Genomic DNA, 56,546 nt, shown 5'->3' on the forward strand with positions numbered 1-56,546 from the left:
GCTCAGGCGCAGTCTGCCGGGTCTGGTCTGGCTCAGAGGACAGCCTGGCTGTAAATCAGCGGGGAGGGAGGGCTGGGAGCCCCAGGGAGAGTCCCTCCAGTTTGGCTGCGTGGGTACCCAGCCCGCGGGGCGAGCCAGGGTCCTGTGCCGGCAGCGCGGCGCTCGAGGGATGCCGGCTGGGGAGCGGGGATGGATCCGTGCCGCTGCCGGGATCCCGCTCCTGGGCACCTTTGGCTGTGGTGCCAGTGGGTGCCCAGGGGCGAGGTGCGGGGTGCGGGGCTCCCGGGCAACCCGATCCCGCAGCGTGGGCTCCCCGTGCCTCCCGCCGGTCGCCTCGTCCCACCGGACTGCAGGCTCTGCCTGTTTCCTCATCCTGCAGGAATTCGGCTCCGTGGGCCGAGCGGGTTTTCGTGTGTCGTCCCCCCCCCTTCACTCTCTCTCTTTGGAGACTTTCTGCATTCTGCCTTTGATCTCCCCCCGTGTTTGCCCAGGGATCGCCGGGCTCGCCGGGGTTAGAGGCTGAGGTCAGCGCCTTTCCCATTCCAAACACCCAGAAACATCAGTGGGAAGGGAGGGGATTCAGATTACAACCTTCCCGTCCTCCCCTTCCACCCCACTCGCCCCGCTCGCCGCGCCGGGGATGGACTGAGCCCCGGGGACTCCCGCCGCTGCCACCGTGTCCCCGAGAGCCGCGCGGCGATGGATGGAGGGCGGCGTTGCCGGGGGTCCGGTGGGCGCCGGCCGCGCTGAAGGGCAGAGGTTTGGTCCTCGCCTCCTCCTCCTCCTCCTCCTCCTCTTTGTCCCCCCGCCTGCCCGCCTTCCCTCTCGTTCCCTCCGTCCTGAATGTGATTTATCCCGAGCCCTCGCCAGCGAACCAGGCCGGCGGCGCGGGGTGGCCCGATGGCTCCTCGTGGGGGTCGCGGGGCCCGGGACCAGCGCACGGGTGGGCGGCAGCGGGGCCCCGTGGGCATCGCGCTGCTCCTGCCCGTGCTGGCGGCGGCGGCCGGGCTGAGCCTGCAGCCGGGCAGGACGCGGCACCCGGGCGTGTGCCCCAACCAGCTGAACCCCAACCTGTGGGTGGACGCGCAGAGCACCTGCGAGCGGGAGTGCCAGGCAGACCAGGTGAGCGGGGGGGCTGCGGCGGCGGAGGGAGGTAACAGCTTTTGGGGAGCATCCCCAGGTCCCCGAGGAGATGTTTGGGGTGCGGGTCCTGTGCCCGGTGGCACAGCTGGTTCAGTTGTTTCGGTGCAATCGGCCCGGCTGCAGCTCTGCCCCCCCTAAGCCCCTGCTGGCATGAGAGGTGCCCCGGAGATGCTCCCCAGTGCCCCACAGGCAGAGAAACTGCTTATTGCCCCCACATGCCTCCCCCTCAGGCCATGCCCCTTGGACGGGATCCCCTGCCCCACCCAGCCATGGTGTGCTGGGAGGGGGATCCCATCAGGCAGAGGACAGAATCAATCCCCTCCCAACTTTTCCCTGAGGACAAGAGCACACCCACAAACTGGGCTGCCCATCCCAGAGAGCCCTGGCTCTGGGCTCTGCAGTGGTGAGCGGGACCCCCACCACGGTTAGGGCTGCCCAGACCCAGGATGGGGAGACTCCTTCACAATTCATCTGTGTAACGAGTTCTGCCTCCCCTCAGCCAGCAAAAGCTGAGAGGGGCAAGATGCTGTTTGCTTTGGGGGAGAAGGGCCCGTCATCACTGCAGTGCACCCCTAAACATCCTGGGGGTGCTGAGAGTGGGCTGGGGACGGTGCAGCGGTGCTGGGGAGGTTTTAGGCTCTTACCCAGGGCCCAGCAATGCCAAAGGTGCACAGAGCTGCACGGGGGACACCCACCCACCCAAAAGTCCCGCAGCGGTGGGAACAGCCCCCACAGTCACAGCATGGCAGTGACCTCCATGTCCTCCCCGCAACCTCCTTTCCCTCCCTGGCCAGGACTGTGAAGACTTTGAGAAGTGCTGCACCAACGTGTGTGGGCTGCGGAGCTGCGTGGCCGCGCGCTTTGCCGACGGCAGCGCCCCGGCGCTGGCCCTGGCACCCGCCGCGTCCTGCGAGAGCTTTGTGTGCGCCCAGCAGGGCTCCGACTGCGACATCTGGGACGGGCAGCCCGTCTGCAAGTGCAAGGACCGCTGCGAGAAGGAGCCCAACTTCACCTGCGCCTCCGACGGGCTCACCTACTACAACAAGTGCTACATGGATGCCGAAGCGTGTCTGCGCGGCACCCGCCTCACCACCGTGCCCTGCAAGCACATCTTCACCTGGCCCGACACCAGCCCGGTGCCGCAGGAGACCACGGCGCGCCCCACGCCCGGCGCCGGCCCCGAGGTGCCGGTGCCCCCCGCCCTCTACACCAACCCCTTTCACCAGTCCGTGCGCGCCGGGGGCACCGTCAGCTTCCGCTGCGACGTCAGTGGGCGCCCGCGGCCGGACATCACCTGGGAGAAGCAGAGCGAGCGCGAGGAGAACTTCATCATGCGGCCGGACCAGATGTACGGCAACGTGGTGGTCACCAACATCGGCCAGCTGGTCATCTACAACGCCCGCCACGAGGACGCCGGCATCTACACCTGCACGGCCCGCAACGCCGCCGGGCTGCTCCGCGCTGACTTCCCGCTGTCTGTGGTGAGGCGGGAGCCAGGGGTGACCCCGCGGGCCAGCAGCCCCCAGCCCTTCCCCAGCACCGAGTGCCTGAAGGAGCCGGACCGGCGGCGCTGTGAGGCTATGGAGGTGCGCTGGCACTTTGATGCCAAGCAGGGCTCCTGCCTCACCTTCCGCTACGGCGGCTGTGGGGCCAACAGGAACCACTTTGAGACGTACGAGGAGTGCCGAGCCGCCTGCCTGGGCAGCGCCCGCCCCACCTGCCTGCTGCCCATGGTGCAGGGGCCCTGCCAGAACTGGGAGCCGCGCTGGGCGTACAACCACCTGCTGAAGCAGTGCCACTCCTTCGTCTACGGCGGCTGCGAGGGCAACACCAACAACTTCGAGAGCAAGGAGACGTGTGAGGACGTGTGCCCCTTCCCCAAGAGCCTGCAGTGCAAGGCCTGCCGCCTCAAGAGCAAGATGGTGCTGAGCCTCTGTCGCAGCGACTTTGCCATCGTGGGCCGGCTGATGGAGATCGTGGAGGACCAGGACTCTGGCATTGCCCGCTTTGCCCTCGAGGACGTCCTCAAGGATGAAAAGATGGGCCTCAAGTTCTTCAACATCAAGTACCTGGAGGTGACCTTGACCGACATGGACTGGAGCTGCCCCTGCCCCAACATGACAGCGGAGGACGGGCCACTGATCATCATGGGCGAGGTGCACGACGGCATGGCCACGCTGGACCCCAGCAGCTACGTCCGGGCAGCCAACGACAAGCGTGTGAAGAAGATCTATGAGCTGATGGAGAAGAAAACTTGCGACCTCCTGAACCGCTTCCAGGACTAGGGGAGAGCCAGGATGTGCCAACAGGGGGAGCTGCAGACACACCATGGAGGGGGCAGCCCGGGGAAGCCCCTGCATCTGAGGTTACCACCATCATGTAGTTCCCCCCAGCCTCATGCTGAGCCCCAGACCAGCTCCCATCTCCCCTGTAATTTATCTGCTGCATGCCCCCCTCTTGTGTGCCCCCCCGCCTGGCCAGCAGCAATAAGGAACTGGGTTGGGTTGCAGAGGGGTGGGAGGTCTGCCAGGACATCCCTCCTCCCCATAAAAACTTTCCCACCTCATGGAAGCCTCTGGACCCAGTGTAGCATCCCCAGTGCAGAATCTGACCCCCCATTGGTGCCGGGAGTGGGCTGGAGATCCTCCCCCCTCATGTTGGTACTGAAAGCATCAGGGAGCTGCTGGGTCAGGGGGGAGCCAATGCCACAAAGTTTATTGGGGGGAACAGCACAGTCCTGGGAAAGGGGGAAGGATGATGGGCCCCCTGCCATTAGCACAGCATCCTAGGAGCAAACTGAGCAAGAAGTCTCCCCCATACCCAGGGGTGCTGTGCCCCCGCTCCCACACCTGTGCCCCCCATGCCTGTCCTCCTCTGGTCCAGGCTGTGGCACTCTGCTGCAAAGGGAGAAGGCACTGGGGGAGATGGACCCCCCAGCCAGGCCAGCCCCAGCTGGGGCGTGGCACTGAGCCATCACTGCTGTCCCCAGATGGCACCTGTGGGGGGACGTTGGGACCCCTCGAGGAGGCAGCAGTGGGGGCAGTGCCAGGAGGTGCTGGAGGTCGGGGCAGTTACAGCTTGCGGAAGATGAGGCTCTTGTTGTTGGCCGGCATGTCCACCTGGGGGCAGAGCCGGGGGTCAGGGGGCGCCCACTGGTCTGGGGACCCCCCCGGACCCCGTCACTGACCATCCTCTCCAGGCGCAGCCCGTTGGCCTCGGCCAGTTCCCGCAGCAGCGCCGTGTCCCGCAGGCCCCAGGCGGGATTCCTGCGGGGAGGGAGGCTGGCTCAGGTCAGACAGATGGACATCGGGGAGGGAGGAGCGGGTCAGACAGACAGACATCGTGTCCCGAGGCATCCCCATCTCCCGGGGGTGCCCTGGGGGGCGGGGGCTTCCCCCAGATGTTGCTTATCTTGAAGGACCACACTGGGAGGGAGCTTCCTGCAGCTGCAGGAGCACGGATGGGCAGGACAGACAGCACGAGCAGGACAGACAGGACAGGCCCCCAGCAGCCTGGGACCCCAGCCCCTCCTACCTCTGCCTCAGGCTGCGGTCAAAGTCCACGTTGCTCTGGGGGCTGATCCGTCCGTCCACGGCGTAGGGCTGGTGGGACAGGGAGCTGGAGCTGCAGGCTGGAGCCATCCTGTGTCCCCCACAAGCGCCCCCTCCATGGGCTGCTGTCCCCACCATGCACAGAAGCCAAGCAGGAAGAGCCGTGGCCCCCAGGAGGCACCATGGGTCCCATCGCCCTCTGCGAGTCCTGTCATCCACCTCAGGTCCTGTCACCCACCTTGGGTCCTGTCACCCACTACAGGTCCCATCACCCTCCACAGCCCCCCCCTAGACTCTGCCTTGGATAAGGCAAGGGAGATGAGCATCTTTCCCATCAAAAACTGCCCCATCCAGGGCTCACCATGTGCCCCAAAAGGCAGAGACTCCCTAAACCCAAGCTCTCTCCTTTCCCGCCCCCTCCCCAAGCCATGCCTGGAGCTGCCCTCCCATCTGCCACCCCCCAGCATTCCCAGTGATGCCCTGTGCCCTGCAGATGCTCCCACACCAGGACAGTGACCCACCCCATAGGTGAAGAGCACTCCTCCAGGCTTCAGCAGCACCCCAGCACCCTTGAACAGGCCCTGGGGAATCAGAGAGGTGGGGACCAGGTCAGAGGTCTGGGGAAACCCCCTGGGACCCCCTCCTCGGCCCTGGCACTGTCAGAGCAGGGGACAGGGCCTGGGGGAGGGCTGCTCACCTGGGTGCAGCGCAGCTCCGCGATGTGCATCATGTTGATGCTGACAAGGAGGTCGAGGGAGGCGGGCTGGGTGCCCCCCCACGTCTCCCAGCCCTGCGAGACGTCCACCACGATGGGGGGCAGCAGGTTGGGCAGCCCCGTGGCCTCCACGTAGGCAGAGATGCTGTGGGCACCAAACTCCACCTGAGCCCCAGACGGGCATTGCTTGGTCCTCCCCCCCCGGGCATCCCTCCAGCACCCACTGCAGGCACAGGCAGAACTCCTGGATGGTGTCTGAGGAGGTTGTGGGTGCAGCACAGCTGGGGGGTCTTTGCTCCCCCATGGAGAACTGGCAGCACCTGGACAACCAGCAGCACATGGATGGAGAGGCCCCAGGGCCCAACCCCCCATTCCGGAGCAGCCTGTGCTCCTGCCTGCCTGCACCCCCTCGGTACCACTGCCCCAGCACGCCAGATTCTGGTGTGATTTACACCCTTTTTGGCACATTCACCACCCAGGTCTTGGCTCTGCAGCCTCACAGGGCAGTGGGTGCTGCTGGGTGGGCAGGACACAAACCCCCCTGGACAGGCGCCGATTCCGGCACCTCCCCACAACGTTTATTTTTTTCCATGGGGGAAAGATGGATTTGGGGACTTTTCTGGGAAAAATAAAGTCCTGAGCTGGGGAGCCTGGTTGGATATTGGGATTTACTGAAAAAAAATATAGTGAGTATTGACTTGGGAAGCCTGGGATGGGCAGGAGTTGAATATCGTGGTTTGCCTGGAAAAAATAAAGTGTCAAGCAGGGAAGCCTGGGCTGTCCAAAGGGTCTTTGCTGGAAAAAAATTCCCATCAAGCTCATCTGAGAGCAGGATATTGGAGTTTTCCTGGAAAAAATACAGCACTGAGCAGGAGAGCCTGAGCTGCCAAAGGGTTGGATATTAGATTTTTCCGGGGGGGGGAAAAAAAATAAAGTGGGGAGCCTGGGCCCACTGTTGAGTGGGTCTGTTCTGGAAAGAATATCCATTTGACAGCTGGATATTGGGGTTTTCCTGGAAAAAAACACAGCACAGAGCAGGAGAGCCTTGGCTACCCCAGAGTTGGAGCTGAGGTTTTTCCTAGAAAAAAATGAAGGGGGGAGCAGGGAACCCGGGCGCGGGTCTGGGGGAGGGGGCTGCAGGCAGGCAGTGCCCCGGGCCCCCCAACCCTCCGGCCCCCTCACCTGCGCAGGGCCCGGGGGTCGATGTCCGAGGGCTGCCAGCGCGTGTGCGGGAGGGCGCGGGCGAAGTGCGCGGCGTGGAGCCCCGCACCCGCGCCCACCTCCAGCACCCGCAGCGCCGCCCCCGCGGGGGCTCCGCGCCCCGCGCACTCCCGCAGCACCGCCAGGATCGGGCCCTTGTTGCGCTCCGCGGCCGCCGGCACCTCCATGGCCGGGCTGGGAGGGGATGGGGGGAACTACAGCTCCCGGCACCCCCGCGGGACCGGCCCACGGGACCGCCCCCACGGCCGCGGGTGGAGCTTCCACGGCGGGGTGGGTGGGGAGAAGAAAAAAAAAATAGAAAAAGGAAGGAAAAGGTTCCTGCGCCGCCCGGGAATCGAACCCGGGTCGCAAGAATGGGAATCTTGCATGATACCACTACACCAGCGGCGCTGCCGGCAGCGCTCCCGCCCCGCCGCGCCTCGGCCTCGGCCGCACGCGGGACCCCGGGGCCGCTGGGCCCTGCAGCCCACCCACCATGCACGGACATTCCCACCCTGTCCCCCCAGCGAGAGCGAATTGAGGCTCTGACACCTCAGGAAATTGGGGTGAGTGGGGAACCACCCCTGCTGTGACTGCTCCCAATGGTGATGGAGGTCTGGAGGGATCCATCTGGAGCACAGGGATTTGGGGTTCAGCCCTTCTGAGCATAGAAAAGCTCAGAGATGTGCCCACAGGCACTGACAAACCCCGGGCAGGTCTCAAGTGGGGAGACTGAGGCACAACCCCTGCCGGCTGACAGGGCAGGTGACAACCAGCGGTGGTGTCCCCACGGGTCGGGTTGTATTTAGGCACGGTAATAGGGTTGGGGGAGTCATGTGGATGTGACCGTGCTGGGTGCACCCCTGAGGGTGAGCCAGGGGCGTCTGGCACCCACCAGGGTCAGGCACTGCTGTGCTTTTTGGGGGGGGCACCTCCCTGCACCCCTCCCTCCCTGGCCACCACCGTGGACACATGGCGGAAAGGCAAAGGTCACTCTCGTGGGGTGGCTTTGCAGCACCTGGAGCTGGGATGGAGCATTCAGGAGACCCCAGTGGGTTTGTCACATGGCCTCTCCCCAAACCCTGGCTGCTGTCACCAGCCAGCCCCGGGAGGGGAGCCGGGGACCAGCTCCGGGTCATGTGCCGGGTCTGCACCTCCCACCACGTGGGGACACCTCGGCGGGACCTCCCAGCTCCAAAGGTCACCGTGGCGGCCGGGACGCGGCCCCCGCTCCGGCTTCCCGCGCTGCTCATGGGATGTGCGGCTCTGGGCTCGTCACAGCGCTGTCCCCACGGGGGTGGCACCTCAGCCCCTGCCTCTGAGCCCCCTCGATGTCCCCTGCCTGGGCCCTCTGTGTCTCAGGAGTGACCCCTACGTGTCCCCTGTGTGTGCCATGGCTCCCGTGTTCCATCTCCTGAATGTCCCCGTTCAGGTCCTCTCTGTGTCCCCTGTGACTCCCGTGTCCCCTGCGTGCCTGTGCCATCTTGTGTCCCACGTGCCTCCTGTGCCTTTTCCCCTACTTTGACCCCTGTGCGTCCCAGTGTCCCTGGTGTGCATTCTGTATGTCCTGTCTGTGTCCTGTGTCTCCCACATGTCCCACATGTACTCTGTGTCCCACGCATGTCCCCTGTATGTCCTCATGTCCCACGCATGTCCCCATGTGTCCCCCATGTGTTTCCTGTGTGCCCTCCACATCCCACGCGTGCCCCTGATATGTCCTATGCATGTCCCAAGTGTGTCCCCACAGCCCGTGTCCTTTCCTTAAGGTCCCTGTATGTGTCCCATGTATGTCCCCACATGTGCCCCAAAGGTGTCCTGCACGTCTCCCTTGTGTGTCCTTGCACCCTGTGAGCCCCCGTATGTCCCCCCACGTGTACACCCGACATGTCTCGCGTGTTTCCCCTGTGCGTCCCCACGTCCCACACACGGCCCCAGTGTATCCCCTGAGTGTCCGCTGTGTGTCCCCACATCCCCTGTCTGCCACCAGCGTCCCCCATGTGTGTCCCCGGTGTGCCCTGCACGTGTCCCTTGTGTCCCCTGCACCTCCCACGCGTGCCCGTGATGCGTCCCGCATGTCCCCTGTGCGTCCCCACATCCCACGCGTTCCACCTTGTGTGTCCCGTGCGTGTCCCCTGCGTGTCCCCCCATGCCATGCACGTCCCTTACGCACCCCGCATGTGTCACATGTGTCCCCGCACACCTCCCACGTGTTCCCGCGACGTGCCCCGCGCGTGTCCCACGCCCCCCCCCCGCACACCCCCAGCCCCTCTGCGCGGTCCCCCGCCCCACGCGCGCCCCCCGCGCGGTCCCTTTAAGCGCGGGGGCGTGTCGCGGGGCCGCCCGGCCCGGCCCGGCCCGTTAAAGGCCCCGGAGAGGGGCGCGCTCGGCAGTGGTGCGGGGGCGCGGGGCCGGTGCGGGGCCGGTGCGGGCCCGCAGGATGTACACGCTGACGCGCGGGCCCAGCAAGCTCGCCACGCAGCGCCGCACAGGTACCGGGGGGCGCGGGGCCCGGGGGGCGCGGGGGGCTCCGTCCCGCCCCGCGTTGCCCCCTGACGCCCCGCGCCCCCCGCAGGTCCCACGCAGCAGGCGGTGGAGAGCAGCAAGCTGGGCGAGCTGCGGGGGCGGCCGCAGCCCGGAGCGTGGCCCCCCGCCAGGTGAGCACCGTGACCTTGGGAAGGGGACCGGCCCCGGGGCGGCCGGGCCGTGACCTTGGGGAGGGGAGCGGGGCTGCCGGGCCGCCCGGGGGGCCGCGGGAGGGGGGTCCCGGTGCCGCTGCCCGGCGCGGGGGTCGCAGCCGTCCCGGTGCCCGCCCGGTCCCGCGCAGCGAGAACACGCGTGGCGTGGGCCGCCCCCCGGGGGGGACGCCGGGGCTGGCGCTGCTCCTCCTTCCCGGGGGCTGTCCCCAAAAACCGCGGGGAGTGGGAGCGATGGGGTCACGCCAAGGAGGCGGCGCGGGGGGGTCCCGGCGCGGGGCAGAGCCGGGCCGGGCTGGGCTTGTCCGACCCCCCCGCGCCGGCCCCGGGCACGGCCCCGATTGCACAAACCGGCGGCGGGGCCAGTGCCGGCCCCGCTGTGGGACCGCCCGCCCTGGGCCGCGGCTCCGGCCACGCCACGCACCCACGCGGGACTGGCCGTGCCCCTTGCCCCTAAGGTGTGTGTGAGGGGACGCTTTGGGGTGACTCCCAGCGTCCACCAGCGGTACCTGGAGCTGTCGGGTGGGTGGGTGCCGGAGGGGATTCCAGCGCCTGCTGGGTGATGATGGATCTGTCCCTAAGGAGACCCTTTCCTGGCTCGATGTCTGGGGGCAAAGCCCACCCAGGCAGGGCTGTGGGACCCCTCCAGATCTGCCCATCCCTTCCAGCTTCAAGAAATATATAAGAGCCCCCCTGTCCAGCTCCCCTCCTTCTCAGGATCCCTGTAATTCACTGGAGGGGCTGCTGCCACACTCACTCTCCTGCTGCCTGCCAGCACCCCTGGTTGTGGGGGTCTGGGGATCACTGCCCTCCCCAGCCCCTGCCCACAGGTCCGCGGGGGCTGCCTGCTCCCAGTCTCTCCTGCCCTATAAACGCACTCCCGAGGCCCCTTAGACTTTGTCCCATGAGGAATGTGGCGGTTGCAGACATGTCCTGTCCCAGAGTTGGGCCGAAAAGCCAAAATACTGGAGTTTTGCATTGAACGTGCCCTCAAAATCTCATCCCAAGTTTTTCCTTTGGCTCTGTCTCGTGTTGCTGCTTCCAGGCTGGGGCTGGTTTAAGTGCCACCCTCCCAAAGGGGATCCCAGCTCTGAGGAAGGCTGACCTGCTCCTCGTTGGCAGAGAGTTATGTCTCAGTTCTGGGGCACCTTGGGCTCGTGCTGGGGTCAGGGCTGCTCCGGTGATCCCAGGTACTGGGTCTGCAGAGGATGGCACATCCCCTGCCTTGTGCCCAAGTGGGTTTCATTTCCATTTTCCTGATGTTCCTGCAGTTTTGGTGGCAGATTCCTTGTTTTAGGGACTGCACTTGGTGCTGGGCTGGAGGACAGGTGAGAGACATGCTTTTCCCTAGGGAGCTCCCCTTTCACCCCTCCCTGTGTCAGAACCCCCTCTCCCTTTCCCTTTCTGTCCCCTCCCTTGGGGACAGGGCTGGGTGGCTGCAGCTGTGCCCCTGGCCTTGCTGGGGCTGTGGGTGAGTGTGCACAAAGTGGGGCGACCCAGGGCACCCAGTCCTTGCTTCAAACTGGGGTGGGAAGAGCTGCTGGCCCCCCTCACCCCTCCTTGCTTGTCTCCACAGCCCAGCCCAGAAACTTGTGTTCAACAGAGTGAATGGCAAGAGGCCACAGGTGCTGCTGCATCAGGTCTCAGCTCCTGAGGAGTGCTACACCCTGGCCCATGAGGAGAACGTCCGCTTCATCTATGAAGGTGAGGGCAGAGGGTCCCTGGGCAGCACCTGGGGGGGCTGGAGCGTGTGGGGTCCCTTCTGAGGCAGCTGCATCGTGCTGGGAACATCGATGGTGCAGGGATGGAGTTGCCAGCCTGGGGTCCTGCCCTTTCCTGTTCCCCTCCTTCAGCCCCCCAGGCTGGGAAACCCCCATCCCAACCCCCCCCTTCCTGTTCCCCAGCCTGGCAGCAGGTAGAGCAGCAGCTGGACAGCAGCCGGAGCGGGGACAGCGCCTGCGGCCCTGTGCAGTACGTGGAGAAAACCCCCAACCCCGGGCTCAAAAGTGAGTGGGAACCGGTTGGGACACTTGGGAGGATGCTGGGCTCAGGGGTGCAACAAGCTGGTGTGGGCTCAGCCTGCACCTGAGCAGGGCTGTGGTGGGAGGAGGAGGAGGAGGATGCTTGGAGAGCTGGTTGGGTCTGTCCTGCTGGTGCTGAGGCCACTCTGGGGGTCCTGGGCAGGGGCAGCTGGCCTTGGCACTGTGGTGGGGATGTCCCACTGTGCCCCTTGGAGGAACATCAAGCAGGACTCCTGGTTGATGACTCCTCTGGGATTCAGGCCTTCTCCAGCCACCAAGGTGGGCTCAGCACCATGCTGGAGAGGAGCTCCCCAGTCCTTGTGGGGACTTGCTTCTCCTGGGGCCAGCAGGACCAAGTGGGGATGGGACAACACTTCTCTGGTGGCTGTGACTGCAGCCTGGGGGGTCCTGCAGCAGCCAAGAGCTCTGTAAACCCAGCCTGGCTGCCTGAGGACATGGCACAGGGGTGGGGGAAATTTGGAGGTGTCATTAGGTTGAATATCAGGAAAAGGTTCTTCCCCCAGAGGGCGGCTGGGCACTGAAGAGGCTCCCCAGGACAGTGGTCATGGCCCCAAGGCTGCCCGAGCAAAAACTCTCAGGCACATGGGTGGGACTGTTGGGGTGTCCTGTGCAGGGCCAGGAGCTGGACCTGATGATCCATGTGGGTCCCTTCCAGCTCAGGATATTCTGTGATTCCATGGTTATTTTTTCTGGTGGCTCGGGGTGAGCACCTGAAGCTTTGCTCCTGCCCCAGCTGCTCCCCCCTCTCCCTCCCCTCTCTTTCAGACTTTGTTCCCATTGACCTGGAGGAGTGGTGGGCACAGCAATTTCTGGCCAAAATCGAGAACTGCTCATAAAAGGGAAGAAAAGGTCGCATTTGGTCTCTTTTTAAGAGAAACGAAGCTGTGAGCACCTGGTCAGAGCCCAGAGTCGGTGGCGTTTTCCACCCACGTTTTTAAGATGCCCGGATTGGAGTGACCCGCGGGACCGGACCACAGCCATGCCCGGCCACGTGCCTTCCCCAGGCCTGGAGGAGGAGCAGCCTGTGGCCCCAGCCAGGATTCCTTAAGTGCCAGTTCTCGGACCGCTGCAGCTCCTGCAGCCTCCAGCTCCCAGGGACACTTTAGTGCCATGCTGGGGGCGAGGGAGTGGATCCCCCCTGCAGCCCAGGCCACGGGGAGGACAGCGGGGGGCTGTAGCAGGACCGCCTGACAATAAAGCGCTGAAACTGCCCGTGGAGATGCACTTGGAGCAGGGGGAGGGCAGGGGAGCAGCATCATGCCCTGGAGAGGGGATGCTCACAGCTGCGTTGTGGCTCAGTGGGTGCCTGGCTGCTGTGGCTTCAAGGGGCTTGGAGCCTCTCCCTTGGAGCTGCATCCTTGTCCTGGGGCTGTGCCATGTCCCAGGCCTCAGCCAGGGGCTGGTGCTGTTTTAGGTGATGTTTGGGATTGAGGGAGCACCTGCAGGGGGGCTGAGCACCCTGGCTGTGGTTCAGAGCCAGGCTGCAGGGTAGAGGTGGGGAAAGATACAGGAATGAGGGTGCCAGGGCCAGCCCCTCACTGCCATGGAGGCCAGAAGTTATTTTGAGCCTCAAGCTCAGGATTTCCCCCTCACTCATGGTTGTCTGGGGGAGGCTAAGAGAGAACAGTTGTGGCTGCCTGTGGTGGAAAGAATGGGGACCCTAACTTCTGCTTCCACACAAAAATTCCTCAGCTCATGGGCTTTTCCCAGCCAGACTGAGCTCTTCCAGTTCTGGTTTTGTTGGACACCCTCCTTCCCTCATGTCCTTTTCCCCAAAGCAGAGATCAGGAGGCCAGCACAGCCTGAGCAGAGTCTGACTTCAAAGGAGGCCAGGAAACACCCACTGGAAAAAGAATTGGTTTTATTATTCCTATGATGGGAATAACAATCACACTGCAGCCAGCGGGGAGTAGCAGCCACCTGGGACCTGTGATGCTTCTCCCACCTGGGAGGCCAGAGAAGTGCCAAGGGCAGCCTGACCCTGGCAGCACCTGTCTGGTGAGCTCCTGGTCCTGTCTGCCAGGTGACCATTCCTGGTCCTGCTCCCTGCCTTGGCACTGTGGCTGTGACTGAAATTGGGAGCAGCACCATGCACAGCCAGCAGCACCTGCCTTGGTGACAGGGAGGGTGTTACAGCCCCGTGTGACAGTGTAATGCTGCTTCCTTTCTCCTCCCCCCCCCCAGGGCTGGGGTCAGGGGATGCCATCTGTGAACGGACTCCTCTCACCTCAGCTCTGCCAGGGCATCATGGGCACTAGGGGGGTTATGCTGTCTCTGTGTATCCCCCCCGCCCAGCACCAAGCCTTGCAGGGGGTCACCAGTACCCCAACAGGACATGTACTGTTACTGCTGTGCTCAGGGCACTGCCAGCCCATGGCAATTTGGCATCTCACCCCCTGCAACCTCCACATTCCCACTGCTCCCTATGCCAGGCAAAACCTAGGAGGCTCTGCTGTATGTCCCTTTCCAGAAAAAAAAATAAAAGGTACTGGGAGTCTCAGCACTTTGCTGGTGGCTCCAGGCACCCTTCCAGCAGAAAGCATCCCCCTTTTTCTTCCCTCTCCAAGGATGTCGCTGGTGCTGGGAGTCCCTCCCGCAAGGTGCCCTGGCAGTAGCTGGCTCTGCTGCCCACTAGGATGCTCCCAGGGAGCAACCCCTCCCTGCCAGCAGCTCCAGAGGGCTCCAAGGTGTCCAGGGATGCCATTCACCTGCTGGCTGCTTGCTAATAAAACACACATCGTTAAGATCTGGGGAAATTCTTAGTAACATGATGCACCATCGTTCTGAACAACAACATTAGGCAAAGGGAAAAAAAATGGAACAGGAAAGAATGAGTCAGTCACGGGGAAAAGAACAAAAACCCAACCCAAAAATGTAACCCAACCCCTGACAATGCAATCACTGGGAGGGAATCAGCCCCCCTCTCCATAAATATTAATTAGTTATGTGCAATTGTGTGTAGTACTATAGTGCAAATAGCTCTGCATTGATCGCGGGGCAGCGGCCGGAGGGGCTGCCCCAGGTGACACAGGGACTAGTTAAGGACAGACAAGAATCAACACGGATTTCCAACAAACAAACAAAAAAAAAGCAACCCAACCACTGGGAAACGCTAAAAAGAAATCCCAGTTGCTGCCTCTGACTGGGCACAGGCAGGGCTGGGCAGTGCTGGTGCCCAGCAGCATCCCAGAGCTGGGCAGGGGCAGGGCAGGGCCTTCGCTCCCCGCCTGCTGCTGGAACAGGGGATGGGGATGTGGGACAGGTATGCTCTGGTTGGAGCTGTGTGGGCATAGGGGGTGAGCTCAGCAGGACATGGGCACAGCCAGGGCATCGCTGGCTTCAGACCGGTCCTGTGGCTGCACAGCACAGTGTGGGGCAGTGCTGCTGGCAAACCCCTGCATGGGCACAAGACTGAGCCCAGCAGTGTCCTTGGGCACCCTGTGGCACTGCAAACACATCCCACTGAGCACAGCCACGTCCACGGGCACCCTGTGAAATCCCACTGAGCACAGCAGTGTCCCCAGGGACCCTGTGGCACCTCTCACAGAGCCCAGGAGTCCCTGGGCACCCCTCACCCACCGCTGCCTCCAGCCCAGGCTCTGGCTCTCCAGCCATGCCCATCACGTGCTGTTCCAGGGGCTGAGCTGCAGGCATTGCTCCAGCAGCACGTCCTACCTCTCACCCAGTGCCAGCTCCTGGCACCACACAGCTCCCCTTGCATGGCTGAGGTTGGTGCCAGCTCCTCAGGCCAGGCTTGGCAAGCAGGCAGGAGACAGAGTTTTCCCAAGCAGTTAAAGGAGATGGAGCCTCCTCTGTCCCATGCCAGGCAGGAGCCAGACAGGAGCTGTGCAGTGTCCCTCCAGCTGGACACAAAGTGCTTCTAGGGGCAATCCTGGTGACCCCAGGGACGGTTTGGACCTAAGCTATGTGACAGCCTCCTGCTAAACCACGAGCAACCACCAAACGACACATCGACATGCGGGCGAGGACCACGAAGCGGGTGTGAGCGATGGGCAGGGAAGAGGGGAGCAGGGAGACACCCCACTGCCCCTCTGCCAGCCCAAGCCCAACACCCCTCGCCACCCATCCAGGCTCCTCCCAGCTTTTTGGGCAGGTTTTTTTGCTGTGTGGGTGGGATGAAGGCTGGAGAGTGGCAGTGTCTCATGTGCACACACACACACGGACCGCGGCAGTCCCGGTGATCCCGGTGATCCCGGTGATCCCGGCAGCACGAGGAAACGCCGCCATCCTCTCCCCCTTCCCCAGTGAAAAGTTTTACATTTATACAGTATTTAAGACACGCTGATATATAAATTACTGTCTCTATATATACTATGTATAGGCTGGGGGCCAGTCCGTGAGGAAGGGCACCGGGGGCTCATTTCCCTCTGTCCTCTGTGTAGTGCTGGAAGCGGGTGAAGCTCATGAAGACCTGCTCCAGGGAGATCTGGCTCACCGAGTAGTCCTCCAAGCGATACTTCTCTTTGGCTTTCTCCAAGGCCCCAAAGACCTGCAAGGGAGGGCACAGACATTAGGGCAGTGGGACTTGGCAGGGGGGATCCCCAGGCTGCCAGGAGGACCCTCAGATTGTGACAGGGAACCCCTAGGCTGTGACAGGGAACCTCCACACTGACAGGGAAAGCAGACGAAGCTTTTTATCTCCAGGGAGACTTGTGGAAGTGACACCTTCCCTGGCAGAAGGGGGGGGGGGGGAGCCAGGAGATGGATTATTTAGCAGAGTATCTGACTCCATTTAAAAATATATCCTGTGTATATGAACATTTTACATATTTATATGAGATAAATGAATATATATACACACACACACACACACACACACACACACACACACACACACACACATACACAACTGGGCTTGAATCCCAGCCCAGGGTTGCTGCTAACACATAATATATATAAAATATTTACATAATCTTAAAAAACCTGCATAGCATACTATATATACACATATATATGTATATATACTATATACATAACTAGCTGTGCATAGCATACAGCTAGCTTATATATAGCTATATATAATATCTAAAATATTTATAAATATAAACACACATATATTTATAAACTATATGTAGTTTTTATATAATCTGTACACTATGTACTCTCTCTATAGTCTCTATATATTCTATACAATATATAATTGATATATATGTACTCTAGAGTATCACCATATACTATATATAGTATATAGATAAATAAAAAAACCTATATATACTATATACAGTGTTTATAGTGTATATATTATATAGTGTATATACAGTGTATATAGGATAATATATTGTAATGTATATAATATACATATACATAATATAGTGTATATACACAATATATACACTGTACATACTGTATATAATATATTGTCCTAGTTAGGACAGCTGAGATCAGTTCATCATGGTGGGTGTAACCCAAAACTGTATTCTATAGCCTTCCATGTCATTTCCCAGAAACTAGACTATTGTTGTCAATAGACTATTCGCACCCTCTGCCCATAGAGCATGGTGGGTGTAACCCAAAACTGTATTCTATAGCCTTCCATGTCATTTCCCAGAAACTAGACTATTGTTGTCAATAGACTATTCGCACCTTTCTGCCCATAGAGCCTGACTCCTCAGGCTATAAACTAGGTGTTAAGAGGCCTGTGAGATAGGAGGACGTTTCTGTCCTCACACCCTTTGTGAACTCCCCGCCCTGAGGAGAGTACCAAGCATTCCTGCCTGAACTGGAGGATATATAATCTTGGAGTTTTGGAACATTTTTCAACCCACTCGTGGGATCCAGAGGACGGCTGCATCTCATCGCTCTCAACCAGACTTAGACCACCACTGGACTGCGATCACCAGTTCTGGCCAGACTGCAGCAGCTCTCCCACCAGCAGGTTCTTCCCCTCTCCCTTTACTTTGGACTCAAACAGGGCCCAAGGAACACCACTTTGTTCAGGCCCCAGGGTACTGGGTTATACATTTGGGTTTTTGTGGGTTGAGACCAATTGTTTGTTTGTATTATTGTACTTACTGTATTATTTTAATAAATTGTTATTCTGACTTATAATCTCTCCTTTGAGTTGGGTTCATTCCCCCTGCTGGTTAACTTTTAAACCAGCACATATATAGATATATAAAACCCTATATATACCTATATACTGCATATGAAAACAATCTGTATACTATGTATACCTCTGTATACATGTATTTATATATAGATAGCGTATATATATAGGCAGATAGTATTACAGAGATAGATAATATACATCTGTATATACTATGTATATATTCCATATATTACTACCTATGTACATTCTATGCAGATGGTTACATACTATACTTACTATATATATATATGTGTATATATATATATATACATACACACATATATATACACACATATACACACATATATATACACATATATATATATGCACACCCATGGGGTTTTATCTGTGTCCCTGGGCTGGGATCCTACAGGGTCCACGGTTGGGTAAAGCCATTGCCCACAGCCCTGGTGGGACCACAGGGTGACACCCAAAGCTGGGGTGCCAGGGGGCTCTTGGGGCCGAGGGACCGGAGCAGGCAGGTGCCTACCCATGCCATGTTTCCCACTGGGATATCAGGGTGGGAATGATGCCTACTGGAAGCAAAGCACTGAGAGCATGCAAAGGGGCAGGAGGAGGGTTCTCTCCTTCTGCAAACAGGGGATTTGCTCCAGCACCCCCTTACCTGTGCCCAGCTGAGGTTCTTGTTGGTCAAGTGGTAATGCACCATGCCCTGGTGCTCATGTTTCAGGACACTGCCTGGAAAAGATGAGCAAGGACAGGTTCTGGGTTAGGGAATGTGCTGAAGCTCACACCCAGCACCCTGCCCTCCCTCCAAGGGCTCACAGTACCTGGGAAAGTCTTCTCCACGAAGGCCTTGAAGGCCAGCAGCTCGCCCTCCTCCTCGCTCCGTGTCTTGGCCAGCAAGGTGTAGCCACTGCCAAACTTGCTTTTGAGGTGCTGGGGGCTGCCCAGGCACTTGAACTGCCCGTTCACCATGATGGCCAGGCGTGTGCACAGCGCCTCGCACTCCTCCATGCTGCAGGAGGGAGAGGACTCGTTCAGAGAATCATGGAATGGTTTGGGTTGGAAGGGACCTTAAAGCTCATCTAGTCCCATCCCCTATTATGGGCAGAGACACCTTCCACTAGACCAGGTTGCTCAGAGCTCCATCTAACCTGGCCTTGAACACTTCCAGGGATGGGGCAGCCACAGCATGTAAACACCAGGACACAACAGCAGAAGTTTCTGCAAAGTGGTTGGAGGTGTATTCCCTCCTCTCTAGGCTTTTGGAGGAGGGAGATTTAGGTAAAGCCAGCCCCTGGTTGCAGACAGGGACTGCCCACCCACCAGGCTCTGGAGTTGGGTCCCATCCCTTGGACCTGGCCACTCTCCCTGATCTCTCACGCTGAGCCCTGCCCAGCCAAGTGTCACCTGTGGGAGGTGAAGATGATGGATTTGCCACACTCCCGTGTCCGTGTCACTGCATCCCAGAGCAAACGCCGGGCCACGGGGTCCATGCCAGTGGAGGGCTCATCCAGGAAGATCACGGGGGGACCACCAATGAGGGCAATGCCAGCACTGAGCTTCCGCTTGTTACCACCACTGCAGAGGAATCACAGAACCATTACAGTTGGAAACAATCTCCAAGATCATCAAGTTGACTGAAAAAGGGAGATGGGAATGTAAACAGAGATCCAGGACGAGCACAGGGAGCACCAGGGCAGCGGACACAGGGCTTGTCCACGCCTCTCTCACCTGTAGGTCCTCACGAGTTTGTCGGCGTGGGGCTCGAGGAGCAGCCCCCGCAGCATGTTCTCCACGCAGCTGCCGCTGTAGCGCTCGGGGATGCCCCGCAGCCGCGCGTACATGCTCAGCGTCTCGCGGCCCGTCATGTGCTCCAGCAGGGCATCGAACTGCGGGCAGTACCCGATCCGCTGCTGCACCTGGGGGCGAGAGGAACCCAAGGGAATTAGCTCACAGGCAGGTCTCCGGGCCAGGAGGTGCCTGGGCACCCACAGGGCTTTGCTGCTCCTCAGTGAACAATGGGGGCTGAGCCACAGCTCCAAAACCACAGGTGGAATGAGATGGAAATGCTCCTGTTGCTGGAGCAGCGGGGCTGGCAAGGATGGACACAGACAACGTGTCTCTGGGTGACAACTGGGTGGGCTCACACTGCCCTCTCCCAAGCTGGTTCCTCACTGTGAGAGACCATTTTGGGATTCCCAGGATCTCAGGAGAAGGAAAGTGCTGGAGGGTTGGTACCTCCACCATGTCCTGGTCCTTTCCAAGGACAAGAGTGTGACAGAAGGCAGTTCCAGGGAGGGAATCAATCTGGGCCATGCTTTCAGGGCAGACCCTTCCTGTGTTCTCTATGCCTGACCTTGTCGGGGGTCCCATTCACTTATGAGTTGGCCTCAATGATCCTTGTGGGTCCCTTCCAACTCAGGATATTCTGTGAAATCTGTGACAGTGGTGGAGGAATCCCGAGGTTGAACTGAAAACCCAACCCTGCTCATTTCTTGCTTTTCCAAACGGAGTCGGCAACTCCCAAGGAGTCCTCTAGCGGGGTCTGGAAAGGTTTGACCTACTTGTTTTAGAGAGATCATTTTCCAATTGTGATCAGTAGCTCACATTTTGCACATTTCCAACTATGGAGCAAAACCTTAGATGAAGGGTTTGCCACCCTCACAAGGTTTGGCTTCCATTTGTATCACATCTGTGATTCCAGTGAAGAGGGGATTGCTTCCACATGACCAGATAATGGAGAGCTGGGCCAGCCAAGGACACAATACCCCTGGGATATTGCCACCCCTGGAACTACAACCACATCCTGCACAGAGGCACCTGCGAGGTGGCTCAGCCCAGCCAGGCACAGGACTGTCTGCAGCACTGCCCTCTGCCCCTGCAGCCCTCGGTACCTTCTTGATGTTGGCCAGGATGCTGTGCCCATCCACAAAGGCGTCCCCTGACGTGATGCTCTCGTCACCAGTCAGCATCTTGAAGGTGGTGGTTTTGCCTGCTCCGTTGAAGCCAAGGAGGCCAAAGCATTCCCCTTTGCTGACGGCCAAGGAGATCCTGTCCACTGCCAGCAGGGACTCCCGGCTGTCATAGACCTGGTGGGGAACACACAAAGCCATGTGTCACCACCTGATGGCACGGCAAGGCAAGGGGTGGCTTTGCCAGCCCCAGGAGTCCACAGCTCAGCCGGCAGCAGGATGCTCAGGGACACGTTCTCCTCACCTTGGTGAGCTCCTTGATGACCAGAGGGCTGCTGAGAGATGACAGCAGTTCTGGTGGCGACTCTAAAACCTTCTTCCTCTCATCTGCCACGTCCCTGTCCTCTGGCAGCACAGACACACGGTTCAGCAGTGCCACCTGAACACACGGGGGAGACACACCCTGTGTCACCTGGCTGCTGGGGGACAAATGGGTTCCTCCAGTGTCCCCAACCCCAGCAGGATCCATCCCTTCCATCAGCCACCTCTGGGGACGCCTCACTCCCTTTCCCACCCCATAAATGCAATGGGATCAGCCCCTCTGAGCAACCTGTTCCAGGGCTGCTCCCTGGGAAGATGATTTGGGTGAAGGGGGCCTGTCTCCAGCTCACAGGGACTCCTGGGCTGGGCTTGGAGGGCCCCTCACTGCTCCCTCCCACACACTTCTGCTCACCCATTTCCGCCGCCTGCAGATGCCACAGACCAGAGTTCTCAGTCTCCAGAGAAGGTTTGTCTCAATGAGGAAGAGGAGGAAGAGGAAGGAGAAACCCTGGACGGCCAAGGAGGTCAGGTATCGCCCGATCCCAGGCGTCTCCCAGGAAAAGTAGTTCATCTGATAACTGATATCTGAGGAGGGATGGAACAAAATCAACACTTGGATCAATCCACACTCAGGGGAGGAGCACATAACCTCCAGAGGAATCTGTGAGCCCAAAGCTTTGCCAGGCTCCTCTCCATCCTCTCCTGCCCACAGCTCTTTCCAACACTTCCCACAAGAGGATTTGGGTCTGGAAGGGATCTGGCAGAAGATGCTCAATGGAGGTACGCAGAGGACACCAATCTTGGGATTTTTTTACTTGCCTATGAAACTTTCTCTAGCCCACATTTTCCTCCAATCCTTAACTGGATCACCTATGAGTGTCAAACACTGCTCAGTTTTTGGTTTAAAATGGTACCTGGAGCTACTGCCCAAGTAGAGGTCCCATGACACTGCTCAGCTCCACCACCCACCCCACAGAGAACCCCAGTGTGACTATGGGGGGTTGGCCAGGTGAGGACCAACCAACACTCACTGAAGGCCTTGCAGATGAAAATGGCTTCAACAGAGGAGGTGCAGAACTGAATGAACTCGTAATTCTGGTAGAAGTCACTGATGCACTGGCCCAAGCAGTAATTGGGTAAGACAAGAAAGACTTTATCCAAGGTTTTGGAGAGGTCCACCAAGCCCAGCTCTGAAAGAGGAACACAGGAAGATCAGGTGATTGGAGACAGCTGGTTTGGGAGAAAGATGCTGATATTGCCAAGTTCAGAAAGAAATCAAACATATTTTGTCATGTTTAATGGGTGGGAATGGACTGTTGTAGGGTTTTACTGCCAGTGTGGGGACAGTCTGGGATGACAGAGTTCCCTTGGGGGCTGGACTGTCCTGGTGATGACTGGGCAGGTACAGAGGGCAGTGACCTACCCGGGATGCTCATGATGGTGACAGCGAGGAAGGTGGCGGTGCCAGACAGGATGTTGAAGATGGTGAGTCGGGTGTAGGCCGTGGCTGCCACTGAGAAGAAGAAGCTGAGGAGGTACATGAGGGGGATGATGGCCCAGCCATAAAGGAGGAAGATCAGCATCACATCAACAAGGTGGCTGTCTTGGGTGAAGGCTTGCACATCAAAGGCTTGGAATATCACCTGGGGCACAGCAATGTGGGGAGAACGCACATTTGGGTTAATCTCAAGCAACATCTCCTTGTCCCAGCAGCCCAGACACTGGGGTAACAGCAGCACTGCACTGACCCAGAGAACCCCTCATAGATGGGTCCTACCAGCAGCCTGGGCTTGTCCCCAGGGAAGCCCTTTCTGCAGACTGGGATGCAGAAGGGCAGATCTGGGAAATTCCTCTCCAAGCTCCCATGGATTTAACATTTCCTAGTGCCCATAGCCAAGTATTCAGGTGCCAGAGGCTGCAGTCAACTGCCCCAGCTGGTTGGCCATGGTCCAGCTGCCAGCAGGATCAAGGGACAGCTTTCTTGCTGGTCCTTTCTACTGAGACAACACCAGTGGCCTTGTCCTTTTCCCTGCAACCTCACACATCCCAGAGCAGCACCCAGCGCTCCCACCAATGTGGAGGGCATCAGGGCAACTCACCAGCATCAGAGCACAAGGGATGAGGAAGTTGATGATGTCCCAGAGCAGGGCAGAAAGCCAGAAGTTGACCACGTAGACGCCACTGACGAACTGGACGTGTTTGGCCTTGATGGCCCGTTCGCTGACCAGCAGCAGCGCGAAGGTGCTGGCGAGAGAGGCCATCCCGTACAGCAGGTTGATGGCAATGGCAAACCCAGTCTGGCCTCTGTGGGGACAGAGGGGCAGGTGAGAGCAGGGACACCTTGAGAAACCAACGCTGAGGCCACACAGGGACAGCACAGAATCACAGAATATTCCAAGGGAAGGGACCCAAAAGGATCATCAAGTCCAACTCCTGGCCCTGCACAGGACACCCCAACAATCCAACCATGTGCCTGAGAGTGTTGTCCAAACACTCCTTGAGCTCTGGTAGGTTTGGAGCTGTGCCCACTGCCCTGGGGAGCCTGTTCCAGTACCTGACCACCCTCTGGGGGAATAACCTTTTCCTGATGTCCAGCCTAACCCTCCCCTGACACAGCTCCAACCATTCCCTTGGGTCCTGTCACTGGTCACAGAGAGCAGATATTGGTGCTGCCCTTCTGCTGCCCCTCATGAGGAAGTGTGGCCAGCACACCCACACCAGGCTTCTTGCAGAGAAGAAGCTGCAAGAAGTTAGAAGCTGGAACAAGCTGGCTACACTCCCCCAGCATACCAAATAAACACCCCAGTGAGATGAGCATCTCTCAGACAGAGTCCACCCTGCACAGCCCACCAAAAAACGTCACCCTGCCCTGGCGAGGTCCCATGCGTGGCCTCTCCGTACAGGAGAGGTTCAGAGACCCCAGATGTGGGATTCTGTGAAGTGTACAGCCACACAGACTCCCTGCTCTGACCTCCCAAGGAAAACCAACCCCAACCTCTGAGACATGTCTGTGGGGTGACGTGGCTTCCAGGCTCAGGCAGGTAAGTCACCTCCACAGCTTTGCTCCTTTGTCCTCCTGAGTGTAATCACAGCTACGTTTGGGTCTGAGAAACTCCAGCCTGGCTCCTCCACTGACCCCAGCACAACCAAGCCACCCTGCACCCACAGGAGCCACGGGCCCTAGCAGGAAGACGAGCACTGTGCCATCACACGTACTCCATGAGCTGGTCCTTGGCCTTCTCAGTGATGTTGCGGGGCTGGGGGTAGTTGGTGATGGTGATGGAGGCGTTGGGGCCCGCCAGCACCCTGAGGACAGCGTTGTCAGCCAGCATGAGGGCGGTGGCCGGGGCGTGGTAGGCCTGGTTGTTGAAGAGCGCGGTCACCACCGTGCGGTTCCCGGCGCCCTCGAAGGAGGCGGCTGCGATGTAGTGCTCGTTGAAGGCCCCCCCTTCCTCAGAGGCCCGTGAGATGAGGTACTCCTCCAGGCCACCTGCCAAACACACCACTGTCAGGAGCAAGTCCATCGCAGGAGAATTAAATGGGGCCAACTGGAAAAGACCCCAGGCACCCCAGCCCTGGTGGCCCACCCTAGACCTGATCACAGAAACATAGATCCATGGAATCTCCTGAGTTGGAAGGGACCCATGGGAGCCCACCAAGTCCAACTCCTGGCCCTGCACAGGACACCCCAACAATCCCACCATGTGCCTGAGAGCATTGTCCAAACACCCCTTGAGCTCTGGCAGGTTTGGGGCTGTAACCACTGCCCAGGGGAGCCTGTTCCACAAACACAGGGTTACGAAGAAGGCAGCTCTGCTCAAGTGAGGGGGGGTCTTGCCAACGTTGGGACACTCCCACGCAGGAGCGGATAGACAGGAATGTGTCAGATATGCTGTGGTTCGGACCTAAACTACCTGCACCAGTGGCTCCACCTGCTCCATGGGTTGTCCCTGAGCCCTCACCCAGCACCTCCAGCGGCGACTGGCGCTGGGCATCCAGCAGCTCCACGTACTGCTCCGCCAGCCTCTGGGACAGCCCCGCGGTGCCCGGCACCGAGAAAGGCACGACGGTCTGGCCATAGGGCTCCAGTGTCAGCCGCAGCTGGGACGAGTCCCGCGGGCCCGGGAAGGTCTTGGCCACGATGAGGGCAAAGGCAGTGAAGATCAGAGGCACGAGGAACTGCGCCGCCACCATCTTCCAGTTGCGCCAGCTGTACATGGCTCGCTTCATGAACATGGCGTAGAACTGCTGGCAGCACAGGTAGAACTGGCAGGGGAGAGGTCAGGTCAAGGTGAGCCCTGCTGGCTGTGGACACATCACCCCACACAGCTGATGGGGAAACGACTCCAAAACCACTCCTCATCCTGCATGCAACCCTCCAGCCTGCAGCAGAGCCTGCTCTCAGCCAAGCCTGTCAAGGGATTAGCAGGGCAGCTGCCTGGCTTCAGCACATCCGACTCCCTGGCTTCTGAACAAGACACAGCCTCTTTGGGATCTCAGGTGTTAAAAGCAGTATCAGCCATGACCTTTACCTTCCTCCACCTCCCAGCATTTGAGGTTCACAAAGAGGATTACTGTGGGGTGGCTGCTGCCGAAGCGGCCAGGTGAGACGCCTGGAGTGCCCAGCCCAGCCCCTGCCAGCACCTTCTCTGCTTTCCAAACCCTGTAACACCCTTCTCCCCCTCTGCTTTTGAGATGTGCCCTTGAGAAGACAAGGGATATTTATCACAGGCGCAGAGGCAGCGGGGTGTGAAGGGCTGTGCAGGATCTGGGACACGAGCCTAGCCAGGGAAGGAAGATGGATTTTCAACCCCAGTGATGGAGCAACGGTAGGTTAAAACCACTTTAGACCACCTGGAATACCTCAAAGAGCAATTCTGTAGATGTCAAGATTAACGCAAAGAGGATGGCAGTGACCGACCAATCCCACCAACCCTAAAAGTCATTTGCCCTAAAAACACAGATTCCAACTTGATCTTCCAATTTCAAGCCACATGTCATGAGATCAGCCATGGGGGAGGCTCTACCTGGTAACCCTGCTCCAAACCCCCTCTTCACAAGCCCCCTCCCCGTTCCTGCTGCACCGTGCCCCCCCCGCTCACCCCGGTGTTGAGCTTGATGCTGGAGCAGTCCTCGGTGATGAGAGCCCCGCTGTCGTCCGTCATGTCCGTCATGCCACTCAGGCTGCTCGAGTCATCCATGGCCCAGTCATTGGAGCGTCTCTCGTGCTGGTACTGGAGGGCAGGCAGCTGGATGGCCTGGATATCCATGCTGGAGTCCACCAGCTTCCCAACCCTGTGCCAGGAGGGAGAGCAGGTGATGCAATACAAGCCCAGGTCGGATCAAGCGGTTCTGAGCTGAGGAAGCCAAACCCAAGGCAGCAAACCCCACATGAGCTATGCAGGACATCCTCAAACCACATGGGGATGGGTCATCCCTCGTTCCTACCTCAGGAAAACCTCCTCCATGGTGGTGACCGAGGCGCCGTAGCTGGCGATGCCCAGCTCCTCCCGCCTGTGCTCCAGTTCCGTGAACAGGGCCTCAAACCTGAGTGGAGAAGTGAGATGTTAGACACTGATGCTCATGAGAGGGGGCACTCAGGGGTAAAGACCCTCTGTGCATCAGCCCTGCAGCTGGTTTAAGTCTTACTGCCAACTCCAGGGCTGCCTGTGGCACTGAGCATCCCTCTGTCCACAAAAGCAGCTTTTGGGCTCCATCAGCTGCTCTTCCTTGCCTCAGCTATCACAGAATCATGGAAACACAGAAGGGTTTGAGTTTGGAATGGACTTTAAAGACTGTCTCATTCCAAAGCCCCTGCCACGGGCAGGGACACCTTCCACTAGCCCAGGTTGCTCCAACCCTCATCCAACCTGGCCTTGAACATTTCCAGGGATGGAGCAGCCACAGCTTCTCTGGGCAACCTGTGTCAGGGCCTCACCACTCTCACAGCCAACAGTTCCTTCCTAATACCCAATCCGAATCTCCTCTTTCTCAACTCAAAGCCATTCCCCCTTGTCCTGTCCCTCCAGGTCCTTGTCCAAAGTCCCTCTCCACCTCTCCTGGAGCCCCTTTAGGCACTGGAAGGGGCTCTCAGGTCTCCCTGGAGCCTTCTCTTCTCCAGGTGAACACCCTCAGCTCTCCCAGCCTGACTCCAGAGCAGAGGGGCTCCAGCCCTCGGAGCACCTTTGCTCCAGCAGCTTCATGTCCTTCTGTTGGAGCCCTAGAGCCAGAGGCAGCACTGCAGATGGGGTCTCACAATGGCAGAGTAGATGGGGACAATCACCTCCCCCGACTGCTGGGTCCATAGATTTGATTTTGGAGCCAGAGCAGCCTGCCTTGTTTGTGCCACCCTCCACACTGCAGGAGGAACTGAACCCCATTTTCCAAGACCAGCTCTGACCAGCAGCTCCCCTTTCCAGCAAGCCCACAAGGACAGTGTGTGCCCCAGTGTGTGGAGACAAGGGGACCCAGCCAGGGTCCCCAGGCAGGGGACGATGGTGTTACCTGTGCGTGCTCTCCTTGGGCAGGATGAAGGACAGCTCTGCCCCGGCGTTGCTCTCCATGGTGGCGTTGGGCACGTACTGGCAGATGAGGCGGGAGATCTCCCCCAGGTTGCAGTAGGGCTCCTTCACCATCACCATGTGATATCCTGCCCCTGGGCAGAGCCACGAGACAAGGGAGAGGAGGGTCAATCCCAGCCCAGCCTGGCCCGGGTAGGGGGCTGGAGAGAGGGATGCTCAGGCATGACTTTGCCTGGGCTGTGGACACAATGCAGGAGCAAGTGTGGGGATGGGCCTCAGGAGAGGCACAACAGCAGGATGGAGAGCAACCAGCCTTCAGACAAGGAGCAATAGGCCCCCTCCCTGCCCTGTGCCCTCATCCTGCTCCTCCCTGGTGAGCAGACCTGGAGCGTGGGCTGCTGCCCCTCCCGTACCGTATTTGCGCTTGAGGAAGAGCGAGGAGCCGCAGCACTGCAGCTCGCCCTTGGCCATGATGGCGATGCGGTCCCCCAGCAGGTCTGCCTCGTCCATGAAGTGGGTGGTCAGAAGGATGGTTCTGTTGCTCCTCTGCTGCTGCAGAAGGTCCCAGGTGGCCCTGCGAGAGGCCGGGTCCATCCCCGACGTCGGCTCATCCAGCATCACCACCTGCACACGGGACATGGCAGCAGGTCAGGAAGGGCTGGGAGAGGCCCAGCAGTGCAGGAGGGACAACCCCGGGGCCCAGGAGGAGCCTTGACCTCGCAGCAGTGATCTTGTTTGGGGGAGCAGCTGCCAGGCAGCAGAGCCTCAGGGCATCGTCCCCTTTGTGAGTGTGCTCCTGTCCCCTCCTCATTGTCCCTGCTTCTCCCACTGGCTCACCACGGGTGAGGAACAGCCTCAGAGCCACCCCAAGGACTGTGTTGGCCCCAGGTTTGAGCTGAACCCCGTTGAAGCTGCTTGCCTTGGAGTCCCCGATGAGGGCGATGCCGATGGAGAGCTTGCGCTTCATTCCCCCAGAGAGAGCCTTGGTGAGGGAGTGGCGCTTGTCCTCCAGGTTGAGGATCCTCAGGATGTGGTTGATCTCCTCGGGGCACTTGGAGGGTGGGTATCCCTTCAACTGCCAGATGGGGGAAGGGAGAGTCAAGCCCAGGTCTGCCAAACCCCACCACACTCCCTTCCCCATACCCAGGCAGGAAAGTGGGGAAGCAGAGATGGGCTCCTGCCCACCCCTGAAGGAGCTGGCACAGCTGGTGTGGGGTTTTCCACAGAGTCATGCTGCCAGTGACCCTCCACTCCTCCCTCAGCCAAGCAGGGAGTTCCTGCCTGCAGATGAGGTGGGAGGAGGAGGCAAGGGCTGTTCTGCTTATCATAGAATGCTTTGGGTTGGAAGGGGCATTAAAGCTCATCCAGTCCCATCCCCTGCCATGGGCAAGGACACCTTCTACCAGCCCAGGTTGCTCCAAGCTCTGTCCAACCTGGTCTTGGACACTTCCAGGGATAGCCACAGCTTCTCTGGGCAACCTGTGCCCAGGGCCTCACCACTCTCACAGCCAACAATTCCTTCCCAATATCCCATCTAACCCTGACCTCTGACAGTGGGAAGCCATTCCTCCTTGTCCTGCCACTCCAGGCCCTGGTCCAAAGTCCCTCTCCAGCTCTCTTGGAGCCCTTTTAGGCACTGGAAGGGGCTCTCAGGTCTCCCCAGAGCCTTCTCTTCTCCAGGTGAGCACCCCCAGCACTCCCAGTCTGGCTCCAGAACAGAGGGCCTCCACCCTCTGACCATTTACGTGGCCTCCTCTGGAACCACTTGACGGATCTCACCCCTCAGGAAGCCAGGAGGTGGCTGCTGGGTGCCTCCCCCAGGCCTGGCTGCCCCCCAGTGCCACACTCACCCCAGCATAGAAGTGCAGGTGCTCTTCCACCGTCATGTTGTCGAAGAGCACGTCGTGCTGGGGGCACAGCCCGAGGCTGCGGCGGATCAGCACCATGTCCTGGGAGATCTCGTAGCCATTGATGTAGGCCTGGCCACCCGTCGGGGAGTGCAGCCCTGCCAGGGGAGAGAGGATAACCTCAGGGCTCAGGATAACCCCAAAGGCAAAGAGCATCCCCCCACACATGCAGCTTTCTGCCAAAATTCAGAGCAAGCCTATCTCCTGCTCAAGCTGGGGTACAACAGCTTCCTCCCACCCTCAGGGTGGGCTGTGTGGCACCCACAGGTGGGACATGGACCTGGCAGTGCAGCAAGGAACAAGCCTGGCTCTGAGCTGAGCAGAGGTCAGGACAGAGTTCCAGGAAGGTCTCATGAGCCCCCTGAGCTGCCAGGAGCAGCTCAGAGCAACAGAGAACAGAAGAGAACCATCAAAGGTCACCGTGTCCATCATGCCAAAACAGGCACCCTGGAGCTCAGCAGCTCAAGGGTGACAAAGACCAGTTAGTTCTCCCTTATCTGCCTTATCATGGCAAATCCTATAGAAACCCATCCTAGAGTGGGTCTGGTGTCTTCTCAGGGCTCTCCAGCACAAAGACTGGCCGTCATTTCCCCCACTAGCTGATCCCACTCTTGTAGAGGGCTGAGCAGGGACCCCCATGCTCCCTCCATTTCCCTCTCACTACCCCAGCACGCCTGGTCAACAGCTCAGCAAACCAAAGGTGCTCCAGGGAAGAGTAAAAACCCCTCCCCAACCTCAGAGATGAGGTTCAGCTCCTCTTTGAGGGCCAAGCCATCAGCCCTTCCCTGCCCCACACCAGCCCCACAGCAGGATGCTCTACCTGTGAGCATGGACAGGGTGGTGGTCTTCCCAGCACCATTGTGTCCCAAAAGGACAGTGATCTGCCCTTCGTACATGTTCACTGTGAGGTCCTTGACTGCCTCTTTTGTCTTGTTTCCCACTTTGAAGACCTGCAGAGATCACATTAATGAGCTGATGCTGTACTCCAGGCAAGTGCTCTGGGATGCTCCACCCAGCATCCACTGGGATGCTCCCAGGGTGTTCCAGTACACAACAGCTCTAATTCAGGTAAAATTCAGATGTCACTGCACCTGTAAGTACCCAGCACTTCAGTCCACCAAAAAATGCAGCCAGCTCTGGGAACAGCCTTACCTGCTGTCCCCAGCAGGCAGCAGATTTTACAAAACCAACATTATGGTGTCTTTGTGCTGTGCTGAGCAGTGGGTACCTTGGAAAGGTGCTTTATTTTGATGCCTGACACGAGGTCAGCAGGTTCCTCCTCAATGTACTGACTCTTCAGGGCCTTCTCGGGGTCCTCCTCCTCCTCCTTCTCTTTCCCCACGACAGTCCTGGGCCGCCCGCACCAGTATGAGGGCTGATGGAGGAAGGGAGAGAGAGAACTCAGGCATAGGCAGAGCCCATCTCTTCTCCCCAGCCTTGGCCACCCTCCTCTCCCACAGACATCTCCTAGGGATCTTTCAGACCACTCTCCTCAATCTGGGAATTGCCAACCAGCACACCTTCAGCAGGCAGGGCAGACAGGATGGGACAGCTCCTCCTGCCTTGCCTCCTTCCTCCATCTCTCCCTTACAGCAGGACTGCCTGGGGTTACAGAGTAGCTTTTCCCATCTTCATCCCCATGGAAAAGGTCAGTATCTCAATGAGAAGTAAAATCACTCAGGCAGAAGCACCTTGCCCAGGAGAGCCCATGAGAGGGATGATCATTCCCTCCAAAACCTCTGACACATACTAAATACAAACAGCCTGGAGTCTACCCTGCTGCAGTTACAGCCTTTTTTCCTTTCATCTGGCTCTCTGGGAATGAAGTTAAATGTTTGTGACCTTAAACCCCTGTGGAAATAACAATTCAACAACTCCTGGATGCAAAATTGGCTTTTGGTAGATGGCTGCATCTCCACTCCCCCGGCCTGGCTGCAAGAGGGAGTGAGATGTTGGAGTGAAACCATGCTGGGATAAGGAATTTAGAGGGGAGGAGGAAAAGCCTCTCTATCAAACAAGGGATCCAGCCACAGGATCCAAAGGAATTGTGTTGCTCCCCACAGTGCCCACTACAGCTGCAGCTGCTGAAGGTGATGCCGAGCATTTGGCTTGGCAGAGCGAGGGTGGCTCAGCTGACAAGGTGACAGTCATCACCCACCCCCTGGCACGTGGGGGCTGGCAGTGGATGGCAGTGCTCAGGGGGGGTGTCAGATGACTGGATCTGGTTGCTCACACTTGAGGTTTCTCTCCAATGCCTTTGCTTGGGCACGGAGACATTTAACAACACCCTGCATGCCAGGAAGTGTCGGGACAAAGATTTAAAGCCAAGACGACCTTCGTTAGGCAGTAAAAAATTACAGCTGCATAAGCCTTCAGCCAGGACGTGCTGCAGCCCCTGTGACTTCGGAGGCCAGATGGTGCCACTCTCATACATCAGACCAGCCCACTGCATGGCACAGAAGTGGTGACTGTGCCCAAATGACGCCCCTGGAGCCCAGGGAAGGGGTGTAAGCAGAGCTCACCGTCAGGAAGAAGTACCAGGGCTGTGGCACACCGTACTCCCCGGGGAACACAGCCTCCACATACCAGGCCACCAGCCCATAGAGCACCGAGTCCAGCAGCAGCATCCCCAGCACCTGGGCCAAGGTGAAGTTGTCATCCACGCTGACGGGCTTCATGAGGTCCCTCCACTGGATGCCAGTCCCTGCAAGGCACACAGGGCACTGCCACCTCTGCATCCCCAGCAGGACACAGGTTTCTCCAGGACTGGCAAAGAGCATCCCCTCTCCCAGTTCCCAGTTCTGTAACGACGACCACCTGCACAGCTCTACAATCCCTTCTGTGCATGGAGGGAAAAGAGGCACGGACATCCTGAGGCTCCCCACCCTACCACACTCCTTCCACCCCACCATGCTCCCTCCATCCCACTATGCTCCTTCCACCCCGTTCTCTGCCACTGCCTGGGATGAAATGGCCCCTTCTCCTCCATCACCCCTGTCACCACAGCCACTGGTCTACTGCCAGCACTTTGTAAATGCATGGTTCTGCTGGAACCAACAGCAGGCTCATTAATTAAAGAAATTAAAGATATATATCAGGAAGGAGGAAATGCAATGGTTCCTATCCATTAGAACAGAATTCCTTTGGTAATTAAAGTGATGATGGCATTTTGCACAGCCCAGGGGCATGGAGAGGCTCCCCTGGTGTGGAAGCAATCAGCAATTCACCCTCCTGCTCTCCTTAGGAGCAGGAAAGTGCTTCTCCCTGACATCTTTTCACCAAGCCAGTCTCATCCCATCAGAAAATCAGGCTGACTCCTCTCCCCAGGGACAGGATGTTCCCTCCCCAGGAACAGATGGCACTGCTCACCTTTCCCTTCAAACATGCCGATGAGCTGTGCCCCCATGGCCATGGCCACATTGGAGATGAGGCAGGATGCCAGCTTCTGGCTGTGGGACATCAGGTCATAGCGGGGCGAGATGAAGAAGTAGGGGATGTAGGAGAAGAAGTAGAGAAAGCCGCCAGCAGCAGCCGCGACGTTTGCTGCCAGCAGGGAAGAGCGGGAGGGAAAACGTCAGTAACACGGTGATGCCACCCAGTATCCTCACCAGCCTTCCATCCAGGGAGATTCCAGCCTTTGGCACAAAGGCTGGGTACATGGAGACAGGATGAGGACAAGCCCCTGTTCCACAGCAAGGCAGGAGCCACATCTGGCTCCCAACCCCATGGTGGGCAGCTGCAGAAGGCCCTGCACACCCCAGAGCACAGAGTCCGGGGGCTGTGAGACAGCAGCATGAGGCCCTAAGGCATGAGCTTGTCACAGAATCACAGAATAGTTTGGATTTGAAGGGACCTTTAAGACCATCTTGTTCCACACTCCCTGCCATGGGCAAGGACACCTTCCACCAGATCAGGTTGCTCCAAGGTCTATCCAACACAGTCCTGAACAATTCCAGGGATGGGGCAGCCACAGCTTCTCTGGGTAACCTGTGCCCAGGGCCTCACCACTCTCACAGCCAAGAATTTCTTCCTAATACCCAATCTAAATCTCCCCTATTTCAACTCAAAGCCATTCCCCCTTGTCCTGTCCCTCCAGGCCCTTGTCCCAAGTCCCTCTCCAGCTCTCCTGGAGCCCCTTTAGGCCCTGGAAGGGGCTCTCAGGTCTCCCTGGAGCCTTCTCTTCTCCAGGTGAACCCCCCCAGCTCTCCCAGCCTGCCTCCAGAGCAGAGGGGCTCTGGCCCTTGGAGCATTTTTGTAGCCTCCTCTGGACCTGCTCTGGTTTGGGAAGCAACAGCACCCACATCCCCTCCCACCCACTGTGTGGAAAAGGCAGCCAAAAACGGGAAGAAAGACCCCTCCCCTCCACATGTGGAAGTGATCAGTAACACAAGGAGGGACCAGGGTGGGACTCACCTCGCGAGAAGAAGGCGCTCACCATGAAGTTGAAGGAGATGGAGGAGATGGAGAAGATGGCAAGGAAGGTGAACACCAGCGTGGGGTCACTGTTGGTGAGCACCGCTCCCTGTTCGCTCACCTGCTGAGAGAATCTGGTCACTCCCAGAGCCAGCCGTGCCTGCAGCACGTGCAGGCAGCCCAGACCCGATGTTCTCCAAGGGTTAGAGACAAACTGAGATGGATGAGAACACCCAGAAACTCCCAGACCACTCCAGAGGAAGGAAATACAGCTGGCCTTCATGTGACATGGGGTCTAAGGGGCAGGGGACAGCCTGGCCAGCACCCGGGCAGCCCCCTCCTGCTTCCCACGGTGTGGGCACATGCAGAGGGAAGAGCCCAAGTCCCTCCAAGGGCTATAGGAGGGTGGTCCTGCTCTGCACAGTGTTCATGGGGCTTCCAAGCCCCAGGCCCCTCCGAGGGAGTCCCCCCTGCCATGAACACAGCTGTGGGGCAGCACTGCCCACCTCGCTCTGGAAAAGGCTGACTCCAGCCTTCGGAGGAGCCCTGGGACACCAGGACAGTCCTATGGCAGAGCAGCTCTGTCACCCCTGTGCCTTGCCAGCACAGAGCTCATGGTCTGGGGACAGACACTCACCTTGACACAGAAGAGCACGGTGACGAAGAACACGGACACCAGGAGGAAGAGGAAGAACATGAGGAACCAGGCGCTCCAGTGCAACCAGTTGCTGAGGCCCATCATGCGCATGTACTCCTGTGGGAGGTCACGGTGTCACCCAGGGCTGCTCCCGTGCTCCCCGGGCACGGCCAGGGCGACCTGGAGGTGGCTGTGCCCCGCGGCACAAGCGAGGAGGTGGCAGCCCCAGGTGCCACCAGAGTGGTCCCTGCACAGCCTGGCGTGGTGTCCCCATCTCCCCGGACAGGGCTGCCACCACAGAACATGTCCCCAGAGAGACAAGCTGAGCCCAAACCCACAGCAGGGTGCCAGCAGTGTCACCAGGGCCACACAGCAGCGGGCAGGACACCCAGTACCTGAGGTAAGCTAAGCCCTGCTGTTGCAACCACACAGCTGAACCCCAGCCACCCCCACAGCACACGCACACACAGGGCTCTACACTCAAAAGGACAAAAATCTTCCTTCCCACACACTGAACTCCTGAATCCACAAACTCTGGAACCCACAAGTGTTGCCCTCTCTCCCAGCCCAGGAGAAACACCATCCCTGTGGTCCAACACCCTCGGCTGCACAGCAAGGAGAGCCAAGTCTCATCCCAGCAGCAGGATTAGCAACATTCCTCCCTGGGGCTCGTTAATCCACTGCCATCCCCACCTCCTGCGCTGGCTCCGAACCCAATGGGGATTTTGTTCCTAATTTAAAGGCATCATCCATTGGGAAACGCCACTGCTCACCTTCAGCTTCTTCTCCTTCTCGTGGACGACAGCACGGACGATGTTGAGCGAGGTGTAGGTGAAGCTGAGCATGAGCAGCAGTGGCAGCTGGTTCTGGATGGCCAAGAGGAACAGGTCATTGACGTAGGCGGGGTAGGGGAAGCGCTGCACCACCACTGTGATGTTCTCCAGCAGGCTGGCAGAGCTGGCACTGGCATGATACTGCATGATGGCCCTGTCCACGGCGTGCTGCACCGCCAGGAAACCCTCCCGGAGATAACCTGCACAGCAAGAACACACAGGGATAGAGACAGGTCTGGCTTCTGGACGGAGAGACAGCCCTTGTGGGAAGGATTGGTTGGGAAGAGGAACATGGACCAAAAATGGAGTGTGGAGGAAAAGCAAAAAAGCATCACTAGGACACAGTCCTGCAGACACGGCGGGGCTGGGGAAGGATGGACAGCAACCTACAGAATCACAGACTGGTTTGGGTTGGAAGGGCCCTCAAAGCTCATCTCATTCTACCCCCTGCCATGGGCAGGGACAACTTCCACTAGCCCAGGGACACTCTCCACTAGACCAAACCACTCTCTCATAACCATCATTTAGAAGGAGCTGGCAGGAAAACTCAGTTTACACCATGTCCTGTAGAATGGCTGTGATTTTATAAGGGGGAGATTCCCCGTCACCATCAACCACCAAAAGTCACCTTTTTCTTTGTAAACCAAAGGAATACAGGATACTCCACAGGCTGTAGGGAGGAAGGATATATCCTGGGACTCACAGGTGGGGCTTAAATTTTTGTGCATTAAAAAACAGTGAAAAGAATTTTAATTTCCCAATAGAATCAGGGAATATCCAAAGCTGGAAGGGACCCACAAGGATCATCCATCCAACTCCTGGCCCTGCACAGACACCCCAACAATCCCACCCTGGCCCTGAGAGCGTTGTCCAAACACTCCTGGAGCTCTGGCAGCCTTGGGGCCGTGCCCACTGCCCTGGGGAGCCTGGTCAGTGCCCAACCACCCTCTGGGGGAAGAACCTTTTCCTGAGATCCAACCTACCACTCCCTGACACAGCTTTAATTAACAAAATAAACTTAAAATAGTTTATTTTTAAGAGGGATTGCTGCCAGGTGTTACCTGAAGAACAACTCAAATTCTCTTACAAAACCCAAAATGAGCATCTTAAAAGTCCCTTGGTTACAATGACTCCGAGAGAGGAGATAAAAGTGGGAATATGAGATCGAGAACAGCATTTGATATGAACTCATTTACTGAGCAAACACTCTGGGGCTCAAGTTTATTTACACACTGGGAGCACAACCTGTTTGCCCACTTCCTCACACTCTCACTCTCCCTGGATATGGATGAAGGGAGAAACCCCACTGAGGGAAATACCCCCTTTGCCAAGCAGGGGAAGCTCCCAAGAAATCCAGTCCCAAGCCAGCGCCAGCTCCAACGGTGTCCCCTCTGGCTCCGGATCTGCCAGTGGTTTGGCTGCCCTTAAACACCTCAAACCACAGAATTGCTCTACTTACTTTTCAAGTGCTTAAACAGCACAATAAACACCGGGCAGTTTGGATTGTGAAATAAAATTTCCATTAAATTAGAAATGGAAAAAAAATTAAATTTTAAAACAATTTATGTACGTTAAAATTTATTCGCATCCAGCCCTGCTCAGCAGAGGTGCCCAGAGGCCAGCAGTGCCTGTGAAGTCACAGGATAAAATTGAAATAAAGAATATAGATAATAAATATAACAAAAGTGTAAATATATTTAAATAATATTTAAATTATAAAGAATAATTTAAACATATAAAATTAATTTTAAATTAAATTTAAATAATGAATAAAAAATATAAGAATAAATATATAAATATAAAAATCAAATACATAATGGATAATTAATAATTTAACTAATATTTTAATATAACTATTTTTAAATATGTCATTATTTGATGAATTGTTTATATATGCACTGACAGAAATTGAATATAAATGTCCATATAAATATATAACAATTTAATTATTTTTGTATTTATATAGACTTATACACACACTTATAAAAATTTAACATAAATACCTATATAAATGATTACTGAATTACTTGTCTGTACTTATATAAATTTACTATTTATATAAATATAAATAAATATTTGTTTGGCTTGTATTTTTAAATTATATAATATATAACATAAAATATATATTTTATATAAATATAATATATAATATATATTAATATAAATATAACATATAATGTATATTATATATAAGATATATAATATATAAATTTATATTTTATATCTAGTATTGTATTATAACAATATTATTCTATACTGTATATTGTATATTATATATTATGCATATTATTAGAGTGCATATTAAAATTAGATATTCTGTAAATGTAGTACTGGCATAAATATGAATAAATATTTCATTATAATTCATTAAATTTAATTTCTTTTTAAATTTAAAAATTTAAAAATTAATTTAAAATTAATCTATTTCTTTAAAGGCTCAGAGCCTCGGTGACCCCCTGGCAGGGGCTGAGCTGTGCCTGGCGGGTGACCCCCCATCCTTGGCCGTGCCCCAGAGGGTGGGTGACCTCACCTGGTGTCCCTCCATCGGCAAACTTGGCCTCTCGTGGCCCAGGCAGCTGGAAGAGGGGGAACAGGTAACTGGTGTGCCAGTCCCGGTCCAGGTTGGGGTTCAGCCCCGTCTGCTCGCTCCGCGGCGCGTTCCTGGGGCTGTACTTGAAGCGCAGCTCGTACTCCACCTGTGGGGAGCACAGGAGGAGGGACACACCGAGGTGGGACACAGGGGTGACCCCGGGTGTGCCCCCACACCCCACACCGAGGTGGGACACACCGAGGTGGGACACAGGGGTGACCCCGGGTGTGTCCCCACACCCCACACCGAGGTGGGACACACGGGTGACCCCGGGTGTGTCCCCACACCCCACACGGAGGTGGGACACACAGGTGACCCCGGGTGTGTCCCCACACACCACACCGAGGTGGGACACAGGGGTGACCCCGGGTGACCCCAGGTGTGTCCCCACACCCCACATCCCTGAGCACTCACCTGCAGGGGCAGCGGGGCCGTGCTCTGTGGGAAGTGGTGCCGGAACACCACGGCGGCCAGGACGCTGCCAGAGCGGTTGTCCAGCCTCACATACTCCTCAAAGTCCTTCTCTGAGGCAAAGCCCTGAGCTGTGGAGGCAGAAGCATGGAGATGCAGGAACAAGGCACGGCAACACAGCATGGATTGATGCTCAGCTACCAGAAGGGTTTGGTCCAGGACATGAGGGATGCTCTGTGCCTGTTGTCAGACACAGGGGAGTCACACGGGATGCTGGAACTGTACCCTGGGCACGGAGACATCCCTCCTTTTTGAGAGCAGGATTCAGCTGTTCCAGAGAAAATCCTAATAGTTTGAAACACCAAGTGCTAAAATTTTCTATGCCTCAAGGTTTCCAAAAATATTCCTTCTCAGGGAAGCGCCAGCCACTTCCTTTAACTGTTTTAGGGCGATATTTTTGTAGACAGAAACTGCAAAAAAAGCCACGAAAAATCAACCCAAAATCCTGTCGTTTTAGTGAAAAAAAAAAATCAAACCATTGCCTTGAAGTTCTGAAAAAAATTATGTATCCCAGGAACAGAGCATCAGGATTCAGAATCAGAGTCACAGAATGGTTTGGGATGGAAGACCTTAAAGATATCCCATTCTATCTGCCACCATGGGCAGGGACACCTTCCACTAGCCCAGGTTGCTCCAAGCCCCGTCCAACCTGGCCTTGGACACTTCCAGGGATGGGGCAGCCACAGCTTCTCTGGGCACCCTGTGCCAGGGCCTCACCACCCTCACAGGGGAGAATTTCTTCCTAATCACAGAATTATGGAATGGTTTGGGTTGGAACAGACACTAAAGCTCATCTCTTTCCAACCCCCTGCAATGGGCACTAGACCAGGTGGCTCAGAACAACAATTCCTAGGAATTTCTGGGGAGGAAGGAACAGCCCCAGCCCCGCTCACCTCGGATGTTGATGGGCAGCGCTCTCTCCACCGCCTCGGCGATGCTCCGGACGGCGCTGCTGTTGGAGGGGACATAGGCCAGCTCCCAGGGATTGCTGGGGTGCCGGGAGGAGAAGAAGCTGGGCAGGTCATCCACGGACTGGGTGGGGTACAGGGTGGCGTTGGGGTGGCTCACGGAGTGCACCCGGTGCCGCAGCGCGATCAGGATGGCGGCGAAGAGCAGCGGCAGGCACACCTCGATGAGGGTCACCAGGATCTGCCGCTTCTGCAGGGCAAGAAAAGAGAGACAAACACAGAGAGAAGTACAGCAAATATATCATGTATCTTTATATAGACATCTATCACAGTTACCTATCTATACATAGATATCTATAGGTATATACAGATATAAAGAGAGAAAAAAGAAGATGGAAATACAGAAGGTAGATCAGCACAGTAAGAGGCTCAGGGCATGGAAACACCAATAAGCAGTAGCATCTTACATTCCACAAGGTTTCACAACCTGGGTTTTTCCAGAGCCCCGGAATGATGCTGCACTGGTTCCCACAACCTTCATGGCTCTCCATCCAAGGTGTCCCATACCCTAAGCACCTCCCTGGCTCAGACCACCCTCCATAAGAGCCTCCCCCACCATACTGCCAGGTTGAATGATCCCAGCTGGTTGGTTGTCCTTTCCCTGTGCCCTGGGGCTCTGCCGAGTGCAGCAACACTGCTGGAACCAGTGAAGCTTTTCCTGCTGGAGCTGAGCAGCTGCAGGCAGCAGGATATGGGATCTGCATCCCAGGATGGGGCCTGGCAGAGCCACTGGCTACAGGATTGGGATCACTGCAGCACAGCAAGAATACCCACGGGCTCAGCCTGCACCCTAAGCCCTGCCTGCACTACACATGGTGGCTCACTATTTTTTTTTAATTGAGGTTCAAGCAACTGGACAATGAATTCAAGCCCGGAGAGTAGAACACAGCAGCTGTGCCAGAGCATGACCCTCCAGTGGCTTCCCTCAGGGCCACCCCTCCTGCAAAATTCCCAAATTCCCACTAGCTAATAACACACACCACCCATGCATGTTCATTAGCATCCAACACAGGTTAATTAGTATTTAAAACTGCTCATCCATCGCAGAGGAACTGGGGTCACCTGACCAATGTGGTCTAGTGGAAGGTGTCCCTGCCCATGGCAGGGGATTGGAACCAGATGGTCCCTTCCAACTGAAACCATTCTGGGATTCCCTCCTGCAACTGAGTTCCCTTCACCCCAGCCCAGGCACAAGAAAGCACAGCACCCCCAGCCTCAGCCAGGGCAGTGACAGCCCAGAGATGTCCTTGGCCACAGGGATTCACCTCTGCTCATTCAGAGCATGTGCCCAGAGCAGAAGCAGCAGCATTAACCTCTTCTGAGGGCTCTGGCTAATTCAGGCTTTACAAGACACACGGATTTTCCACCTCCCCTCTGCCAGGCTGGAAAGAGGAGCACCACCAGGCAGGAGGAGCACCAAGAATTTTATTCTCACAACTTTGCTGTCTCAGCAACTGGATTTTATCCAGCAAGTGAGCAGGCTCAGGTGGGCACAGTCTCCAGTGGGGCATGAAGGGAGCCCTGAGCACAGCCCAGCCATTCCAGGGAGACAGCCCCACAGCAGCCGGGGTGAACGGGCCCTTGGATGGTTTGTCAGGAGGGGTACAGGGGTGTAAAGCCACACTGCCATCACCCTGCCTGTCAGCACCCACTGGCAAAGCCAAAAGCCCCTCTTGGGGCTTCTCGTGGGAGGAGCAGCCTGCGCTGGGCAGGCAGGGGAAAAGGAGCTTTTCCAACAGCCACGCTCGTAAAAGCGAACAGTGCAGATGCCGGATGGTTTTATAACAGCCCTGGCAGCCCAGCTGCCTCCCACTGATTTACTATTGTATTAAACCCCTCTCCATCTCATGGACTGCTCCAGAACAGCTCCCTGACCCCTCAACTTGCAGGCTAATACACATTCACCAGCCCTGCCAGGAGTCATTTAAGCCGTGTATTTCAGAGGTGACAGGAACACTCATCCATAATCACCACCTCCGCCTGGCCGGGGCTGCCCCAGCTCCAGGCGAGCCACGTGTGTGTCCCAGCATCGTCCCCTCAGCAGGACAAGGATGGCTTGGGAGCTCTGTGCCCTCATCGGGAGCAGGATTTATGTTTGTATCCCGGCACAGCAGATCTGAGTCAGCTTGTGGCCTTGGAAAACACGTCGAGACAAGTCCCCGCCTCGAGGCACACCCAGAAAACGACGCTATCGCCCTGCACAGGGGATGGGGGACTGTCCTGCAGCTCGGGGTGCACCAGGGGGGTTTGCAGGCCTGGCCATCACAGAGCAAATCATCCCTGCTGCCGGACCTGGTCTCCTCCCAGCCCTGCTCCCTGCTCAGTGCCTGCGGGGCGGCCGGGCCCAGCCAGCCCTTCCCTCTTCCTTTGGTTTATTTTTACAGCAGCGCCGTGCTGAGCTGCAGAAGGGTAATTGAAAGAGTAAAGCCGGGCGGCAGCCACCTCTGCTCCCTCCTCTTCCGCCGCGCTGTGCCAGGGCTGGCTCCGGGTCCCGGCGGAGCCGCAGATCCGCCCAGGAACATCCACTTAAAGGCGCTGCGGCCATGGCCAGTGCCAGCGGGACACTGCCGGCACCGAGGTCCCAAAATCCCTCAGCACCACCCAGCTGCCATGCAAGGAGGAGGGCTGGGAGCAGCTTTATATTTTTAAGAGCCCTAAAAGCTGCTTCTGAAAGTAATGGAGGAAAAAAAACAACCCAGGGCCTTGGTGGGTTTGGAGGCAGTGGCACCACCAGAGGAGGGTGTGCAATGAGACAGCTCAAAAAACCCACCTTTGCACGGGAGGTGCTTGGCTTATCCTGTCCCGGGACACGGGGAGCTGAGCTCATGGCCAGAGCACAGGAGGGGGACGTTGGGCACAGGGAAAGCGAGCACACAGCCCTGCCCTTAATTCCCAGCACAAAAGCAGGACAACACCACAGGCACAAATAACCCAGTTTTCCTCCAAGAGATCCCCTGGGCCCGTGGGGGAGGTTTGCTGGAGGAGCCAGACCCCAGGCAAGCTGTGATATACCCCTGGTCAGCGGTGTCAGAGGCAGCCCCCCAGCACAGTGCCAGCCTTACCTGCAGGATGTAGTTCTTCCAGAGCAGCAGCCCAAACTGCCTGAGAACAACCATCCTCCCATCAGAAGGGGCCCAGTGCCACCACTGCCGCTCCGCAGGACCCTGGAACAGAGGAGAGAGCTGTGAGTGCCAGGAACTGGTGGAGCTGGGTGGCAGGAGGGCACCATCCTGCATCCAGCATCCCATCCAGCCCCATGGCAGCTCCCTGCTTCCAGCCTGGTGTCACAGCAGCTGGCTTGGCCCCAAACAAGGCAAAATAACCATTCTGTTCTCTCTCCAAGAGTCCCTACTGAGCCAGAGCCTGTGGTTTCTGGCATGGCTGTTCCCAGGGAGGGAAGCATCAGGGTCCTTCCCAGCAGCAGGCAGGAACAGCTTTCCTTGAGCTGCGGGAGCACAGTGTTATGAAATCACAAACACCAGCCCAAGGAAGGCCATCAAACCCCTGGCAGCCCATTATTTTGGGATGGGTTAAAATTTCAAGTTGTGCCTCCACCTCCCACCACAAGAAGGGTTGGTTCTGCAATGTTCTCGGTGCTTTCCCATTAGAAACTCTCCTCGGAGAGGCGAGGATAAGAAAAGGGCAGGGAAGTGCAAGGGAAGGTCTGTGCTTGAGGACAATCCACTGTCTCCTCCCCCTCTCAGGAAGCATCTGCCATGGCTCCAAGTTGTTTTTGTCTCCATTTGCAGTGGCATTTCCTGACGGGGCACTGCTGTCCCACCACGAGATGGGCTGGGATTTCAGGCTTGGAGTGCGGCACCGAGGAGGAAGGGGCAGCCCTGGCACTCTCAGAGCCTCCTGCCCACGGTGCTGGACATGGGGCACCCCTGCCGAGCAGCCCCAGCCCCGAGCATGGTAAATTCCGACAGGGCCAACCCGGATCACAGCAGTGCCCACCGAGCAGGCACCTGCTGGGGTCAGCTCCAAAGCCTGGCAGCACTGAAAGCACCACAGGGACAAGGACAGACACATAACTCATCAGCAACACCCTGGCAGATGCTCCACAGCACGTTTTCCAGCCCTGTCTGGGATAGTATCGGCTCCTTGGATGCAGTCAGCACTCACCAACCTCCACCACCACCCAGCCCTGACCTCAGCTCCCGGAGCTGAACGGTGAACACAGGGAGAGCAGCAAGAGCAGGCTGAGAACCACGGAGGGCTGCGGGCACAGCAACACCCACCTACCTCACCTGCCCTCTGCCACCAGCTCCTCGAGCCCTCCAGGAGCCTTCTCCTGCCTTGGCACACACCTTCCCAGCCCCAGCCCAAAACCCAGGTGTGTTCTCAGAGCACACAAAAAAACCACCTTCTCTTTGCCACTCCATGCGCAGAAGACAGATTCCCACAACAGCAGGGACATCTGCGTTCAAGGATCTTCCTCCAGGCAGGAAAAAGCAGAACAGATCTGCTGCTGCAGCCCAGAAAAGTCCATCAGAGCCCCCGCAAGTGGGAAAGGAATAGCAAAAGGGACTTAGCAAAGCTCATCCTAAAGTACCATGTCTCCAGCTGACCTCTGGTCCACATATGCCCAAACAGAACTGCCCACACTCTGCCACAGGACCCCTCAGCAGGTTCCCCAGCCCTACACATGCCCATACCCCACACAGCAGCACCTGAAATACCTCGAAATGAGTCCCCCAGGAGCAGAAACCTTCCTCATACACCCCCATGAAGGGAATTCAGAGTATACCAAGGGAATCAAAATATTGGCTCACTTTAAAGAGGATGAATGTGGCAGTTCAGGCTGGAGCTGGCTGCTGCCCTCACAGAGGTCCCAAATCCTGCTCACTCCACCACACCTTCCAACACAATCTGCCCCCCCGGCCGCCCCCGCGGGTCTTACGCTGCCGTCAGGGCCGGTGCCTTGCTGGGAAAATGTCAAGCAGCTCTTGGGCAACACAAACACTACGCAAAGACAGAAACCCCGTTACTGCCAATAAATGTTTTCCAAGTTTTTAAGTGTTCCAAGAAAACTCATTCTGGACTTTCATTCGCTGGAGGATAAGAGGAGGAAGAAGCTCAGTTACAACAGGGTTACTCTTACCAGATTTGAGAGTAACAATGGTCAGGCTCTGGGCATCCACAGAAACGATTTTGTTTTTCAACCCAAAAGAGAAAACCTGTTTTGGAAGGTGCAGCCTGGGTCAGCCCCGAGATGCCCATGACCAAAGGCAGCTCAGGCAGGGCCCACGGTCCATGCCTGGGACCACCTGCAGCGGGAAAGGATGGCTGTGCACTGATGGCTGACAATGACCTCGGAGGTGCCTGGCAGGAGGACACACGGCAGCAGGCCGGGTTGTCCCCTCCAGTGATGCTCCCGCCTCACCTCAGCACTATGAGATGAGATTGAATTTCCCAGCAAGAGGCACAGACAAAGATTTGGGGGAAGAGAGAGACGATCACCATCAGCTTCAGGGAGAACAACCCAGTTCCTCTGCCCCTCACTGGAAACACCCTGCTCTCCACACCTGACTGCAGCGGGAGGAAGGGTCTGCTAACTACGTGATCCTGGACTCACCCTGGCCATCCCCAGGGAGGTCAGCGAGGAAGGAGAGCCGTTCTGCCTGCCCACAGCCTGCACGGGTGGGTACCAGTGTGGTGCTCACCACGGGGGCCCCCCAGCCCCTGCTGCAGTGCCAAGCTGTGCCAGGTAACGTGGCAGCACCAGCTGCCAGCTGGGACCGGAGCTCTCCTGCCGGTGGATTTAGACGAGGACAGGCTGAGGATTGGCAGGGATCAAGGCCCCAGCATCCTACCCCCTGACCCACTTCCAGCCAGGATCTGGCCATGCCTGGCCGCCTTCTCAGCGGAAAGGGCCGAGTGGGCCGAGCAAAGGCCACGTGCTCCTGGGAGCTGGCAGTTATTTTAGAGCACACACCGCATCCCTGCTCTTCTGATGTCCCGTTCCCATAGAAACAAGCCCTGGAAATGGCAGACGTTGCCTTTTTTTATATAAAACCAGCGTTTCTCCTGCCGGTTTGCAGAGGCTCCATGTCACCCCCGGGGGACGAGCTGCAGACCCTGAGGGTGCCTCCACCTCTGTGACCCTGTGAGGACCACCCAGTGCCCCGGGGTGGTGGCATCACACCCCTGGTGAGGCCTGTCAGTCCTGGGGGGGGTTTCCACGCTGCCGCCAGAGAAGGAAATGCCTCTCTGCTCCCCACAGTGTTTGTGCTGGAAATTAAAAGCACAAGCAGCCACTTTTTATGGCCAGTGTTTTCAGGAAGAGAGAGTGATTTCCGACTCAGGCGCATCCAGAAAGCCCCTGGTCCTGCAATGAACAACCAGGGCCAGCAGCCACCAGATCAGCCACTCTCTTGCTGGGGTGTTTTCTCCTTCTCACCATTCACAGAGATGTGGGAGTCACGACAAACAGCCAGACTGTAAAAACCTCACCTTGGTTGTGCAAACAGCAATAAAACTTTCCAGGAGGCTGCAAGCCCAGCAGTGCTGGGTGCTGCAGGGACTGAGTGCCCAGTGACCTCGCAGCCCTCTGCAACCCCAAATCCCAATGCCCTACAGATCCGGTTTTTCCCCAGACAGGAACTTCAGGCCTCGAAATAAAGAAGTAAACACAAACAGTGCTGGGGGTGGGTCCTGTTTGCAGAATGAGGGGTTGGTTTGTGGGCTGCTGCCCTGCAGTGGGGCACGGGGGGGTCGGTGGGCACGGGGAGCCCGACGGGCTCCAGGGCTGTGTCTGTAACAGCCTTTGTGCTGGGGCAGCAGCAGGAGAGGGAGGACAAAGCTGCTGCAAAAGCTGGTCAAACCCTTTCCCCTACGAACACTGGCACTGGTTTGCCCAGCGAGTTTGCAATTGCCTGTAAAAAAGCAAACTCTCCAAATTCAGTGGCATCATGGATTCAACAAAAGAACAAGGTGTGGAGCCCAACAACTGGGTTTCTCATGTCCCTATCTGGGGAGGGGGGATCCCTCCTACTTGTTTTTTAAACCCCTTCAGGGATGGTGACTCCACCACTGCCCTGGGCAGCCTGTGCCAGTGCCTGACCACCCTGTAGGGGAAGAAATTTCCCCAATATCCAATATAAGCATCTCCTGGTGCAGCTTGAGACCGTTTCCTCTTGTCCTGTCCCTTGCTCCCTGGAAGCACAGCCCGACCCCCCCCGGCTCCCCCCTCCTGTCAGGGGGTTGCAGAGCCAGAAGGTCCCCCCTGAGCCTCCTTTTCTCCAGGCTGAGCCCCCCCAGCTCCCTCAGCTGCTCCTGCTGCTCCAGCCCCTTCCCCAGCTCCGTTCCCTTCCCTGGACACGCTCCAGCCTCCCAGTGTCTGTGTTGGCATAAGCGACTTTCCCATACCGAGGGTCGGTACCTGCTCGGTCCGGGCCCCGGGGCGCAGCGGGGCCGGCAGGTGCCCCTCGATCCCCGCAGCCCCCCGTCCCCGCCCGGGAGGGCTGCCCCGCGTGCCCCGGGATGCCGGCGGGGCGCGGGTACCGAGCGCGGCCGAGCATCCCCGGGGAGCCCGCGGGGCGCCGCCTCCCCCCGCCGCGGCCCCGCAGCCTCCGGGGGCCGCGACCGCGCGGGCCCGGCCCCACGCAGGAGCCGCCGCCGGGACCGGGCCGGAGCGCGGAGGCGGCAGCGGGAGGAGCGGGGCCAAGGGCCCCGGCGCTGCCGCAGCCCCGGGCGGGGCCACCCCGCCGACCGCCCGAGAGGCCGCGGCCCCGCGCCCCCCCCGGTGCCGTCCCCCCGGGGCCATCGCCTCGGGAGCCGGGGCCGCCCCCCGCGCCCATCACCCCGCACTCACCGGGCCGGGCGGCTCCGGCTGCGGCTCCCGCTCCGTCCGGCCCCGCCCGCCCCCCGCGGGACCGCCCGCACCGCGCACGCGCGGGGAGGGACCGGGCCGGGCGGGGCGAGACCGAGAGGGAACAGTGTGTGTGAGTGTGATTGTGTGTGTGACTATGTGTGTGTGTGAGCGTGTGTGTGTGTGTGTGTGTGTGTGTGAGTGTGTGTGATTGTGTGTGTGTGTGTGTGTGACTGTGTGTGTGAGAGTGTGTGTGACTGTGTGTGTGTGTGTGACTGTGTGTGTGTGACTGTGTGACTCTGTGTGTGTGTGTGTGAGTGTGAGACTGTCACTGTGTGTGTGAGAGTGTGTGTGATTGTGTGTGTGTGTGTGTGAGTGTGTGTGTGTGACTGTGTGTGTGTGTGTGACTGTGTCTGTGTGTGTGACTCTGTGTGACTGTGTGTGTGTGTGTGTGAGGGGGTGTGAGGGTGTGAGTGTGTGTGTGTGTGAGTGTGACTCTGTGTGTGTGTGTGTGTGTCTGTGAGGGGTGTGTGTGTGTGTGTCTGTGTCTGTGTGCCTGTGTGTGTGTGTGTCTGTGTGTGGGTGTGTCTGTGAGGGTGTGTGGGTGTGTGGGTGTGTGAGGGTGTGTGTGAGGGTGTGTGTGGGGGTGTGGGTGTGGGTGTGTGTATGTGAGTGTGTGTGTGTGTGAGTGTGACGGTGTGAGTGTGACTGTGTGTGTGTGAGAGAGTTTGAGTGTGTCTGTGTATGTGAGTGTGTGTGTGTGACAGTGTGACTCTGTGTGTGTGTGACAGTGATTGTGTGTGTGTGTGTATGTGAGTGAGTGTGTGACAGTGTGAGTGTGTGTGCACACGTGCGTGCGTGTGTGCATCATGCTCTGTGTGTGCACATGTGTATGTGCGTGTGTGAACATGTGTGTGTGTGCACATGTATGTGTGTGCATCATGCTGTGTGTGTGAATGTGTGCACATGTGTATGTGTGTGCATCATGCTCTGTGTGTGTCTGTGTGCATGTGTGTGCTTCATTCACTGTGTGTGTGACCCCCTGTGTCTGCACGTATGGGTCTGTGTGTGCGCATCATGCTCTGTGTGTGTGTGTGGCTGTTTGAGTGTCTGTCAGTAGATGAGAGTTTGGGGGGATGTGTGCGAGTGTGTTTGCATGTGTGTGTTTCACTTTGTGTGTGACTCTGTGTGTCTGCATGTGCCATCCTGTGTGTGTGCACATGTGTGTCACCTCTGTGTCTGTATCATGCTATGTGTGTGTGCACGTGTATGTGTGTCACCCTTTGTGTGCATTACATGTATGTATCACTGTGTGTGTGTCTGTGAGTGCACACGTGTGTTTGTCAGTGTGTATGCACTGAGGAGTGTGTGTATACATCATCCCGGGTGTAAATTCTGTGTGTGTTTGTGTACACACATTCTGGGCGTTGCATGTATGCCATACATGTGTGTGCAGGGCATGGCATGTGTGCACAGGTGTGTGCACCCATGTCACTGTGTGAGCGCACGGTTGTGTGCACATGCACCGGGCATTGCTCATGTGCACAGATGTGACATACATGTTCACATGTGCCCACTCGGCCCCCCGGGGGTGTGTAAGCGGCTGTGGGTGTACAAGGGGCCCGTGTGTACGCAGGGGGCTGTGTGTGTCCGTGATGGGCTCACACTCTGCCTGGGGCTGTGCGTGTGAGCGGTTCCCGGTGCCCGTCTCTCTGCCCATCCCGTTCCCGGACGGCAGCACTCCACACCCGGCCCTGCCCTGGTGCCCTGGTTTTTGGGAGCAGCTCCCGTGCGTGGGAACGCGGCGCTCCCGGGCCACTCCAGGGGCCGGGCGGAACGCTGCAGATAAGGATGAAAGTGCCGGCAGCGGAGCGGGGTCGCGGTGGCCTGCCCTGCCCGCTGTGCCAGCCCTGCCCAGCCCCGTCTGCTCCCGCTGCCGGTGCCAAGTTGGCAGGAGAAGGAGCTGCTGTGCTGGGAACACCGAAGGGAGGAAAGTTTGCACAGTGCGGGAGAGGAAGGAGGAAGAAGAGGGTGGGGAGGGGGGACGGGGACAATGACAGCCACGCCCGAGGCAGCTCTGCGGTGTGAACACTGGGCACGAGGTGCCCCTCGGGCCGCTGCTTGGGGCTGAGAAGTGCTGGGGGGCATTTGGGGTGCTCTGGTGACCCTCAGCCGCCCCAGGCAACGGCAGACAGGGGAGGGGCAGCCCCCAGCCACTGCCTTTTCCCATATAATAAAGAGAAAGAATTCAGGCTTTGGAACTGGCTGTCCAGGGAAGTGTGAAGTTCCTGGTAGTGTTCAAAAGTCATGTAGATGAGGCACTTAGGGACATGATTCAGGGGTGGCCTTGGCAGTGCTGGGGCAATGGTTGGACTTGATGATTTTAGAGAGATTTTTTAACCTAAATGATTTTATAATTCGGTGATTCTATAATTTGGGGAGGTCTCTGCTCAGATGAATGCTGCAATGATGGCTTAGAGCATGACTGCTTTGCAGACAGCATTCCCATCTGATCTTTTCATCTTGGGCATTTGTACCCACTCAGTGGGCCCTGGCTGGCCCCGGGAGAGGAGGAAATGAGCTGAGAAACCAGGGCATGGGTGAAGCTGTCTCGGTAAGGGAGCAGGAGTCAGCAGCATTGCTGTTAAAAATAGGCACATGTGAACAGAGTGATGCTCTGTGACTGCACCGCCGGAGCTGGGAGGGGACACCCCGCTCCCTGCCTTGGTGACTTTGCTCCTGGCAATGGCCAAAACTGAGCTTTTGCTTTCTGGGGTACCTGGAGCAAGTCCCTGCTGTGGGTCTGGCCCTGGACAGAGGACTGCAGTAGAAGTTCTTACTGCCTGGCCTGTGCTCAGGTCCCATCGCCCACAGGGCTGCAGTGGGAGATGCCTGGATTCGGTGCCCATCTGCAGAGCCACAGACAGGAGCCGTGTCCCTGCACTCCCCCAGCTCATTCCACACACACCAGTGGAGCTGGAGCCTGTCTGCCCGGGGTGACCAAGCAGCCACCAGACCACAGCAAAGCTTCCCTGCTCACACTCATCTCCTTAGCAGCTCCCAGCAAAGCTCATTACAGGGCTCGGAGGCAGGAGCCAGCCCAGCTTAGCAAGTTGTTGTCCCTCAGCAGAGCCGCCCGTGCGCTTGGTGACGTGGATGATGCAGGTCGGCTGGGCGTGGGGATGGCACGTGCCTTCCCTCCAAGCATGGCCTGGCTGAGGGCTCATCCTTTCCCGGTTTGTCTTCCCCCGTCCCATGTCATGATGCTGCACAGGATCCTGCTGTGATCGCCACGGGAATGGCAGGGTGGAGGTCTCACCCTGGGTCTGTGCCATCCCAGGCCCCTGGCCCTGTCTCAGATGCTGCCAGCAGCCAGCCAAGTATTCACAGGTGACTGTGGGGCTGGGGAGGATCTGGGACAGTCAGTGCCTGTGGTGACACGCCAGAGCCTCGTGGCAGCCTGGGCTGAGCCACCTGCCCACACTCCTGCTCGAGCCTGAGTTTGATCCTCCCCAATTACAGCTCTCCCCATGACCTTCCCTGTTGCCTCACGCAGTGCCTCTCCATGCCTGTCTTTGAAGGAAGCTGAGCCATTAGATCAAAACAAAAATCTTGCCAAAGAAACTATTTACAGGCTCCTCATGGCTCCTAGAACAGATGATGGGAGATGTTGCAATGAGGTGCAGTGGCATCACAGTGACTCAGCTCACACCCAAGACTGGGAGTGTGCAGAAGACTGAGCAAGGATGCAGGAGAAATCCACGGGACACTGAAAAGGGCAGTGGGGCAGAGAAGGATCAGGCAGTGAGAGATCAGGCAGTGGGGATCAAACAGCAAGGGAACGCTTGCCTGGGGGCTGTCCCTCTCTGAGCTCTCCTATCAGCCCCTGGAAGGAGGAACAAGCCCCTGTGCGAAGCCTGCCATCCCCATCCATGCTGCTGGCATCTCTGTCTCTGAGATCACAGCTCAATCTGTTCTCTACCACTTTCCCTTGGTGGCCGTTGTCACCCCCATCTCCCATGGGGTTATTCCCAAAGGGCAGCCCCAGTGGGGACATCCATCCTGCTGTTTCAGACTGTCTGGGTCCAGAAACCCCAGTCCTGCCCATCCCATACCCGGCTTCAGGGTTTAACTTGTTTAAAAGGTGCTGGCTGGCTCAGGAAATGATCTTATCTGTCCATCGAGGCAATGCCTCCCCTTCCCCATCCACAAGACACCCAAGATGCAGGCCAGGTTGGCAGAGGTGCTGTGGGGGGATGTGCTGGTGAGTCCCCAGGGCAGCCATGCCAGCATGGACCCAGCACAAGGTGCACTGGCTCCTCATCTCTCAGCCAGCAGCTGAATACAGATGTTGAGAAGAGGAACTTTGCTAAACAATTCCTCCTTCAGTTTCTCTGCCCTCCCCATGGCCCTGCCACCCTGGGCAGTATCTGGGCAAGCACTTTGGGTGGGGTTCACTACTAGCCTTGTGCCAGCACCTCTGGGTTGCTCCTTGCCCTCCATCCCAGCCTCCTGCTGCTCCCTGTGAGGGAGGAGGGAGTGTGAGCTGGGCACACAGCCCCTGATGCCCAGTGGCACCTTCCTCCAGGGCAGCTGCTGGCTTGGGGACATGCAGAGAGAGTTTCCATGGACATCATGTCCCATGAGCTGCAGGTCAGGGACAAACACACAGACTTCTGCTGAGAGCATTTCCCATCTTCTCCTAGTTTCTTCCCACTCTAACATTGCTGCAGTGCTGGGTGGTGCAATCCTGGGACTGGCATTTTCTACCCTTAAGCAGCATGACCCAGGAGGGAAATGCCAGGATGGCGGTTCTGATGAAAGTAGGGGAACAGATCCAGCACCTTCCGCTACCCCAGACTGGCCAAGGACCAGATCTCTTGGGCTCCCTTCCCCCAGGGGCGGATTCCCTCCTCCCTTGTCCCTCAAGGCATGCCAGCCTGCAGTCCCCCAGCCTAGGCTGCCAGGTTGTGGCAGAGTCTCCTGGTGTGTCATTTTGCTCTGAAAGTGCTGGGAAGATGTGCAGGAAAACAGACTCCCCTTGCAGTGCTCAGACAAAGGAACATTTCCATGGATTGGAAAGGATGACACGTGAGGAAGCTCTTCAGGATGTCCCTGCTCTGCCCCTGTGCCCTTGTTGGGGGTCACAGAGCTCAGTGCCCTTGACAGGCCCTGGTGCACCACCAGGATAGAGGAGATGTGGCTGGAAACTTCTGCTACCACTGTTGCTGTGCCAGAGCATCTCACTGTGGTTGGAGTGGTGGTGGATGGAGCTGAGGAAGCAGCATGGCCTGGGACGCACAGGCAGGCTCTGCCTGCACTGCCCAAGGGCAGCTCACTTGTTCCTCCAGAGGCATCTGGTGTCCCTAGGGCCACTTCTCAGGGGCGTGCCAACAGCCAGGACCTCTTGCAGCTGCTGGATTGAAACTGGCAATTTGGAGCTGAAAGGCTCCCGAGGCCTCTCCAGGACTGTAGCATGGCTGCCCAAGTGGCATCACTTCAGGATCCAAGAGGTGGGTAAGCGCAAAGGAACAGCCTTGTTTCATTAAGAGGTTGAAGAACTGGCAGCTTTGGGCCCTCTGTCAAGCTCAAAGATCTCTGCCAGTACCTAAATCCAAGGGGCTGCTGGCAGTGTACTGGGAAGCCAGGAGTGAGATAAGGGAGACATAACTGAGCTGGCACCAAGGGAACTCCTGCAGGAGGAGATCGGGATCTTTGTTGCCACCCCAGCCACCTGCACTTTCCTGCAGGGCACAGCAGCACAGACCAGGAGATGGACTCAATGAGTCCCTTCCAACTCAGGATATTCTGTGGTTCTCTGAGACCACCCTCAGCACAAAAAGGCCACAGGGAGGTGGATCCGTTCCTGAAGAGATTTATGTTTCCCTCTTCCAAGACCAAGAGAGAGTTAAAAATTCCCCTAACCCACTGATGCAGAGGAAGCTGGAGCAGGGCAGGCAGTGCTGCTGCTCAGTGAGGACAGGCAGGTTGCTGCCTATGGGGATTGGATTTCGGCTTAGAAATAAACTGGAGAAACTTTGGAGACAGAGGGAGCATCTCCAGGAAAGATGAGCTCTGGCTAAAGGACAACAGACCTGCGGTATCAGCCCTTGATATGAGACCATCATAGGAGGGTTCAGTGAAGGGTGGTGGGTGAGGTGAGTAGGCAGTGGTGTGGGGAATCATCCAGAGCTATATCTTTCTCTGTGATGGTGGTGAGGCCCTGGCACAGGTTGCCCAGAGAAGCTGTGGCTGCCCCTGGATCCCTGGAAGTGTCGAGGGCCAGGTTGGACGGGGCTTGGAGCAACCTGGGCTGGTGGGAGGTGTCCCTGCCCATGGCAGGGGGTGGAACAAGATGAACTTTGAGGTCCCCTCCAACCCAAATCAGTTTGGTATTCTGTGACTCAATGAAATACAGAGGAAAATACTTGCAAAAAATAGGGAGACACTGCCTAGCCTGTGTGGATGTGTGGTTCCTACAAAACAGATCCTTATGCAATAAATACCATGGTGAATCAGCAGGAGGATGGTTTAACAGGAAAGCAAGGTAGTCAAAACACAAATAAGTAGTAAAACTAAAGTGGAATAAAATAAAAATTCTGCAAAAACTAGCATTATCTATTTCAAACCAGGAAAACGGTAAAAGATGCAAATTCCCCACAAGCTAAAAACAGCATTAACTGAGATGAAAATATATTTTGAGTGTAATTCACTTACCACATAAGAATTAACGGCAGTGTATTTTGCAAACACATCAGAAGTGGGAATTCTGCTGAAAAACTACTGGGCTGGCATGTGCTCAGGGCAGACCCTGCAGCAGGACACAGGCAGCAGGTCCCTGACCTTCCCAAACCGGAGGAGAGGTGGCAAAGGCCAGGCTGATTTCTAGGAAGGGCTCCAAAGGATCCAGGAAACACTGGACTCTTAAACCTGGCTTTGGTACCTGTCAGATATGCTGGAAGATGGAAGAAAATATGGCATTAGAACATGTATGAAAGAACATGCAGTGGTGAGGCAACATTCAGCAAGGCTTGGAGGAGGGAATTCTTGCTAGAACAACATGGAATATGTAAATAATGGTGGATCAGATCAAATATAAACAGCAATTTTTGCAAAACTTGAACAAAATCTCTCTCCTAAAGCTCTTCAGGACAGTAAGGTGTATTAACAGTGGGGGACAGGCTGGGTGCATGTCACAGCCTGGCAGAGAAGAGACCTGCAAGGGGTCACCGAGGGGGAAACAAAGGGAAGAGTATTTTCATTCCCTAGAGCAGAGCCTCAAGGAACAGCACAGGGCTGGAGCTGGCTCAGACCAACAGGAAGCACTTCCCAAACAGTGCATGAGCACGCTGTGGGAGGCTGTCTCTGCCGTGGGGATCCAGCATGGAAATGGATCCAGAGGGAACAAGGGAACACACAGACGGTTGGTTTGCTGGGGCTGTGGGAAGTCCAGGATGCTCCCAGGCCACTCCTGGCTGAGGAGGACAAGGACAAATCTTTGTTGCTGGCTCTGACTCAGCCTTTGATCAGGCCCACATCTCCCCACCCTGGTCTTACCCCGTCCCATGGCACTTCCCCAGGGTCCAGAGCCTGGACTGGCCCCAGGACCAGCCCCAGGAGCTCCCCAGTTCCTCCCCCATTCCTGCATCCCCTGACAGCCCTTTGGGACACCAAAGGCTTAAAGCTCACACGTTTACCCATGGATTTGAGAGCCTGAAGATTCAAGGCACTAAAGTTTGACCTTGGGATCTGCCCCATCCTGCTCTCCAGAGGCTCTCCAGGAACCCCACCCCTTTGCAGCCAAAATCCAGGCTGTTTTTCAGTGCCCGAGGCAGGAATGAGGGAGCAAATTCCTGCTGAGACAAGCTGGGAGGTGCAATGCCAGGGACACAATTCCCTACAGAGTGACTGCAGGCACCCAGCTCACCCTGCTGATGCGAATTACCAGTTATGAAATAGAGAAAATTGTTAATTATTTCCCTTTTCATCCATTTGTTATGGCCTTCTTTATTGCTAATTAATAGTTTCAATTCACCACTGAACTAGGGTGGGGGTTTCTCTTCTCTGGTGTTGGCTTGGTGACTCTTGAAATAAATCCTAAGGAATTGCCTTTTACTACAATTTTCTATCTGCCTTTCCCCATCACTGCTTTTTCTCAGTTTTTCTTGTCTTTATGGGGTTTGACTTTTTAAAGCATCCTATATTTCTGTTTACTGAATGGATTCTTCTCTGCCCAAACTGAATATAATCAAGTTGTGATCACTGTTCCCTAGGCAACCACCAACGAAATTATAGAGCCACGATCATGAATTAACAGCTTTGAAAAGTTAAAAAGGGTTAATAAATCTGCTGGACCAAGGCATTCCCAGCTGAGCCACTGGTCACTGCAGAGAGCTTTGGGACAATGATCTTGGTTCAAGAATTAGGGAAAGACAAAACGCCACCCATCAACCTGTAGAGAAAAATTCAAACCAATGTGATGAAGGGCCGTTTCTTTTCTGTCAAAATTTTGAGGGGTGCTTTGGTTAACAAAGGAATTGCATTTATACCTGCATGGGATGTGGGAATTACTGGAACTGAAGAGGTTGTGCAGGGGCGTGGCAGTGAAGTGAGGCAGTTCAGCATAGCCCTGTTGCCACCTGCAATGCCAGAGGAAAGAAAAGAGTGACTGTGGAGCACAGTGTCTCAATGCATGTGGTGGGGAGGAATGGGAGAACCCCTCCAGCCTGTCCTGTTGCTCCTGACAGTGTTCAGTTGGTTAAAAAAAATCCAAGAAATAGGCTGCAGAAACCAACTTGAACAGGAGCTAAGCTTCCCAGAGTCATTTGGCAGACTTGTGTCTTTCCTGGGACTTTTCTGTGTGCTTAATGAATGTTAGGAAAACAACTGGGAGCAGTTGGGAAGGGGCAACCAGCAGGATAAGGTCTGTGCAGGACACCTGGTCTGGAGACACCTCTTCCAAGCCCTGAAGCTCTATGGTGAGCTCAGTCAGGGTGTCACACCCCAGAGGTGATTTCATGCTGCCTTCCATTGCTGCTCACTCCTGCTTCCCGCTGAGCTTTGGTGGGAGCGGCTGCTCCACTCAGCTCCTCATGGTACGAACTTCCTTCCAGATCCCCTTTGCCTCCTGCTCACAGCCCAGGCTGTGGTGTTCATGGCTCACTGGGACAGGCTTTGAAAAACAACCTTGTTACATATGAGGTGTTCCGTGGGACAGGAAACTCCGGGTCCCCACTGGCCCCTGCTGCCCCTTGCCCTGGGGGCTCAGGGGCCTGGCACCTTCCCCAGGCAAACCCTGGCCTCAGCCCACCTGAAGGGAAAGGTTTAAGTCCTCTTTTATGGAAGTACATTGGTGCCTGATTGAGGTTTAGAGGTGTAGAATGTACCCAGGGGATGGGATACGCAGAAGCAAACACTGAATACAGGTACTCATCTCAGCCCTGTGCCACACATTAACTCCCACACTCATTAACCTGTGAGCTCCTGTCCCACAGTCCCAAGGCCGTTTCTAAGCAGCTTTCTGGTGTCTTTTCTGAAGTAGGGAGCAAACATAGAGCCTGGAAGGCAGCGCTGGGGCATGGCTGGAGGGGACCCCTGAGGCTCCTTCCCCATCTCTGGCCCAGGGTGGCCTGACCTGCCCGGCCCGGCAGGGAGAGCCCACGGGCCACGGGACCACTATGAGCACCAGAGTCCCTTCACAGCCCCAGAGTCCCCTCGGAGCCTCCTGTGTCCCCTCAGAG

At 57.1% G+C, this 56,546-nt stretch overlaps 4 protein-coding genes, 1 long non-coding RNA gene and 1 other non-coding gene across 11 annotated transcripts; 3 read left to right on the forward strand and 3 right to left on the reverse strand.

Annotated features, from left to right (window-relative positions):
* The first annotated feature begins 900 nt into the window (after nt 1–900).
* Nucleotides 901–3,774, forward strand: WFIKKN1 (WAP, follistatin/kazal, immunoglobulin, kunitz and netrin domain containing 1). The gene is made up of 2 exons (XM_051777049.1): nt 901–1,122; nt 1,938–3,774. Exons 1-2 carry the CDS (start codon nt 901–903, stop codon nt 3,426–3,428), a joined length of 1,713 nt encoding a protein of 570 aa, XP_051633009.1. The 3' UTR covers nt 3,429–3,774.
* A 57-nt stretch (nt 3,775–3,831) lies between these two features.
* Nucleotides 3,832–6,839, reverse strand: METTL26 (methyltransferase like 26). The gene is made up of 6 exons (XM_051781776.1): nt 6,592–6,839; nt 5,392–5,554; nt 5,216–5,275; nt 4,678–4,745; nt 4,331–4,409; nt 3,832–4,262 (listed from the first exon to the last, which is right to left on the reverse strand). The coding sequence occupies exons 1-6, from the start codon at nt 6,795–6,797 to the stop codon at nt 4,215–4,217; spliced, it is 624 nt and encodes a 207-aa protein (XP_051637736.1). The 5' UTR covers nt 6,798–6,839; the 3' UTR covers nt 3,832–4,214.
* A 110-nt stretch (nt 6,840–6,949) lies between these two features.
* On the reverse strand, nt 6,950–7,020 carry TRNAG-CCC (transfer RNA glycine (anticodon CCC)). Its single transcript has one exon. It is a non-coding gene; the product is annotated as a tRNA-Gly (tRNA).
* A 1,917-nt stretch (nt 7,021–8,937) lies between these two features.
* Nucleotides 8,938–12,556, forward strand: MCRIP2 (MAPK regulated corepressor interacting protein 2). Of its 2 annotated transcripts, none has more exons than XM_051781869.1 (5): nt 8,938–9,098; nt 9,182–9,263; nt 10,879–11,006; nt 11,156–11,308; nt 12,110–12,556. In XM_051781869.1, exons 1-5 carry the CDS (start codon nt 9,047–9,049, stop codon nt 12,178–12,180), a joined length of 486 nt encoding a protein of 161 aa, XP_051637829.1. In that variant the 5' UTR covers nt 8,938–9,046; the 3' UTR covers nt 12,181–12,556. The 2 variants fall into 2 exon arrangements, with proteins under 2 accessions (XP_051637829.1, XP_051637839.1); XM_051781879.1 differs by having other exon boundaries at nt 8,943–9,098; nt 11,207–11,308.
* Nucleotides 12,557–13,188: 632 nt separating this feature from the next.
* On the reverse strand, nt 13,189–46,907 carry ABCA3 (ATP binding cassette subfamily A member 3). 5 transcript variants are annotated; one of them, XR_007903242.1, is made up of 32 exons: nt 46,810–46,856; nt 42,056–42,157; nt 38,919–39,183; nt 37,969–38,096; nt 37,495–37,660; nt 34,905–35,164; nt 34,132–34,248; nt 33,495–33,618; nt 32,451–32,624; nt 31,604–31,785; nt 30,310–30,456; nt 29,902–30,031; nt 29,025–29,179; nt 28,094–28,249; nt 27,588–27,798; nt 27,158–27,308; nt 26,102–26,200; nt 25,756–25,948; nt 24,616–24,919; nt 23,870–24,143; nt 22,753–22,957; nt 22,077–22,296; nt 21,685–21,843; nt 21,066–21,238; nt 20,637–20,771; nt 20,315–20,509; nt 19,152–19,339; nt 18,828–18,998; nt 18,245–18,432; nt 18,079–18,152; nt 14,913–15,854; nt 13,189–14,882 (listed from the first exon to the last, which is right to left on the reverse strand). XR_007903242.1 is itself a non-coding variant. In XM_051779882.1 (31 exons), the coding sequence occupies exons 2-31, from the start codon at nt 42,107–42,109 to the stop codon at nt 15,723–15,725; spliced, it is 5,130 nt and encodes a 1,709-aa protein (XP_051635842.1). In that variant the 5' UTR covers nt 42,110–42,157; nt 46,902–46,907; the 3' UTR covers nt 13,189–15,722. The 5 variants fall into 5 exon arrangements, 4 of the variants coding, with proteins under 4 accessions (XP_051635842.1, XP_051635850.1, XP_051635830.1 ...); XM_051779882.1 differs by lacking the exon at nt 46,810–46,856 and adding an exon at nt 46,902–46,907 and having other exon boundaries at nt 13,189–15,854; XM_051779890.1 differs by having other exon boundaries at nt 13,189–15,854; nt 33,495–33,615.
* Nucleotides 37,553–37,990, forward strand: LOC127468642 (uncharacterized). The gene is made up of 3 exons (XR_007903630.1): nt 37,553–37,693; nt 37,757–37,852; nt 37,901–37,990. It is a non-coding gene; the product is annotated as an uncharacterized LOC127468642 (long non-coding RNA).
* Nucleotides 46,908–56,546: the final 9,639 nt, after the last annotated feature.

This window comes from Manacus candei, unplaced genomic scaffold (assembly GCF_025592945.1).
Source record: "Manacus candei isolate 608988 ecotype Guabito, Panama unplaced genomic scaffold, ASM2559294v1 h1tg000002l, whole genome shotgun sequence".
In the NCBI taxonomy this organism is placed as follows: Eukaryota; Metazoa; Chordata; class Aves; order Passeriformes; family Pipridae; genus Manacus; species Manacus candei.

What these genes read in the sequence shown, in the direction of transcription:
- WFIKKN1 (XM_051777049.1), top strand. Translation starts at nt 901, where the DNA reads ATGGCTCCTCGTGGGGGTCGCGGGGCCCGGGACCAGCGCACGGGTGGG. An exon ending in GGGAGTGCCAGGCAGACCAG is followed by an intron (nt 1,123 to 1,937) that starts GTGAGCGGGGGG and finishes CTCCCTGGCCAG; the next exon opens with GACTGTGAAGACTTTGAGAA.
- METTL26 (XM_051781776.1), bottom strand. Translation starts at nt 6,797, where the DNA reads ATGGAGGTGCCGGCGGCCGCGGAGCGCAACAAGGGCCCGATCCTGGCG. An exon ending in GACCCCCGGGCCCTGCGCAG is followed by an intron (nt 5,555 to 6,591) that starts GTGAGGGGGCCG and finishes TGGTGCCCACAG; the next exon opens with CATCTCTGCCTACGTGGAGG. An exon ending in CGGAGCTGCGCTGCACCCAG is followed by an intron (nt 5,276 to 5,391) that starts GTGAGCAGCCCT and finishes CTGATTCCCCAG; the next exon opens with GGCCTGTTCAAGGGTGCTGG.
- MCRIP2 (XM_051781869.1), top strand. Translation starts at nt 9,047, where the DNA reads ATGTACACGCTGACGCGCGGGCCCAGCAAGCTCGCCACGCAGCGCCGC. An exon ending in CGCCACGCAGCGCCGCACAG is followed by an intron (nt 9,099 to 9,181) that starts GTACCGGGGGGC and finishes CGCCCCCCGCAG; the next exon opens with GTCCCACGCAGCAGGCGGTG. An exon ending in CGTCCGCTTCATCTATGAAG is followed by an intron (nt 11,007 to 11,155) that starts GTGAGGGCAGAG and finishes CCCCTCCTTCAG; the next exon opens with CCCCCCAGGCTGGGAAACCC.
- ABCA3 (XM_051779882.1), bottom strand. Translation starts at nt 42,109, where the DNA reads ATGGTTGTTCTCAGGCAGTTTGGGCTGCTGCTCTGGAAGAACTACATC. An exon ending in GGAAGAACTACATCCTGCAG is followed by an intron (nt 39,184 to 42,055) that starts GTAAGGCTGGCA and finishes CTTGCCCTGCAG; the next exon opens with AAGCGGCAGATCCTGGTGAC. An exon ending in AGAACCTCAGCTGGGCACAG is followed by an intron (nt 15,855 to 18,078) that starts GTAAGGGGGTGC and finishes CCTCCCTTGCAG; the next exon opens with GTCTTTGGGGCCTTGGAGAA.